The following is a 72,089-nucleotide window of genomic DNA, read 5'->3' on the forward strand; positions in this document are numbered from 1 at the left end:
CATACATATGCTGGTTCCTCTCTCTTCACTTATCACATGTGCTGGTTCCTCTCTCTTCACTTATCACATGTGTCGGTTCACACTATGTCCTAAATTGACATCAATGACAACATACAATATCATTATGTCTTCTTGCCAGTTCACATAATGCCATGCCAGTTCACATAATGTCAACATTAACATATCTAAATCCTTCAAATCCACCATATTCTTTTAGATTAGCACATAAATTTTCAACACTATGTACATTTACCTTCTTGCTCTTGACAATCTAAAATTTGCTTACATCCTCAGATTCAGTGTCGCTAGACTCTTTTGCCAAAATGAGTCTCCGAGTAGTTTTCTTGTAAGTTTTTGTTACCTTAGGAACAATAACACTCTTTGCTTTCTTACTCAGTGAAGCTGCAGATGCTCTAGTGATAGGTCGCTTTGCTGGTGGAGTCGGTGAGGCCTTTGATGTGTCCTGTTTCTTTCTTTTCAACACTTTTCCCTTAGGCAATTCGGTGCTCAATGTTATAGCTGCCTCTTGGGCTTCAGATTCCTCTTCAGTAATGGCAATAGTGCCTTTGATAGGTGTGGAGGAAGAGTCTTCTCTGAATTTCTCCAATAATGCATTTATCATCTTTGTTGCCTTTCTTGTAGCTTTGGGTACTACAATGCTCATTTTTACTTTTTCCTTCACTTCTTCATAGGTTCCATACCTCAACTTGGTAGCATGTCTTGGCAATGTAAGAAATGCATCAATTTGTTCTTGTGTGATGTCAAAATCAATCTTGTAACCCATCAGTCCTTTGCAATCTGATTCCATTCTAGTTAAACTGATCAATTCCTTCTATGATATCATCTTTTGAGCTCGGGCATGATCATAAATAGGGTAACCGGTAATCAGATGAATGATTTCCTTGGTAATCTTAAATGGTTGCTCTTCTATCCACATGAAGTCATCGTGAACTCTGCTCAGAACAAACTTGACCCACTGGGGTTTGAACACATGGGGATAGGTTAGGGCTTCAGTTAATCCCTTGATCTTAATGTGCTCATACTTGCTATTCAATTTACCATCGGTGCACAATTCATCATATGTTTCTTTGATTTCAATGTGACCTAGTTCTTCAACATGACATTTGGTGAAGAATCTCACATGCTCGACTAACAACACTCTATCCAGGATGAGTGAAAATGTAGTTTTGTCATCTAGTTCAGATGCAACTTTGGGAGTTAACGAGTATTTTAGTGAGGGCTTTTCAACTTTCTTAACAAAAATGGGATCTTGGATCTTACGTGCCATTTATAGATTTTAGATAAAAACTAACAAAAGATCCTTAGGGTTTGAGGATTTTCAAATGGCAGACGCTTCATGCTTAGCAGATAATAGCAACTTGATAAGATCGGTAAACCAGCTTAACAATGCGTTGAGATTGATGTAAATACCTTGAATTTGCTTTGTAGCAGGTTTGATCGCCTTTGAATCGCTTGCTTTGCTTTCTCAAAAACTTGGTGAGTAAAAAAGACCGTGAAAATGCTTTAAGTACATAATATGCCTTATCGGGCTTCGTGCAGGTAAGGTCAAAAACATTAAATGCACTCAGTTCCACTAAACCTTCTTTCCTTTTTGTGCTTTAACCGAGTAACCAAACTTCCTTCATTTACCGACTTGATAGGTTTCCTATATTCACTGACTTGACAGGTTTCTTGTAAAGTGCTCCAAAGGACTTTGATATAATTTCAAACTTACTAATACATCTTAGTTATGCAGATTTTGAATTAAGTACATAAAAATAGGAACTGTTAAGATTTAACCTTGAGAGAATGCAGTCCCTTCATACCTTTATTGATTAATTTGGAATAGGTGCACCTAACTCGGTAGGTAAGGTGTTTTCTACACAATTTCCTTCTTTTTCCAAATCATCTTTAAATTTTTCTTTTATTTCCTCAGTGTCTTTTCTAGGTTGATCTCTGCAATCTCTAGCCAAGTGTCCTACTTTGTGACAATGAAAACATGCCATACCAGGATTTCTCCATGATCTTCGGTTGTTCATCCCAAACCTTATAAAGCAGTTGGCACTTATATGTCCATATCTTCCACAACATTCACACCATATCCTTGTATTGAAATCCCATGGTACTGCAGAATACTGTCGGTAAGGATTTGTGTGGGTTTAGTAACCTCTAGCATTTGCTCGGTGTGTAGACCACATATAGTTCTTTTGCTTAAACCAACACTTCTTGGTACTATGTCCATATCTATTGCAGTTGTAACAATAACCATTGGACTTAGTGACATTCAGTTGCTTACCTTTTCTGATTTGGCACATGTTGGCAGTGTGACCTTGATTTCCACAGTAGTTGCAAATAGGCTTCTTTCTTTTGATGGTCTTCTTGATTCCAGCTTGCTTTGATGATTCTCCTCTCTCGCTAGTATGAATTCCCTTCTCGGTAGAGTCTTTTCCTTTGTAACTGATTCTTGCATCTTTGTTGGGTCGTCTTGTATTTAGTTGCTCATCCAACATCTTTGATGCTTCATAACTCTTCTTTAGTGTTTCTTTGGATTTCTTCTTTGTTTCAGAATAAGATTACCTTGCTTATAGCATACCATGGTAACCCATATAGTAACTCGATAAACCCTTCTGTTTACTCTATTCTTTGACTGTTCTTTGAAATCCTTCTCGGTGACCTCTGTGTCTCTATAATAGTCATAACACTTAGTGCTTTCACATGTCTTGCTTCATATATTTCTATATCTTCCTTTCTATCATGCTACATGTATATGTCTGATCTTAATCCATGTTGTATATATAGATCTCTTATGTCAGTGATCCATTCATTGCTTCAATCTTACAAATATGTGTTATTGAATGAATAACCATGCAAAATATTTCATTAGTTATATGACCTCAAAATCATACACAATCTTTAAGTGCAATTTCCAATGTGATAACGGTTCTATGTGCCTCAATCTTGTAACACTTTTCCATATGTATGTCCAGGTTCAATGAATCTGGTAACACATTTCACTCGTTGTATATCAACTTGGTGTGTCATCTTTGCTGCTTGGTAGACATGGAATGATACTCAGTAGATAGCTCGGTGTATACTATGCTCTGAGACTACTTTCTTCTATAATCGACTAGACTGTGAATACCGACTGAATATTTCGGTAGAGATAACCGACTAGAGTAAATAGAATAACTTTGAACATAAAACTAATGGCAACTTGATAAGTAGTAACAACAGCAATATCCAACATTAGACTTAGAAAGAGGATGGAAAAGTGACACCGAATTTATGAATTTGCATAATAGAATATCCACTATTTCTAGAATAAGAACCTTTTAAGGAGCTATAAAACCAATTTTTAATAGAATATGAGCTTAGTAAAACTATGTAATAGGTTGCAACCTAGTCCTACATGTTAGAAACCTCTAAAAAATTAGAGATTCTTGGGAACATATTAAAAGGAATGTGTTTATATAGAAACCTATTACAAAGATCAATGAAAAGCAAGAAAATAAGTAAAATAGGTGAATGTCAAGTCAAAACACTCTAAAAATTAGAAAAATGTGAAATTAGAGATATATTTGATATTCTAAAATACACATGAAAAAAAAAACATACAACCAAAAAGTTACAAATTCATTTTCATTTAAAATAGAGCTTAAGACAAGATCGTTAAATACCCCAATGTTGAAGTGGTCAGCTTGGTCCATGTAACAACCTAGTCCATATTTTCATTTGATTTCAAATTTAACATATACTTCCTTCAAAAATATAGTAAGCATTCTTCATGGGTTGTCCTAAATTCCACTAGTCTAAAATATATGGAGACCCTAGAAAAAGAAATGGTGAAAGGGGAGTTTATCCTAGTTATCCCCCTTGTGGCATTTAAGAATAGATCCACATACTATAAATATTAGTCAACAAACTAAAGTTTAATTAACACTTATTAAAAAAAATCTGAATAAAAGTAGGAAGATTATAGTGCAAAGGTAAATGAAAACAAGGAAAAAGACATTCATGACAAAAGATTGGTTAGAAGAGAGGGAAATCTATACAAATGGAAATATACATATAAATAAATAGAATAGGTGGAAATGCATATATATATATATGAGTGAAGAAAAAAATAAATTTGGGAAAATTTTGTGGGTTGACAAAGGGTCTTAAAGGAAGCATGTGCTTAGCTTTTATAGGGTTTTTAAATGAGAGAGATGGAGAGGGGAGGGAAAAAATAACAAAATTGAAAAAATAACAATAGATATTAAAAAGGTAGTTGAAATTTATGTAAGAAGGAAATAACAAGTGGGCGAGGGATTCTAAAAGGAAAATGTAGATGAAATCCAATGTAGGGATCATTATGGCTCAACGAGAGGAAAGATAAGATCAAGGAAACAAAAGACAAATGAATGTAAGAAAAAAAAGAGAAAAAAATTTAAAATAAAAAAGAAAAGCTTGATGCAAACCAAAAATAACATGTATTATACAAATGGGTGATGAAGTATAAAAGGAAAACGAAGGCAAAACCTAAGATAGGTTTCATTATGGCTCAAAGGGAGGCAAAGCGTGAATGAGAGAGAGAATAAAAAATGAAATGAGAATATAAATAAAGGGAAATGAATGATAATTGATTTGGATATGTATTACAAGGGGTGTATTTTTAAAGGAAAATGGAGGAAATTTGTGAGAAAAAAACAAATAGAAACTACTTTAAGATAATGCAAAACCAAGGAAAATAGTCACCAAAATTGAAGAGATCTCTTGTAGAAATTATTTTATGATCTAAAACATTGTTATAGAACGTAAGAAAAAGAATGAAAAACTATATAAATATACTATCAACTATCATACCATATTCCCTTTTACGTTCAAATAAACTCGCTAAAACTATATGAAAAAGTATATACATGATCATGTATATGTATGTAAATTAATATAAAATTGATATGATGTATATGATGAAAAAATATTGCTAGAGGGAATTTGGGCAAGGAAAAAATATTTCCATAAGAAATCTATATTTTTTTTGTTCTATCATAATTGGTGAAAAACATCAATTTTTTTTTTGTCCTTGAGCTTGACCAGGTTCAATTTTATGTTACCTAGACTCTAAGATTTTTTCAAAATGTTCCGATTCATCAACCTATTTGCCCTAGATAAACATCCATCATTCAAATTGATCAATAATATTCCTATAATAAATAAAGTAATATCAAATTCTAATATATTAATAAATAAAATATCATCTAATTTTCTTTATAACTTTTTATTGTAGGAACTCACAATTTTTTTCTGATATGTACACACCCATTTCATTTATTCTCATTCAATGCTTGCAAGTCATGATAACATAAATCAAAAGATTATACGGCACCGTTTGTTTCTTTAATTGTAAGAGATTTAAGGGCTCCTTTATGGACAATAATTGATTAAATAAAACCACTATACTCTTTTTTTTTTTAGTTTTGAATTTGTAAACTATTGTACATATGTAATGACTTAGACTAGTTGATATGATCTATGGCACATGGTTCAATAAGGAATATGAAGTTCATTTAATTACAGATCAATCTCAACCATTTGATTTTTGTTCAATGATCAATGATGCAAATCTAACTTTCAAAATCTGATTGTTCATGATAAAATGGATAAACATAAAGTTGCAAGTTGATATGTTCAATAACAATCTTTCCCATACAATAACGACATTCTTTATTCTTAATTTATTACTCAATCTGATAGTCCACATTGATCACTAGAAGATCAAATATCTAGTTTTAAATGCAAGTAAATGAATTTGAATATATATACTTTAGTTGTTTTGCCTAAGTGAATAAGATGCAAACATATGGCTCATATATAATTATTTGTAGTTTATTAATTTATGATCATATTGATTTAAGTCAAATCAATTGCCAAGAGTAAAATATGAGAATGAAAGTTGTAGTCTATTGTATTATCCTTTGACCCTTGTGTGATACGGTCGAAGCTATTCTGGCTCCAAAACAGACCTTTCGTACAACGTGATAGCGATGTGTTAGTCAATCACAGCCGTTTATTGCAAAATCAATGGTATAAAACGCGCGACTAACACACATGTTAGTCAATCCGTACTGTCGTTTTGGAGCTAGAATAGACGCGTCCGTGTGACACATGGTACTAAATGTATTCATATTTTTATGATATGCATCCCTTGAAAGACTTCAAGGGGTCTTACTATAGCCAAGCTATTGGGGCACTTGGAACATCTTCCTAGATTTAAATGGTACAATTTTATGTCATGTATGTAGTCATTTTGTCTGGATTTAAATGGTACAATTTTATGTCATGTATGTAGTCACTTTGTCACCTCATACTTAAGAAAAAGCATTAAAAAAAATGTTTGAAATATCTTATTGGATTTAAATGCTACAACCCCATGTCATGTATATAGTCAATTTGTCACCTCAGACTTATGAAAAAGCTTAAAAAAATGTTTGAAAGTACCCCACTTAAGTGATGTTCTATCTACTAATAAATTGATGACTTATGACAAACATTTTAAGATCAATGATCCAAGGGAAAATGGTGATAAATAAAAAATGTAGATGATAAATTGTACATTTAACTTAAATACTAACAATCGAATTGTCTAAATTGGGGCCACCATTCTATTCACTCAATCACTTTTGAAGATGCATTAAGTATTGGAAATAAAAGTTAATGTGTAGTGTTAAAATGAGACAACTTAAAATTGTGAGTAGGTTTTCTTATTATTTCACTTAAGATAGGTGGTTCAAAACTTGAATTACAAGTAAATTAGATAGGTAGTTTAGAATGTGAATTATAAATAATGTATTAATTTGTGTCATTGTTTCTCATTAATTGATTATAAGATCTTATATAACTAAAGATATAACAAAATATTGACTTAACTATTTCACATAAATTGTGATACAAATCTTATTTAAATTTAATAATATTAAGATAATTATGACTAGATGAAGAGTTAAATTAAAAGGAGTGTTTGATGTCCAAAAACAATATATATACACAAACAAATAATAGTGACTACTTATCATAAGTTGAAATTTTAAAGATAACACACCAATTTTGAAACAAAAATCGTATTCAAATTTAGTTCAATGAAAGGAAAATATTATAACAAGATTAAGAATATGTGAATGGACATGGGTGGTCAAAAAGAGTCCAAAGTGACCATTTTTTCCTTGAAAACAACACAAAGTTAATATGGATGAGTAATTGAAGATACCCACTCTCAAAATTTCATGATCCGAAAATAATAAGATTAGTGACACTTAAAATCTTGCTTCTAAACCACTAATATTTTTCTAAAATCATGGAGGATGCAATAGGGGGAGTGCACAATGTGGTTCTATTTTAAATTATAGAAAAATAAAACATAGTGTTAGGTGTGCTCCCTCCAAAATTAATTTTAAAAACTATTTGACAAATTTCTTTGTTGGAAGTTAGATAACGTCACTTATTTAAGCTATTTTTTTTCAATGTATGTTATTATTCTACTAGTTTTTATAGTGAACAAATCTTGAAAAACAAAAAATTGAGTGTGATCTCTCCTTAATTTCAGAAGATTAATCAATAATTGACCTTAATATACTCAGATTTAAATTTTTTTACATTGATTAAAAGCTAACACAAAGTTTGATCTACAATAGTTTTTTTAGAATTTTATTAGAAAATACACAAACCTAATGGAGAGCATTCTCAACATTTGCATTCTTTTTATATGATTTTTTTAAAACACATCCTTGGCGCCCAAATTAAACATTTAGTCCTTATAATTAGTAAATTCAAATTTTTATCAAGCCTAAAAAATATTTGGTTGTTAAATGAGAAAATGAGCATGTCATAATATGCTCATATTTTGAAAGATGCATACAAGCCATAATGAACTTGGGACAATTGTGAGAACATCCTAAGGACAACTTAACATCCCCAAGGGAAGACTACTGATAGAGTTCAAGATAATAGAAAATACATTAATAATGGAAACAAAAAGTGTATAACTAAATCTAAAGTTTAAGAAACAGTAAACAATGTAACACATCATTTTTAAGATGAAAGATCTTATATTCATATAGAATATAAAAGTCCCATGAAGTTCATAACATAGAATGGTTGTGCAAACTATATAATGGCATAAGATGAACAACATTAAAGCTCTTAAGGATGAAGAATTATGTGGATGTGAATATGTATGGAATTTATGCTTTCTTTAAGAGGCTCACAATCCATCTAGTAGAGAGGATATTAGTTGTAGAATTATAAATGAAGGTGATGAGTAAGGACTGCAATGGTTAGGGTTAAATTTTTCCTAAGAACTAGCTATGACAATTGTATTATAGATAACCAAATCACCTATGTAAAAATAATGCAGAAGAAGACATTTCTTATAGCTATAATAAGGATATTTTTGACAAGCTTGAATTTGTTTAAGAGTATTAATATGAAAACCACTAATAATTTCAATCTATTATATGTATTGCTCACAATACATATTATCAACAATGAGACCTTGAATAGGAACTCATAAAGATGGAATTTCTAGCTCTAAAGACATGATGGTATTGGTTCCATACAAAATATTATATAGGGTGGCACATGTATCCATACATATGCTTGTGGGATAGGCCCATAATGGATATGAAATTTAAGTGTGCTAATCTCTACCACATTTATTAACAATTCTAAAAAGAAATTATTTTATTTTTTTATTTAAAATCAAACAACAAACAACAAACAAGATCAAACAACAAACAAGAACACCTTCCACAAATGAGAGTATCAAGAAAAATATGCCATATTCCTCAAAAGAAAAGATTATAGAATTACAATGCATAAAGATGTGCTTTTATAGAGAACACAAAAGTTTCCCTAAGCAATGTTTAGGAGAACTAAAAAAGAGCATGAAGAGCTAAAAAAAGCTCAACTAAAGCTAAACTAAAGTATCTCTAAGTGAATTTGAGATTAAAAAAATAATGCCTATATCTATAGAAAATAAAATCTCTAGCTAAAATTCTCTAACAATGTCGGATATTTTGAATCTATGTTTCTCATCTTGTCACAATCCCCAAAAATCAACGATTAACATTCAAACTTGGAGAAGGACTAGAATTTGGTGCACAACTCGAACACAAACTATAGTAATGGAGAAATGACTTGTTTAGGTCATATTTTAATAAATTTTATGGTAATAATTATTTTATCTATACCATCCCATCAACCACATTCAATTACATCCAGAATTTCTTTCCAATTTGAGCACTGCAAAAAGCTTAAAAAAAAACTAGGGTTTTATAGTGGTGAAATAGTAAGTGCTTATTCTTGACTAGATGTTGTTTAATTTTCATGTTTTCTATATGAGACTCTTGAGTTTAGAATCATAAGAATAACTTAATTTGGTCAACAATTGAAGTGAGTGATTGTTGTAAAAACTAAACCATAGTAATCTTAGAAACCTTAGTTTTAGTCTTAGTAAAAATGAGTAAGAAAGGAGCTCCATCTCCTACCTCAAGGAAGTTAGATAAGGATATTTTAAGACAATTAAAGGGGTTGAAGAGGAAATCACTTCATCTTAATGGTCCTAGGGGTCCTAAAGATAAACTAATCAATGAACTTACTCGTGTGTGAGATGAATGCCTTCCAGAATTAGGGTGGGGCTTATTTGAACATTGGTACAAGAAAACATAATCTTAGTTTCCTCTAAGAAATGGATGGTACTTAAATATTGGAAAATAAATAATACCAAATATTTTCATAGATATATACTTCATAAGAGTGGTTTCTTAGAGGTATGACGTGTAGAAAAGAAGCGTATTGTCTTCAACTAGATTGAAGATGATCAATATGGCTAAATATGCAAATTTTTAGACCTTTTATTTGAACATGGGAGCCTCAAAAGACATCAATTTTAATCGCTTTAGAAAATAATATGAAAGACATACTAATTTGTTTAAGTCAATAAGTATTCCAAAGTTCAAAGTGAAGGGCCCTAGAAGATCAATAATTCCAATTTCTTAGTTTGAAAGAATCCTTTTGGAGTTGATACCTTTTTATTATTACTTTGCACAACATGATGACATAATATACACTGTGCTATATATTGGACCATGATTCAAAGGAAAAGATGCTAGCCCTTTTTATATATATAGATACTAGTTCATTCAAAACCCCATGGTCATCACTGAGTTTGATTTTTCTACATTTCTAGCTGAGAGGATGCATGACTATAGAGGAGGGGATTTGTTACCACTAGGATGATAAATACTAGAGAAAAAATCAATCTACCGCTACCTCACTTATACTAGTGCGAAGGGTGAGCCAGGGGATAACAACATAATAAAATTATGCCTAGAGAGAAATAATTAAACGATTAAAGTGCAAAGATGATGAAATATGACAATTTGAACTAACAATACAATACAAAATTAGAAATAGGTCATACCAGAGAAATAGGAAGATCTTGGAATTGGGACACTAGCGCAGCGCACTGTCATCCGTATGGCCAGAGAATACAAAATCCTTTGGTTGCATAGAACCTATTCGTCACCTGCACGTAGAGACAAGGGGGAAAATGTTGGGGCTGTATAAGGGTGTGCCTTAGTCAAACCCCAATTTTGGTGTTTCCACCTCCACGGACAACTAGATAGATAAATTGGATAAAAGATAAATTGAAAAAATCCAAATAGAAACTATACTTCATGTTGGATATTAAATTTTTTATAGCCCGATTTTTTTGCAAATGAAGAAAAATCATGTCAGATAATATCAACGAAGAACAAAATAAGGAGACAATTGCTAGATTGTGGTCTAGCTTGAAAATAAAAGGTGATGGGAAATGTTATTGTCCCTACAAAAATTGTAAGGGCTTAAAGACTAGAAGACTTTTAATCGCAACAACTGAGAAACATTGTAGACAACATGGGAACATTTAAGGGGGGCATGATTATCGTCCATTAGTAAGTTGTTCATTATATGTGTTTATATTGATTGCATTTGTAAATATTTATATTGTTTTAACAATTTATATACATAAAAAATAACTTGTTAATGAGATCATGATCATGGTTTATTTTTGTTGATCATTTTTATATAGGTGGGGTGCCCTAGGGCACATGATATGGACTACCACGACCCAAAGAATGTGGTTTTCCAAGTGGAGGAACATGAAGGTGTGAATATCGAAGTTGAAGATAATGATCCTATGGAAGAAGATGATCATGCGCCAGAAAACATAGTAGTTGACGATAAATCTGGTACAAATACATTGATCTATGACACATTTAGTACTAGCGCAGTTGATCATGATGATCAAGATGAATTTGATGTTGTTCATGATTTACCTATACTTGAGAAGGCATGCGAGCCCCTTTACGAAGGCTCCCAAACAACTCTTCTCTCTGTTGTAGTGTTGTTGGTGAACTTGAAGGTTATGAATAGTTTATCCAACATAACAATCTCATGTATGTTAAGGTATGTCATATATGTCATCTTTTTTCATCTATTTTTGTTGTGATTTCATCACTAGTAAATAAAAGGTGAAATATGTACCATTAATATTCTTTATATTAACAAATTATTTTTTTGTTCTATATTAATAGGTGATTTTTTGTTACCACCATCAAATATTCTACCTCGCTCATATCGAGAACTATCTATCATTATGAAAGATATTGGAATGTGTTGGCAGTGGGCCAGTGTCCCTCGCGAGGATTTGCGACATGGTTTAACAACCTCCTGTGGATTATATAAGTCTAGTGGTTGTATTAGGCATTGACAGGTCAATCTTTTGGTGCAATGACAACCCTAGCGTGTAACAAGTGGTATTAGAGCTTGGTCACAGGTTCGAATCACACAGGCCACAACGAGTGATGCTGGGAGGGGGATTGTTGGCAGTGGGCTAGTGTCCCTCGCGGGGATTTGTGGCATGGTTTAACAGCCTCCTGTGGATTCTATAAGTCTAGTGGTTGTATCAGGCATTGACAGGTCGATCTTTTGGTGCAACGACAACCCTAGCTTGTAACAGAATGGAGTATCAAGCAATAGATGCATGTCCCAATGATCATATTATATATCATATACAACATGAATTTGCAACAGAATGCCCTAAATGTCATATTAGTAGATATCGAACATATCAACTAACAAAAAAGGTGTCTCGCAAGGTTCTTCGTTATATTCCCATTATTCCATGTTTGCAACAATTATTTGTGCAAAATCTTGGCACAATTTATGAATTACCATGCACGCAATAGAAGTCAAGATGACATTCTTTGAATGCCTACGGATGGTTCTGCATTTACAGACATAGAGGAAAAATGGCCACACTTTAAAGAAGAACCTCGTAATCTCAGGCTTTCATTGGTAGGGGATGGTGTCAATCCATTTGGAGAGATGAGATCTATTTACTCGGTGTGGCATATTTTTGTTATTGACAATAACATTCCTCCATGGATGTCAATAAAGAGGGAGCACATAATGTTGGCAATGATTGTTCCAGGTATTTTTTTCATTTTATATTCATGTACACTAAATTATATATATTGTAGTAAAATGGTTATAATAATTATCTAATGTTTTTGTTCATTCAACCAGGTAAGTACCAAGTTAAAGATATGAATATATATATCGAGCCTCTTATCAATGAGTTGCTAGAATTATGGAATGGTGTCACTATGTATGACGTCTCTAGACCAATAGGACAAAGACAATTTCAATTCCATGCAATGCTTGTATAGATAATTCATGATGCCCCGAGGCTAACACATTTTTGTGGTATGTTATAATGTTCAACTTGCATAGTTTAATAATGTTTAATTTTTTAAAGTATAAATCATGGATTTAAAAAATAAATCCATTCAATATAATTATAAAAATTAACATATTTAATCCAATTATACATGATCTTGCAGGTCTTCAAATAGAGGGAAAATTTGCATGTCCAGTTTGTGGTTCAAAGATGAGCTCTCGTCATTCAACAATTTTAGGAAAGTAGGTGTTTTATGATTATAGGTGATTCCTCCACAAAAATTATAAGTATCAAACTATTGAAAAACATTTTTTCAATGGGAAAGCAGAGACTACATCAAAATCACGAAGAATGACACCTCACCTATAGAATTTGGAATATATTATAATTAATCGTCAAGGTAATGTCATTCAATCTAATTGTTTATCCATCATATATTATATGTTTAAAATTTATATTTTTATATTGTTTTTTGTTTACTCATGATGTAATTGATGATGATTGTCTTTGTTAACTTTTTAAACTTATATGCTTCATGAAGGTTGTCAAGGCATTAATTACCACCTTCCAAAGGAACTAAAAAGTTATCCCAAACAATTTAGTAGGCTGCCCTACTATGAGTAGCTACAAATTATGCATTTGTTTGATACTATACATATTAAAAAGAATATAACAGAGACGTTATAGAAAATATTGGATGGAAGACACAAAAAAGAAAAATTGTCAAAATTTGTAGTGACATTCAGGAATCCAATCATGCAATGAAAAATGTCATTCAATTAAATAGTGATGGAGACTGAATTCATATAAGTTCCCTTCTTCGGTGATTAATGGAGCAACAAAGCAATGCTATAAAAGAGGTCATACAAAAAATTCATTTTCCCACAGGATTTGCTACAAACATAAACAATCTCATAACAAAGAGAAGTGAATTTAGGCCAGGGATGAAAACAAACGATTGACATACCTTCATTAAGATAATTCATGTTCTTGTATATTTTCTATATATTTGTATACTACATGTACTTTTCATTGTATTATGTTTAGTACTAGTTTTGGAGAAACAATGAAATGATCATTTTATAATTGTTATAGTACGTTCTACTTCTATCTCTCCCAGACCACTTTGACAATAATGTCGAGCAAGTTATATATGATCTTGGAAAATACATGAGGTAAGTAGTGTTCTTTGTTCAATTTGTTGTATAGTATTATATTTTCCATTTGTTTTACTTGTTATGTAATATATTGTATATTATTTTGTTAATTCTCGTTAATATATTTGCATCTCAAATCACTTGTAGATGTTTGTCATCTAGAGAAATCCATAAAGAAGATATAAAATATTGGAAGACAAAAATTTCTCGTCTAATGTGTGAAATGCAAAAGTGTCTACCTTCGACATTTTTCAATGCACAAGAACACTACCTCATACACCAAGTTGAGGAGATTGAATTGTGTGGACCTGTACATGCAAGGTCAATGTGGATGGTTGAGAGGAACTTGAAATTTTTGAAGGTTTTGGTTCAACAAAGAGCACATCTTGAGGGTTCTATGGTGGAGGGATATATGGCATACCAGACTATGATGTACATTACTGAATATCTTCCTAATTTTTGTGGCAAAGATCCATGTAGATCGCATTTGGGATCCCAACCCCATTGACAAATTTGAAGGGGAGTACCTGATGGGGAAAGTTAGATTGAGGAAAGTGAGAGGTAATTATTGGATGTTCATGGACATTAATCTGAATACATTTTACATTTAGTTTTTATACATATTGTAGTTAATTAATTCTTAATCTCCAATATACATCACTTGTAAATTTCTAGTTATTTTTTCTACAGTTACTCAAGAGTGGGATGCACTACATTTGTATGTCGAAAATAATCTTGATTGGATGATGGTATGGATTGAACGATGTCAATAATCTGGTCGCGCATTAACATGGGAAGGTGTGGCTTCATTGGTTAAAGAAGCTCATCGTAATGGAGATTCCAATGTTACACCAAGGGAAATTTATTTGGCATATGGTTTAAGAGATAAACAGGTACGCATAAATATATTAATCATCCATATTATTTTATTTTTTTCAATTGTAATGATGTATATATATATATATGTTGTTTTTTCATACATTCATCCAAGAATAAATATGTTTATCAACTAGCGATGCAATAATTTTTACATGTTTGACATATTGTAGGTGAAACACCACAAGGCTATGTGGTGCAATGGTCATAAATTTTGCATAAAAAAGTTGGATGACATGAAGAAAACTTGTGATTATGGGACAATTGTAGTATTTTAGGTGACTAATGTTTCATCTAGAAGTGACATACATCCTCAAGTCTCACAAAATCGATAGAACGTGTAGCTCAGTCGGTTAGAGCGTGTGGCTATTAACCACAAGGTTGGAGGTTCGACCCCTCCCTCTAGCATTTAACTTTATAAAAAAGAGTCCAAGGGGTTGAGCTTAGTTGGTTAAAGCATTGAGTTCTCAATGTGGAGACCCAAGTTCAACTTCCATGAGGGACACCTTTGTGTAGAATTCTAAGTTGTGACTCTTGGTCTTCCATTGGTTGTTTAAAGTGGATTTCTAAGTTGTGGTTCAGAGGGGATGATCCTTTGGTGAAATGGCGGGGCTTCTTGCCTGTAGTGCCTAAAACCTAGGTTCAAACCCCCACGAGTTCGTCTCTACCATGTTAAAAATGGAGTACCCTTACCTTGGGGAGAACCTTGGAGAAATAGCGAGGCTTCTTTCCTATAGTGCTTACATCTTTAGTTCAAACCATTATTTACCTCAAATTTAATATGTATTATTATTGGATTTTTTGAATTTATTAGAAAAGAAAGGGGAGCGAAATGGTGGCATTGGATGGTAGCAAGATCCACATTGGCGATAGGAGCAAGATTACCGATGTGCGCTATTCTGACGCTTAGTCTTCGAAGGTTGGATCTTGGAGCAATGAAGCAGACATAGCCTTCCCCATCAAGATAGGTAGATTGCATGATGTTCAGAAACCAATTATTGCTGGGAGAGCAGATATGGTCTAGGGCAACAAAAATTCCAGACCGCGGTTAAACTATGGAAACCCTTATTCAAGTGGTAACCAGTGCCCTATTGACCCACATAAGTGGAAGGAGAATGGTTTCATTTGGAATAACAAAGGCTGGTTTCACAAGGATAAGCATCCCACATTTGAGGCCCCCTGAAACTGGTATCCACCGCCCGAACCTAGCATTTTCGGTGTGGCACCCAAGAGAGGCAATCCTCACACTGACTCTTTTTTGGTTCCCCTGATTGATCATGGTAATCTCCAAAAGCGTAATGGGCACTTCAAGCAAGATAACTCAAGTGCAAACCAAGCCAGGTTTTGGAGATCCAATTTCCGTCCTAAAAATAGGAACCCTTGGTCAAACCAAGAAAGACGCCCTGACTTTCGAAGAGCCACCTCCCTCCCTCAGTGACCCTGTTTTCATAAACCGGTAAGAAAAACCTCAAGACCCACCATCTTTTTGGATGAGAATAAAATTAATTCTGCTAGGTCAAATTTGCTTGAGTCTTTCCTTTTCATCAAGTGGGGTGGTGGAAAGCAGGTTAAGGACAACTTTGAATCCTAGTGTAGAGCGGGGTGGGGAAAGGATATTAACATTAATATTCTCTCGAATGATTTCTATATCATTGAATTTATGAGAAATGAGGAGAAATGGCAAGCGAAAAATAAAGATCCATACATCTTAGATGGCATTGAAGTCCACACCATTGATTGGCAACCCAATTTCAACCCCCGAATGCATGTATTGTCAGACAACAAGGTATGGATAAGACTATATAATTGTCCCTTAGATTATTGGCACATTGATGTCATTAAGGATATATACAAAGCCCTTGGCACCTTTGTATTGGCAGATGACATCTTGGAGGATAAATTATGGGGAAGCTTCCTCAGAATTTGTATTAGCACAAATCAAATCACCAAGATCCCTGACAAAGTCAGAATTATTGGGGCAGGGAAGACCTGGATCCAAAAGATTGATAGAGAAGATCAACTGCATATTTGTCCTAAATTCTTTTCCTTAGATCATATCGGTATTAGTTGTGATGTTTCGGCTATGATACAATGAAGTTATTCCTGTATGCAATCTCCTATTGAGGTAAAACTGCAATCGGAACCTCCTATTGCCTTTGACATCGAGGAAGCTTTTTGCAATGATACTCTTGACAAGGAGAATGTTCCACTAATAGAAGCAACCCCTTTGATCATAGTTCCTCCCTCCTCTAGTCAAAGAGAGAGCCAACAAGATCTTCTCACACTTTTGGAGAAGACCAAAACCCTACAGGCAGAAATTGAATCCAAGTTAGAAAATTCACTTCCACCCTCCCCTTTTGTGTCCAGGAATCAACTAGTAATTGAAGATGGCAATCTTCACTCTCAAGATATGGAGACTGGTACTGGAGGGAAGATCTGCTCCTCGATAGGCATTGAACTGGAGGAAGACTTTGAACCTGACTCAGATCTTATATTGGAGGGTACTTCAAAAGGTTTTAATAAGTCAGATTCAACTATTGACAAACCAAATTTTAAGACAGAAGGTGTGCAGGGGTGCAAGTCCAAAAAATTTATGCTAGCAGTGGCTAGTGCTACCAGTGGTCAAACCAAACCTAATTTAGGGAAGGGAATTGCCCTTCCCCAGGAGCAATGAAACTCCAATCTTGGAATGTTAGGGGTATCAATGCTCCTGACAAATGGCACTTGATTAAGCACTAGATTGATGACACCAAAGGAGATATTTGGCTACTACAGGAAACTAAATGGAGCAAGGCTGAGACTGCTGCTAAAATGAGAGTTTAGAAACAGTGGAATGGGCTTTTAAGGTAATTGGATGGAGCCTCTGGTAGCTTGGGAATCATTTGGAACCCCATGAATGTTAATATCTCACTTTTTAAGGAAGATAAGTATTGGCAACATTTCTCAGTTACCATTCTTGGACGGAATGAGAATTTCAATATTTTTAATGTGTACAGACCATCTGCTACTGGTGATAAATGGGCTCTCTGGGATCTCTTATCCAGCAAACTAAACAGTATTATCGATGGTAGTTGTGTGGTAGCTGGGGACTTCAATGCGATCCTTTTTGGCACTGAGAAAAGTGGGGGTATTCAGAGGATTGGTATGTCCCAGAAGGAATTTTTGGATTTTGTTGAGAAGAATCACCTTTTAGACATTGTTTCGAAAAATGCAATTTTCACATGGATGAACCGGAGAGTGGGTTTTACTAATATTGTGTCATGCCCAAAATTTAGGGCAAAAACGGAATGATTTTTTTTAAAAAAATACTAATTAATTAACAAGTTCGCTCACACGACAAGCGTTAATGCATTTGCCAAATATATATTCGAGCTAAATCTGAAACGAACCAAGCATCGATTATTGTTTAATTTTATTTGTGGAATCTAACTGGTCTAATTTTTATCTCCACGAGATACCTAGTCATTAAATTTTTATTAAATCAATCACGTTTAAGGAATAGGAGAGGAAAATTAATTCAGTCTCCAATATGACTATATAGTCTAAACATCTTTTTAAAAATTTTTAATGCTCGAATTAAATTAACTAGGGCAATATTAAGCATTTAACACATTAAATACATTTAAAATTATAAGATTAGGCTTTTTCCTAAATTTATATATTTCTCTTTCTTTTACTTCCTATTAGTAATCATACGAAAGTAATTAAATATTTAATTCTCTATTAAATATTTACTCCAAAAATACAACCAGTATATATATATATATACATATATATGTATATATATATGTATATATAAGTATATATATATACATATATATACATATATATATATATATATACATATATATATATATATATACATATATATACATACATATATATATATATGTATATATATATATATATATATTAATCCTTTAAAACAATAATAACTTTCCAATATAATAGTCAATATTTTTCCAACCCTAATTAGGGATTTTAATTTTATATAAAATGACTCTAAAACCAAATCAACTAAATTGGTTATTATAATTTATCACCCCAGCCCTACCCGGGCTAGGGTTTAACCCTTATTTTTTTGATCTCTTTTTTTTTTACAGGGCTGAACAACGGCGGCGGCCATTTTTGATGCAGGTTCGAAGAAGGGCGACGGGAAGGGGCGCCACTGTGTGAACGCACAGTGGCGGCGCGGCACCACTGTGTGTCCACACAGTGGGAGCCGAAGCGGCCACACTGTGTGTTCGCACAGTGCATGCCGCGCGACCCACACTGTGTGCACACACAGTGGGTCCACGAGCAACCAAAAGCCCTCTTTTTTTTTAAATTTTTTTTTTTTTTAAAAATATATTTTATATAAATATATATATATATTTATATATAAATTTATAAATATAAAAATTATAAGTGTGAAAAAATATATATATATATATTTTTCCAATAAGATTTACATGCAAATTTTTAAACAAAATAACAAAGGAATAACATTGTGTAAAATCAAATTACATGCGCACATATAAATGTATATATATATATATATATATATATATATACATATATATTACACACACACACACACACACACACACACACACACACACATATATATATATATAATTTGTAAATAAGCTTAGGCTCTATTTTTTTATTTATTTTAATTGCTGATAAAAAAAAGAATGAAGTAAATCTATTGCTCAGCTATTTATCAACACTATTTTGAAATACAATTTAGAAATACAATTTAGGAAGTACTATTTAGCATTACAACATACTTTCCTATACCTTCATTGATTTCACAATTAATAAAACAACTAATTTATTTACTTGTTAATAGCAAATACAAATCATGATTTTTTTCGCATTTAGAATGGAGATAAATTCTCAGCTAAAAAGAAGAACTTAGATTTAAATAAAACTGATTTTTTTTTATATTACAAAAGAAGCTTTTGCATGCAAATCAAAGCAATCCCTTTACTTTTCAAATAGAAATAGAAACATATCTGTCTTTTTACAACTCTTTCAATATTTTGCAAATATTACAAGATGTTTCTTTATTTAACTACAATATTAAATCACATGTCCTATCTCAAAATTACAACTTGCCTCTCATTCAACGAATGAGGTAAATTTCTACTAACAAATTTAAACAAATAACTGCATATAGATTTAAGTATCTTCAACAATAATCTTCTGCATCTTTCCACTTTTACTATTCTCTTCTCCTAACTTTCCTGCATAATAAATCACAAAATGACCATGAAGTGCTCACCTCCCAGCCTAGGCTAACTGGTAGCCACCCCCGAGCTCGGAGAACCAATTCCTAGACGGGTAACAAACAGGCAAACACATAGAAGGCAAAATACATACAGATTTTCAGACACACTCCCAACTTGGCTTCACAGCACCACACTTTGGTGATGATCTTTTCAAAGGGTGGTAGTGGACCAATACCCTGGGGAGAATTGCAAGTATGGAAAAACAAGTAGCCACCTCATGGCACAATAAACATATCAAGAATCTCAACCCCTTATTCCTTATGCCCCCCAAAGGCATTCTACCCTTATATCCCTCCTTATGACCCCCATTGCACAAACAGGCCATGCAACAAGGGTCACACAAAGATCCCTTGTGATCGCTCTCAAACGAGAGTCTCTCACTCGAGGGTTGTCACTACTACCACCCAGAAGATCCTCTTCTCTCCCAAGAGTAAGAGGTCTTGAGAAAACTCCCAAAACACAACAAGCATAATGAAAGATTTTCAAATGAAATTCTAAAACAAGACATACGCAAAAACATAGATTTCTTTCACCAAATCAGACACTCAGACACATGCAAGAAAATAACCATTTTAAAGAATGATCAAACCAACCTTAATCTGCCCAATGGTAGTTTTGAATTTGAGGAAGAGCTGCCCAATCCACGAATCTTCTTTCTTCTACCCTTAGTCAATTTTTCTATTCCAAACTATTATTTTCATATCAAAATTTCTCGTCTCCAAAAATGGAGAGTGGGTGATTACCCTCCAATTCCCAAAAATCTTGCTTAAGAATCTCATTCTCTGAATTCTCACAAGTTTCTAAAAAACCAAAAAGGAAAGAAAAGCAGAATGCAAAAAGACTCTCCTTCCAAAGGAAAAATCTCAATTAGATTTAAACTTCTAATTTTCAATTTTCGCACAACTCAAAAAAACCAATTTTTAAAGCGTTAAAAAGATCATTAAAAAGTAGAAACTTGCCTAAAATTACCCCTAACCCCTAGGTATACCTTATGGGCTTTAGGAAACCCTATTAAACTACCCCTAGGTGTTCATTTAACCCATTTTAAACCCCTCTGAAGTTTATTTTCGGGTCAAACATATGTTGACCACTCCAAAGATTATATTCCCAAAGTATTTATGACAACACATTATATTATTTAAGAAAACTATAATTAAACACTTTCCCACCAAGAGACAAAAATAAAACATTTAAATTTAAATCCACACGTGTCAAGTGACACAAATAAAACACTTTTACAAAATAAAACATGAAATTGTCTCTTGTGGTTTTTACACATTAAATTTAAATAACACTTAACACTCATGCAGCATATACTGTTACGAATAAAATACAACACAAACGGGGTGTTGTCTCTCCAAATAGACAAACCCTGGCTTACGAACACACATAAGTCTAGGTTTGGTTCTCCGTAATTTTCCATGGTCACATGGTAAATTCCCTGCGCATCTCAATTTACACATTAGTACTTTCAAATATCTACATATAATATAATTCAAAGGAATACAATACACATCATCACTTGCATACAATTTTCATCTGCACAGATTAAATACATCTTTTATCAAGCAAAATTCTCATAAACAATTTCATCCCAATTCACATAAGCTTAACCATACATCATAGTACTATATTCATAGCAAAGTCCTGCAAATTCAATAATGACAACTATCATTGCAATATCATGTTATCTAACAATCATGTAGTGTTCTATCACAAAAGCATATAAGTAATTTCATCTAATCATAGCAATGTTAACCAAATCCTGAAATCATGTAAGTTCTAAGTCTCAAAATGCATCAAAATAAAGTATCCATAATAGTCTAAATATAAAATCTACTGAATGTCTGACTGAGTCGAGGTGAGGCCTCACATCCTCCCCCTCTATGCATGAACTTCCTCCTAGAGTTCATCAAAGAGGTGGGGGTACTCTGATCTCATACTTGTTGCATCCTCCCATGAAGCTGTAACCTCATCATAACAATCCCACTGGACCCTAACCTGGTCCAGCTCTCAACCTCGAAGGGCCAATGTCCGGCGTGCCAAAATGCGAATGGGGTCCAAAGCTAGCTGCCCGTCCGACTCCACCTGCAAGGCATCCCAATCTAAAATGTGAGACTCATCATAGATATATTTTCTCAAAACTGAAACATGAAACACATCGTGGATGCGTGACAGGCTAGGTGGCAATGCTAAACAGTAGGCAACTGGGCCTATCCTCTCAAGAATCTCAAAATGTCCTACAAAGCGAGGTGCGAGCTTAGAACCCTTTCCGTAACAGATTGGACTCTTATGCGGTTGCACTCTCAAGAAAACTCTGTCTCCAACCAAGTAGCTACGATCTATCCTCTTTGCATCAGCATATTTCTTCTGTCTATCCTGAGCCTCTCTGAGACGCTGCCTAATCAAATCCACTTGCTGTTCCATATCCCGAACTATCTCAGGACCAATAGCAACTCTATCCTCTATGCGATCCCAACTCAAGGGCGTCCTGCAAGGCCTGCCGTATAATGCCTGATAGGGTGGCATCCCCAAAGAAGTATGATGCCCATTGTTATAGGCAAATTCCACTAAGGGAAGATACTCCTCCCACCGGGTCTGATGATCCATGACGTACATGCGAAGCATATCCTCTAACACCTGATTGACCCTCTCTGTTTGACCATCTATCTCTGGTAGATAGGCTGTACTGAAATTGAGCTTAGTGCCCATAGCTGCCTGCAATGACTTCCAAAAGGAAGAAGTGAAAAGAGAATCCCTGTCAGTAATAATCTTGTGGGGTACGCCATGTAGTCTAACAATGTCTCGCAAGAACACCTGTGCTACTACTGGAGCTATGAATGTGGTACGAACTGGTGAAAAGTGAGCTACTTTGGTCAACTTGTCAACTATCACCAAGATAGCATCATGGCGACGAGAAGACATAGGAAGACCAATGATGAAATCCATGGATATAGTATCCCACTTCCACTCTGGTATAGCATGAGACTGAAGCAACCCACTTGGATGGCAGTGCTCCACCTTTACCCTCTGACACTCGAGGCATCAAGCTACTATCTCAGCAATGAGCTGCCGCATTCCCGGCCAATGATACAACTGCCTCAAGTCAGCATGCAACTTCTTAACCCCGGGATGCACTGCATAAGGAGCTCTATGAGCCTCTGTGACAATGAACTCTAGCAATCCTTTGGAGGAAGGTACATAAATGCGCCCTCTATGGCATAACAGTCCATCAGACTCCAAAGAATAATCCACATATTTCCCTTCTAGAGTAACCTGAGATTGTATTACCTAACAAACCTTTGCATACCATCCATCCTCTGGCAAGTGCTGTAGTATATGATCTCTCAAATCCGTGCCCATGGATAAGGTGTAAACCTCGTGATGTCTCCTACTCAAGGCATCTGCAACAACATTTTCCTTACCTTTGATGTAGTGAACATCAAAATCATATTCGCATAAGAACTCCATCCATCTCCTCTGACGTGCATTAAGGTTCAGCTAAGTGAAGATGTACTGAAGACTCTGATGATCTGAATGCAACTCGAAGTGATGTCCTAAAAGGAAGTGTCTCCACCTCACAAGTGCATGCACTACTACTACGAGCTCAAGGTCGTGAGTGGGATAATTAAGTTCATGAGTCTTAAGTTTCCTAGACTCGAAAGCTATGGCCCTACCACCCTGCATAAGAACTGCCCCTAAACCCTCTAGTGAAGCATCTGTACAAACCATGAAGTCAGCTGTAGGATCTGGTACAACAAGGATAGGAGCTCTAGTAAGTGCCTTCTTGAGTTCCTAAAAGGCCTTCTCGCACTTCTCTGTCCACTCAAATTTCTTCCCTTTACGCTGAAGAGAAGTAATAGGGTGAGCGACTCTGGAGAAACCCTCAACAAAATGTCGGTAATACCCTGCTAAGCCCATGAAACTCTTGACCTCAGTCACGCTGGTAGGCGCTGGCCAATCCATAATAGCCCTAATCTTTGATGGGTCAACTGAGATCCCATCACCGGAAATAACGTGCCCAAGGTACTTAACCTCAGACTGAAAGAAAGCACACTTCGATAGGCTGCCAAACAACTGATTATCCTGCAAACACTGCAATACCTGTTTCAGGTGCTCCTCATGCTCCTTCTCATTCCGAGAATATATCAGTATATCATCGAGGAACACAACAACAAAACGATCTAGAAAGGTATGGAACACCCCATTCATGAGGCTCATAAAAACTGTTGGTGCATTCGTAAGTCCGAACAGGACTACGGTAAACTCATAGTGACCATATCTAGTGCAAAATGCGGTCTTGTGGATATCACTTTCCACTATTCTCAACTGATGGTATCCTAACTTCAGATCTATTTTGGAAAAGACTTTGGCACCCTGAAGCTGGTCGAAAAAATCATCAATTCTGGGCAAAGGATATCGGTTCTTAATGGTTACTTTATTTAGCTGTAGATAATCCATACATAATTGGAGAGATCCATCCTTCTTCTTAACGAAGATGACTGGTGCACCCCAAGGGGATACGCTAGGACAAATATGACCCTTCTCAAGGAGTTCCTCAAGCTGTATTTTAAGTTCATTTAACTCATTTGTGGTCATCCTATAAGGTGCTCTGGAAACTGGCTCGGCTCCTGGTACTAGGTCTATATGAAAATCAATCTCTGTACGGGGAGGCATTCCCAGTAACTCTGAAGGAAATACATCTAAATATCCCTTAAGGATAGGATGGTCATCGAGCGATGTTTCTTTTTCCTCCTCTTCTCCTCTGTCACTGATAGTGATAGCAAAAAGCTGACATCCCTTCCGCATGCTCTGCTTAAGCTGCATTGCGAAGATCATACGAAGAGACACAGGCCTTTGAATTCCAGTAATAACTATGGGCGAACCATGATCATCCTCACACTCGATCTTTTTCAGGCGGCAATCCATCTTGGCTCTGTGGGCATAAAGCCAATCCATGCCAAGTATGATTCTGTAAGATCCAAGTGGAGTCACTCTAAGGTCTACTAAAGTGGTGGTCTTGCCAATCTGTAGCTGACGTGCCCTAACCTCTGATTCCACTGACACTCTAGCTCCTGAAGCTAATTCCACTTCCCAACTGACACCCTATCTAGTTGCCACTAGCCCGCAACGCTCCACAACCAATGGAGATATAAAGGAGTCAGTAGCTCCTGAATCAAACAAAATAGATACATTGTTACCTTTGATTATACCTGAAGATTCGATAACCGTGGCCTGATGCTCAGCCTAGCAGTTGTCGGCCGCTGTGAATACTCTATGGGACCTGCCCATATCACCAACTATCGGCTCTGAAGCGGCCATCCGTTGACTCCCTGCCACCTGTCCCTGAGGGCAATCCCTCGCCATATGCCCCATGGCTCCACATGTAAAGCAAGCACCCCGTACTTGAAACTGGGCACCCTGAGGCCTAGAGAATGCCTGACCTCCTGTCCTACTGGATCTGCTGTACCCACCCCTAGAGGACTGCTGAGTCCCCGCCAGCTGTGTGTACTGCCCCTGTGCTCTCTGATCACGTTTCTGTCCCTGAGTCTACCACTGTTTCGGCTTGGAGCCCTACTGATACTGTGGAGGCTTCTGCCTCTGGTTCTGTGGTGTCTGTTGTGGAGGAGGGGGTTTGGAGAACCCCTGGGAATTTTGGTTGTTTCCTTTCCAATGTGGTTTCTGGAATCCATAAGTCTGAGGTGCAGGATTTCAGTTCTGAAACCAATCCCTATTGTCCTGTGGTCTGACCTGAATTTCCTCGGCAATTAGTGCCTTCTCTACAGCAACCCGAAGGATCTCTGGTGCGGACATCCTAACAGGCCTGGCTATACCGGCATTTAATCCCCTGATGAAGCGGTTTACAAGAAGTTTCTCATCCTTTAGATAATCTACATAAGGAAACAACTCAAAGAATTTACTCTCATATTGGGTTACTGACAAGCCTTTTTGTTGTAGATCATGAAATTCGTCTATATGACGCTACCTGAAGTGTTCTGATAGGTACCTCTCACGAAACCTCTCTGTGAATATCTCCCAAGTGAGAGTATCAGAAACTAATCCGCATTTGTACTCTTCCTGTCTCCACCAAGTGGAGGCTGTCCCTCTTAGAAGATGAACTGCAACATGTGCTTTCAAGTTGTTCTCATAAGAACGCAACGCAAAGCACCTCTCAAGACTCAGAAGCCATGCCTCGGCCTCTACTCCATCTGTAGACCCTTCGAAGGATGGTGGTTGGAGGCGCATGACCTTCCTGATGAGATCCCCTGGATCTCGGCGAGCTCTCTCAAAATAAACTGGTTCCACCGCTGGAGGTGGTCCTGGCATATGCATAGACTCTGGCTCATTACCACCCTGACTCTCTACAGGAATCAGAGCTGGGCTCCTACTTCGTTCTCTATCAACAGATCTATGACTCCCAGAGTCATGACTCCTAACCTGAGGGTTCTCTGCTGGGATCCTTTCCTGAACTATGCCAATAAGATTCGGAATGGCTGCTAAGAGGTCTTGGTTAGGTTCATTTGGCTGTTCGGGAGGTGCTCCTGGGTTCTCCTCTGGAACCGATGCCTCCCTCTCTACCTCTTTGCGTGCTATGTGCACACGTCTAGGACCCCGTCCGCGCTTGCGAGCTTGTCGCGTCGTCGGAGGCATCCTAAGAGGAAAATAAGGCAAAACAATTTTCTTTTAGAATAATATTAATTCAATTAAATTCAAAAGTTGATAAAATCAATTTAACAAAATAATTTTAAATATTCTAAGGCGAAACGTAAGTGGAGTAAGGTTCCTAGTGTGGAAACCTTGCTCTGATACCAAAATGTCATGCCCAAAATTTAGGGCAAAAACGGAATGATTTTTAAAAAAAAAATACTAATTAATTAACAAGTTCGCTCACACGACAAGCGTTAATGAATTTGCCAAATCTATATTCGAGCTAAATCTGAAATGAACCAAGCATCGATTATTGTTTAATTTTATTTGCAGAATCTAACTGGTCTAATTTTTATCTCCACAAGATACCTAGTCATTAAATTTTTATTAAATCAATCACGTTTAAGGAATAGGAGAGGAAAATTAATTAAGTCTCCAATATAACTATATAGTCTAAACATCTTTTTTTAAAATTTTAATGCTCGAATTAAATTAACTAGGGCAATATTAAGCATTTAACACATTAAATACATTTAAAATTATAAGATTAGGCTTTTTCCTAAATTTATATATTTCTCTTTCTTTTACTTCCTATTAGTAATCATACGACAGCAATTAAATATTTAATTCTCTATTAAATATTTACTCCAAAAATACAACCAGTATATATATATATTAATCCTTTAAAACAATAATAACTTTCCAATATAATAGTCAATATTTTTCCAACCCTAATTAGGGATTTTAATTTTATATAAAATGACTCTAAAACCAAATCAACTAAACTGGTTATTATAATTTATCACCCCAGCCCTACCCGGGCTAGGGTTTAACCCTTATTTTTTTGATCTCTTTTTTTTTTACAGGGCCGAACAACGGCGACAACCATTTTTGATGCAGGTTCGAAGAAGGGCGACAGGAAGGGGCACCATTGTGTGAATGCACAGTGGCGGCGCGGCACCACTATGTGTTCACACAGTGGGAGCCGCTGGCGGCTCTCACCACTGTGTGTCCACACAGTGGGAGCTGAAGCGGCCACACTGTGTGCACACACAGTGGGTCTGCGAGCAACCAAAAGCCCTCTTTTTTAAAAATTTTTTTTTTAAAAAAAAAATATATTTTATATAAATATATATATATATATATATATTTATATAAATTTATAAATATAAAAATTATAAGTGTGAAAAAATATATATATATATTTTTTTCCAATAAGATTTACATGCAAATTTTTAAACAAAATAACAAAGGAATAACATTATGTAAAATCAAATTACATGCGCACATATAAATGTATATATATCTATATATATATATTTATATATATACATATATATATATATGTATATATATATATATATATATATATATATATATATATATATATAATTTATAAATAAGCTTAGGCTCTATTTTTTTATTTATTTTAATTGCTGATAAAAAAAAGAATGAAGTAAATCTATTGCTAAGCTATTTATCAACACTATTTTGAAATACAATTTAGGAAGTACTATTTAGCATTACAATATACATTCCTATACCTTCATTGATTTCACAATTAATAAAACAACTAATTTATTTACTTGTTAATAGCAAATACAAATCATGATTTTTTTCGCATTTAGAATGGAGATAAATTCTCAGCTAAAAAGAAGAACTCAGATTTAAATAAAACTGATTTTTTTTTATATTACAAAAGAAGCTTTTGCATGCAAATCAAAGCAATCCCTTTACTTTTCAAATAGAAATAGAAACATATCTAGCTTTTTACAACTCTTTCAATATTCTGCAATTATTACAAGATGTTTCTTTATTTAACTACAATATTAAATCACATGTCCTATCTCAAAATTACAACTTGCCTCTCATTCAACGAATGAGGTAAATTTCTACTAACAAATTTAAACAAATAACTGCATATAGATTTAAGTATCTTCAACAATAATCTTCTGCATCTTTCCACTTTTCCTATTCTCTTCTCCTGACTTTCCTGCATAATAAATCACAAAATGACCACAGAGTGCTCACCTCCCAGCCTAGGCTAATTGGTAGCCACCCCCGAGCTCGGAAAACCAATTCCTAGACGGGTAACAAACAGGCAAACACATAGAAGGCAAAATACATACAGATTTTCAGACACACTCCCAACTTGGCTTCACAGCACCACACTTTGGTGATGATCTTTTCAAAGGATGGTAGTGGAACAATACCCTGAGGAGAACTGCAAGTATGGAAAAACAAGTAGCCACCTCATGGCACAATAAACATATCAAGAATCTCAACCCCTTATTCCTTATGCCCCCCAAAGGCATTCTAGCCTTATATCCCTCCTTATGACCCCCGTTGCACAAACAGGCCATGCAGCAAGGGTCATACAAAGATCCCTTGTGATCACTCTCAAACGAGAGTCTCTCACTCGAGGGTTGTCACTGCTACCACCCACAAGATTCTCTTCTCTCCCAAGAGTAAGAGGTCTTGAGAAAACTCCCAAAACACAACAAGCATAATGAAGGATTTTCAAATGAAATTCTAAAACAAGACATACGCAAAAACACATATTTCTTTCACCAAATCAGACACTCAGACACATGCAAGAAAATAACCATTTTAAAGAATGATCAAACCAACCTTAATCTGCCCAATGGTAGTTTTGAATTTGAGGAAGAGCTGCCCAATCCACGAATCTTCTTTCTTCTACCCTTAGTCAATTTTTCTATTCCAAACTATTATTTTCTTATCAAAATTTCTCGTCTCAAAAAATGGAGAGTGGGTGATTACCCTCCAATTCCCAAAAATCTTGCTTAAGAAGCTCATTCTCTGAGTTCTCACAAGTTTCTAAAAAACCAAAAAGGAAAGAAAAGCAGAATGCAAAAAGACTCTCCTTCCAGAGGAAAAATCTCAATTAGATTTAAACTTCTAATTTTCAATTTTCGCACAACTAAAAAAAACCAATTTTTAAAGCGTTAAAAAGATCATTAAAAAGTAGAAACTTGCCTAAAATTACCCCTAACCCCTAGGTATACCTTATGGGCTTTAGGAAACCCTATTAAACTACCCCTAGGTGTTCATTTAACCCATTTTAAACCCCTCTGAAGTTTATTTTCGGGTCAAACATATGTTGACCACTCCAAAGATTATATTCTCAAAGTATTTATGACAACACATTATATTATTTAAGAAAACTATAATTAAACACTTTCCCACCAAGAGACAAAAATAAAACATTTAAATTTAAATCCACACGTGTCAAGTGACACAAATAAAACACTTTTACAAAATAAAACATGAAATTGTCTCTTGTGGTTTTTACACATTAAATTTAAATAACACTTAACACTCATGCAACATATACTGTTACGAATAAAATACAACACAAATGGGGTGTTGTCTCTCCAAATAGACAAACCCTGGCTTACGAACATACATAAGTCTAGGTTTGGTTCTCCGTAATTTTCCATGGTCACATGGTAAATTCCCTGCGCATCTCAATTTACACATTAGTACTTTCAAATATTCACATATAATATAATTCAAAGGAATACAATACACATCATCACTTGCATACAATTTTCATCTGCACAGATTAAATACATCTTTTATCAAGCAAAATTCTCATAAACAATTTCATCCCAGTTCACATAAACTTAACCATACATCATAGTACTATATTCATAGTAAAGTCCTGCAAATTCAATAATGACAACTATCATTGCAATATCATCTTATCTAACAATCATGTAGTGTTCTATCACAAAATCATATAAGTAAAATCATCTAATCATAGCAATGTTAACCAAATCCTGAAATCATGTAAGTTCTAAGTCTCAAAATGCATCAAAATAAAGTATCCATAATAGTCTAAATATAAAATCTACTGAATGTCTGACTGAGTCGAGGTGAGGCCTCACATATTGCTGAATGGCTTGACCAGTTTCTTGTTACTGGTGAGTGGTTAGCACAAAATATAGCCTTAGAATCATCGATTCTCCCACTTATCAGATTAGATCACTACTTGATCTATCTGGAGGTCGCCTTGGGTCAAGCAGAGGGAGGTACCCCATTCCGGTTTGAGAAAATATGGTTCAGAGTGCCTGAATTATATGACCTTATAGTTGCCTGGTGGAATAAACCGATTTTTGGGAATCATTTGAGATTACTCATTCTCAATAAAAAGCTCAAGTATATTAAGGTCAAGATCAAAGAATGGAATAAGAGCCATTTCAAGAATATTCATATGGAGAAATTAAGAATTAAGGCTGAACTGGCAGACTTAACCAGTTCTGTTATCACTTCGGGAATGATTGAGGATCTATTCATCAAAGAAAATTCTCTCAAATCTGACCTAAATGAAACCCTTTGGTGTGAGGAAATCCGCTAGCATAAAAAATCAAGGGAGTTATGGCTAAAGGAAGGTGATAAAAACAACAAATTCTTCCATCGGTCGGCCATTGCCAATCAAAATAGAAACAAAATATCGGAGATTATGAGATCGGATGGAGTCACTGTCAGGAATTATGAGGACATTGCGTAGGAAGCTATAAGATTCTTTGACTCTTTGTTGAATGGTGACCATCATATTGACCATGAAGAAAGAGCCAAAATTTTGAACTCAATCCCATATGTTATATCCGTTAATCAAAATACAACTCTCTGTACTCCTATTTCAATTGATGAAGTAAGGAATACTACCTTCCAGCTGAAACCGGATAAGACTCCTAGCCCAGATGGCTTCCCTACTTCTTTCTTCCATCATTTCTGGGATATCATTACTCGAGATCTATATCTTGCAGTAGAAGAATCAAGAAAGAAGATGAATGTGTTAGGCGCTATCAATCACACCTTTTTTACCCTAATTCCGAAGAAGCAAAATCCTCAACAGATGAGTGACTTTAGGCCCATTTCTCTATGCAACATTGTATATAAGATTGTAACAAAGATCATATCTAATAGATTGAAGCCCCTCCTTAAACACATCATATCAGATGAACAAAGCAGTTTTTCCCCTGGAAGATCCATTATGGAAGGCATTATCATTGCTCATGAAATGCTTCACACAACCAGGAAGACCAATGAGTCTTGTATGCTTTTAAAACAGGACATCCTGAAAGCTTATGACATGGTGGACAAGAATTTCTTATTTGATGTTCTTAATAAATTTGGCTTCTGCAAGGAATGGCTCACTTGGGTCACGAGTTGTCTCTCTTCCCCCAAATTCTTTGTTTTGATTAATGGCTCATCCCATGGGTTTTTCTCTTCGACAAGAGGAATCGGACAAGGTGATCCATTATCACCATTTTTGTTTATCATAATGGCTGAAGCTTTAGGTTGATCTATAAGATCTCTTCAGCAAGATGATCGTTGGGTTGGAGTTAATGTGGCAAAAGGGGTTGAAAAAATGACTCATCTTTAGTTTGCTGATGACACCATTCTATTTGGTTTGGCCTGTAGGAGGGAAGCTAGAACTATTAAAACATGCCTTGATGATTACTATATGGCTTCCGAGAAGAAAATCAACTAGCACAAATCTGAAGTGTTTTTTGTCAACACTCGGCTTAACTTGCAAGTTGTATTATCAAGGATTCTTAATCTTAGAGACACAAACTTCCTAGGGAAGTTTCTTGGTACCCCCCTTTTCATTGGCAGTAACAAAACTCACTATTGGAAGCATCTTATTGATAAGTGCAAATCCAAACTTGCAACTTGGAAAGGCAAGTGGTTATCCTCTGCTGGAAAGCTCACTATGATAAATTCGGTTCTTCTAGCGCTACCGGTTTTTTCCATGGCTTGCCTAAGATTATCGGTGGCAATTGAAGATGAATTGATTTCTCTAATGAGAAATTTCCTTTGGAATGGTTTGGATGACAAAGGTAAATTCCCTTTGATAGCTTGGAAAAATATCTACCAACCAAAAAAGGTAGGAGGTGCTGGCATTCGCCAAATCTCGATTATGAATTTAGCAATGGGCGCTAAACTAGTTTGGGAAATTTGTAGCGGTGGGAAGCAAAAATGGGCAAGGCTCTTGAAACATAAATATCTGGACTCCCTCGAGCCTAAAAGGATTCTAACTATCAACAATCCTCCCAGAGGCTCGGCTAGCTAGAATTTTATTATGGAAACAAGGAAATCATAAGTGATCAGGTTACCTGGGATGTCAGGAATGGCAGGGATGCCTCCTTTTGGTTTGATTCCTGGTCTAGTGAAGATGCCCTATGCCACAACCCCTCTCTGCAACCTATTATGGCAGAAACTTGTCACCTTTAGGGGCACAATATCTATGATTATGGTTATCCTATCCAAGAAAATGGTATTGCTAAATGGAAATGGAACGCTTTGGATCAGTTGGGCTTGGATCAGCTTCAAAAGGACTTGTTAACTGACATTCTCAATAAAAGGATTATTTTCCCTCCCCCTAATAAGGACATTATTAGGTGGTGTGGTTCCTCCTATGATAAATACAAAGTATGTTTTGGTTACAAACTGGAAGAAACAACTATTGATAAAAAAGACTAGCCTTTTAATCTTTTTTGGCATCAACACCTCCTTCCCAAAGTAGGCTCCTTTGCTTGGTTGGCTTGTCAGAGAAAAATATTAACTAAAGAATACTCCAGTCAATGGGTATCAATGGACCCAATAGATGTACCTTATGTCTAGAATAGGAAGAGATTGCGGATCATCTTCTTCTCCACTACAAATTCTCCAGTCACTGTTGGTGGCATTTCATGGGAAAACTGAGAATCTTTGGCCCCTTCCCAATAGGGCTGGATTAGTGGTTTTTGTAATGGCCTAAATTGGCAGGTAAGGCTATTTTTATTGATTTTCTTTTTATCCTCCCATCACTTCTGATTTGGGAAATTTGGAAAGAAAGAAACCATAGAATCTTCCAAGGTAAAGAAATGAGCCTATTGTCTCTTTGTGGGAAAATTGAGAACCACCTGACTGAGCTCCTAAATGAGGCTTCCCAATCCAAAAAATTAAAGAAAAATTTGTTCACAGACTGGGATTGTAAGATTAAGCTAGTTCTTCCAAACCTACTCATCCCACCGATCTTCGGACTGGGCACCCCAGTGGATCAAACCAATCCAAGAGTGGGGATGAAATGGGACGCGCCAGAGGATGGGTGGAGCAAGTTAAACTTTGATGGTGCTTCTACAGGAAATCTGGGTCAAAGTGGTCTTGGTTGTATTTTGAGGGACTTTGATGGTCTCTGTATAAAACAAATCTCTAAAAAGAATGGTACGACTACTAATAATGAAGCGAAATTTAGAGCGGCTTTAAGAGGTCTTCAGTTAGGGAAGGAGTTAGGGGTGCAGAGAATTCATTTGGAGGGAGACTCATTAAATGTTATTAATGTGATCCGTTGTAATAGTATCCCTAGGTGGTGCCTTAACGAGTGGCTTCAACCGATCCTGGCACTGCTAGTTACCTTTGATGAATTTCAGGTTAGCCACATCTACAGGGAAGGTAATGGTGAAGTTGATGGACTTTCTAAATTGGCTATAGTCATGGGTGACCCCACCTAATTATCCACCGATGATGATTTTCTATTGGGCCAGTTGGTGACGTGGTATTGGTTCCACCAGTTGACATGCTATCCTCACTCTCCATTGAGGGGGACACTCTCCGGTTGGATCTTTTGATGGTTGCTCACTCTTCGGTTCTTTCCACAAATTTTGGTTGTGGAGAAAAATGGTGCTTTGCCCCCAGTTGCCGCTTTACCCCCTCTCCACTTTATGGTCATGGTTTCGAATGGAGAGATCAATCGTTTGCCCTGTTAACTTGTTAAGGTTTCTTCTTACCAACGAGATGTGATGCATTGCAGACATCATTGATTAGGGGCCAGTTTTTGGCCTTGTGGCAATTAAATATAAGTGTACTTTATTAATATCTAGTTACGACTAGATCCTCTCAAGATTTGTTTTTGATCACTTAATGCTTAAAGTTGGTCGACACCAAGTTGAGGAGCTTTGGTGCAGATGGTTTTTGGATACTAGCAGCTCACGCGTGTGGGTATTTATTGGGTATGATTTGCTTGTAGGGTGTCATATTATCTGGTTTGATGTCACACTATTTAACAATGGTATACCCTTTCTTTCCATCAAATAATTGCTTTGATCCTTTCTTGGTGACTCGCTATGGAGACCCCAATCCTCCTTGAAGCTACTTGTCACCAGATGGCTTTGCTGGGTGAAATCATGAACATATGTCTGCAAGAGGTCCTCTTCTCTCAACATCCTCTTATTCTCCATAGTCTTAAGAGGATTCTAGGAAAGGAATTCCTTATGGCTTACCATAGGTACAGAGCCAATGTTGATATCCCAGCTTTTTTTCTTGCAATGATTATTTAAATGGGGACTAGTAAGCAGAAAGCAAACCTATTAACGCAGATGATATTTAAGCATCGTCTGTTGGGGGAAATAGATGCTGTATTGGACAATATTGATGCCAATCTTAGAATTCCGCTTCCCCAAAACTACTATATGTCACTAAGAAATGGAGCGGAGGTGAAGAAGCTTGTGATTGTTAATTCTCTGGATTTTGAGTCTCTCCAAGCAACCTGGCCTGTCATCTCTAGGAATGTTGATTTCCTGCTTAAAATGACTGGCATACAAAGCAGTTTCATGTCGGAATGGATGGAAAAATTTCTCTATGATGAAGATCTAGCAGGTACCGATGAATTTGGGATTTTGGAGAATGAAGATCTGGTGGATGGAAATGACTGGGCTTTTGGGTTGGGCAAAGAGTGGTTCCCAAATGACTATCGACTTCCATAGGAGAAGGGATATTCAACTGCTCATTCAAACTGTGGCACAAAATACCCCATTATCCTAGATGCGGCTAATGCGCTTGTGGATGATGCTTCTAAAGACTCTCTTTGACTCTGGTTGTCATTAGGCCCTTCGGTCTCTCTGTTTTTTGAGTTTTTTTGTTTTTATCTTAAAACCTCTGTATCCGTAAGAGGCTGGTTTATGTTTGTACTCATCCAGCCTTTAGGGCTAGTCTTTCTTATCTTGGGACTAGAGCTAAGGTAGGGGGTTTTCTTCCTGATTCTTTCCCCCTACCACTCTTTTTGAATCAGGCCTTGTATTCTCTTTTTTGTTTAATACAAGGGTGTTACCCCTCTACAACTATTTACTTATTAAAAAAAAACACACAAGGGAGAAAAACAAGCCTCAAGCTGAAGAAGACACATGCCAAAATCTAATTCCATTACAAGAAAGACCTAAATCCTAAGACCTTGACCTTTGTGTGCAACTTGCATTGAATGATGGCGACTGCAAAGGCATCATCCTAGAATCTCGAGCTGAGGGTCTACAAAAGATGTTCTCACATCTATACTTTATATCTGCTTCTGTCAGGATCAAAAAATGTAATCTAGCATGCGGTGGCAGGTGACTTGGATACTTCTCCTTTTCGACTGAGTGTTCTAATAATTTTCGCAAAATGAACATCCTGCACAAAACTTTTAGGAATAGAAAAAATGTAAATACTGTGACTAGTCCTCCTCTTCAGGCTGCTCTTCTTCCAAGGAGCAGTACATTTTATGTAGTGCCTCAATCTCATCAGCTAGCCAAGAAAAACCCTTTAGGCTATGCAGTCTATTCATAGCTTTCTTTGTTTCGTGGGCAGGCACAACTGCTACTCCTAGGGAAAAGCTATGATACATTTTCTCTCCTTCCATAATTTTATTAAAAATATTAAGAAATGTATCTCCTTGGTTTGGATCACCTTCCAGGGATGTCAAGACGATGTTTATGGCCTCCTAAAAACCCTGTTTCCATTCTTCTAAGCTCTTAATTTGCCCGTCATCTATCAAAATTGTAGGGACATGCCACTTTTTGAGTCCTTGGAAAGAACCAATCATTCCCATCAATGCTTTCCTTTCCTCCTCTATCCTGGGTAACTCTTTATTCAATAAATTATAATTTTTCCAAGTTACCCCTACAATCTGAGGTGGTTGAGCCACATTTTTCACTTCTAACATAACCTCCTTCAAGGTTTGACCCTTTGGCAACCATGTAGCTCTGATTAGTTGAAGGAATGCAATGAATTCATCAAGATGACTCAGGAGCTTAGATGTCAAAGAATATGAAGTGTGGACTTCATCCAATTTATCAATGATTTTATTTGAAATTCTCAAAATTGAATCTTTCCTAATTTGAAAATAATTGCTTACAGCTTCATCTTTGACCCTTTGTGTTTCTTTGTTTATCTTCTCAAGCTCCTTGGGTCTAATTCCTCTAGAAGAGTCATCTGACATCTTCTTTATTTTCTCTTTCAATGCACTGTTGTCAACAAATAATTCATTGTACTTGGTATTCAAAATAACATGCATATCCTTTAGCTTTATATGCTTTTTGTCTAAATCCTCTAGTGCCATCTGAGCAAATTGGACTGCATGCTTGGAAATTGCTACAACCTCTGAAGTAGTAGTGTCATGTAACTTCCTTGCAGCAACATCCTGTATTACAAAATCATGGGATTTTTAGTGCTAGGGGCCTTCGACCATAAAGCAAAAGCTTTTGAACTTGTATTTACACCAAAGACATGATCTCCAAACTCTCTAGCAAAATTGGGGTCCTTCTACCGCATGATCTAATCTAACAATAAAATTCTCTCAAAATTCTACCATGGGATAAGGAGCACTCCACTTTTCACTACCATTTCTTTGGCCTCTTGAGAAGTGCAATCAAAATTGTTCCTGTCAAAATTGTTGATTTCTTCATCAGACATGTTCTTCAATTTCTCCCTTAGCCAAACTGACATAAAATCAGTGGTATTAACAAAATTGTCATCCGCCATAAAGTTCTTTGAAGAATTAATCCTCTCATCATCTGCTTCTTCTATAGGGATTGTGCTTGGGATGAGAGCCTTGTCTAGATCATTGAAAACTTTGGCATTTGCATCATCTTGGATTGTTTCCCTTGGAGGAGAAGGTCGCGGCACCAAAGTATCAAAATCCTCCTAGATATCTACAAATTTAGATATTTTAGCCTTTCCTCTTTCAACCTTCTAACCTTCTATGTTGTTACCCCCTCATCCTTCTGTACACCCCCTTTGGAGGACTCTACAGGTGCTTCCTCAGTATGAGCCTTGGGAGTTGGATCAATTGGTTTTCCTTTGTATTCCACTCCCTTTTCCTTGGCCTCTCTTCTCTTCAACTCTTCCTTTATTATATCATCTGCCTTTCTTAACATGAAAGACATTCTAGCAAAAAAATCCCTGAAGTGTCGGAGGGAACCTACAAAAATGGGATCCTCTTGTTTCCTTTCCCTTTCAAATTTAGTCACGAGGTCCCACTTCTTCCTCCTTTTCTCTGCCTCATGTGGATGATCATTCCTAATAAGATCTTCTTTTTATACAAAAGAATGAAAATACCCCTTTTCCTTCAATTTATTTACTCTAATGTCATTTATACAGCCTTCAAGGTCAAAATGTCTGGCTTGGGAAACACTCGGCCTATAATTCTTCACCAAAAAATCATGTACCTTTTGCAAGGTCTCACAACCTACATTGAATTCATTGAAAACTATTTTCCTGGGGAGAAATTTTCCCTTTCTATCAAATTTGATTTACTCCCTCTCCATCCACATCATTTGCTAGATGAATTCAAGGAATGCTAACTTTGGATAGACAACAATAGGAAATACATGAGGTCCCTACTCATATCCATAAATTCTTATTATTGTAAAATTGCCATAAAAGAATAAATCCCCAAAATTGTGGGTGAATGCACCCTCAGTGTAGACATGTCCATCAGCCCTGCAACTCTTTATTCTCAATAATTTGATTATCTCTTCAGGCAACCTCTACAGTACTACCCCAAGTCTTGTGAAAATTTTCATCACAAATGGTCAAAGAATACACAAAAAACACCAAACTTAGACCCCTTGTCCCAAACCTAGGTCCATCTTTGCACCACCCAATGGAGACCTGTGCAGGGATCATTTGTCTTTAATCTCAATTCTGGGCCCCAATATACTCTATTTTGATAAAGAATTAAGTGGCACACCAATGAATAGTGCAAGAATACCAATTTTTCATCCTTATTTTCAGCTCTCACCAATCCCTCATGAATAGAACTTGCAAAATTATAAAATTAATTTATTGTGGGGTGTTGAATGTTGATGGCCATCATGATAAAATCAATGGGCAATTTGGTGAGCCCACAATCAACTCCAAGGACTTGCCCTAGTGCATAATAAGTTTTAACAAAATAGGGCTCAAAATAGTCAAGCTTGAAGTGCTCCCTTTCAGATGGAAGGACATAATTCCGTGAATCTTTGTAAAGTTTCCTCATGAAATGAGGAACACGATCCTTCCTGTACCTATCCTTTTTGTTCTCATAGTCCCTCTTCAAATTATCCCTGTTTATAATTGTGAGGGCGGACTTATCTAAATCAAAACATTGAATGATAGCCCCGGGAGAGATGTCTAGTAGGACATATCCTTCAGTAATCCTAACCGTCTAACTTGGAACATCATATGCCTTTTCTAGCTCCCTTATGAGCATAGGCTCTACAAAAAAATTAGGCACCACCAATTTGCCAAGGTTCAGTGTCCAGGGGTTGCACACTGGGATGGCCTTGTCTCTATTGTCGTAGAATGAATAAAAAATTTCCTAGCCCCTTTCCTTGGTGAAGGCATCCCTACACCCTTCCTCTTTGTCATTGAAGATAGTCCTTAGATGATCTAGCATTGTGGATCCCTCAAATAATTCCATCAAGTCTTGGGATAGGCTCCTAGTCTGTCTAGTTACCCTCCGTGTGATTTCTTCCAATCTATGTTCAACCTCTTGTTGCAACTCTTCAGGGGTTGTCACAGGAGAAAGAGGAGTAGTAGGTTGCACTAGTGGCTGCTCCACCTAAGCTGATGACTCCCCTTTTGATGTCTTCCTAGAGTACTTTGCAGGGTTGGGGGTCTTTTCTTTTGTTTGAGATCCTCTTTGGCTGGCTCCTGAGGGTTTTCTCCTTGTGGTATTGGTTTTTGAGGAATTTGGGCTTCCTCAATAGATGGATTAACTGGAGTAGAAGCATCATGTGCAGGGGATGGGGTTTCAGCAGAGGGAGCTTTGGCTAAAGCCCTCTTGGTGCTCTTCCTCTTCTTTGGAGTGGGCTTCCTTGTTTTAGAAGCAAGAGAGGGCTCATCTGAAGATTCACTATAAAAAATGATAGTGATGGTCTTTCAGACGGTTTTTCTTTTTCTCTTTGTGGCCTTCTCTTTCAAAGGGGAGCTATCTTCGGCCTCCTCTAATACTTGCAGGGTGGTTCTAGGGCTTGGTTGCACATAAGGGGCACCTACAATTTCTTGCATGGGGGGAACCATATCTAGAGGTGTAGCCTCAATGATGGAAATTGAGGAACTTTCCTCAGTTACATAGGCTTTCTTGGCAGCAGGTGTAGCAGATTGCTCAGCAGGAGATGCCATCTTAACAATTTGGATTGATGAAAAACTTGGAAAGAAAATGCAAGAGTAAAATATACAAACTTCTAGGGCACACACGTAGGAAACTCAAGATATTATTGTAACAGTCTGATAATGCACAGAAGCGGGAAAAATACACTTACTAGTTTTCTCTTCAACTAAAAATGTTGGGAAGCATGCTGGAATGCTGAAGTTCACCTTTTTTCTCTCCCTCTCTCTATGCTACTCTGAAATCTCTCTGGATGCAAGGTAAGAAAGAATGCCACTAAATTTTCAATTTATTGTGATGCCATTAATTCATTCATGTTGGACAAAGGTAATTGTTGGCCCCAATTTTGAATTTCATTCATCAATCTAGCAGTTGACAATCAGGATTGCTCATTAGCCTTCCCTGAATAATGACGTGGCATTATCTTAAAGTTCTTCATGTTGAATTAGAATTTCATACTCCTTGGAGCCTCCATAGTCATCTTAACTTTCTCTGTGGGATAAGCTTTTGTTGTAATTTTCCTTTGTTTTACTTATCACATGGTGTCACTAGCCATTCCTTCTATCTTCACGGGATAAGCTTCTATTTTCTTTCTTTGCAGATCTTATCCCGCATTGATCTTAACCCTTCCTTTCGCCTTTTGTCTGCAAGCCCCTTTCTTTGTGTTTTTATCATCCGCAAGATAAGCTTTTTAACTAGCGTTTTCTTATCCGGGAGCATATTTCTTATCCTCGTGGGGACACATGGGATAAGGCTTTCTCTTATTTCCCCTTCACAATTATTATCTCGTGACACACATTTGAGTTTCACCATTGTTCTGGATCTTTTCTGCCCAATGGGATAAGCCCTTTTACCTTTTGCTTAAGTAATTTGTTATCCCGGGACTCTTTTGTTATCCCTGTAAGACACATGGGATAAGAAAAGAATTGCATCCTTCATTGTTGAATTATCTTGAGTTGCCTTGTAATGCTATTCTAATAACATGGAAATCCTATGGGATAAGACTCCCTTTATATTTAAGTCATCCCATATCCCGTGACCATTTCACAGTGTTCCTAGTTCATTGCGGGATAAGCTTTTACTGCTTGTTTTCTTCAATCGCTCCTTATCCCGTGTTGCTCCTTGCTCGCTTTGTAGTTGTAATAGGATAAGGACTCCTTTGTAATTCTTTTTTTTCTTATCCTGGGGGTTGAAATTCACATTGAAACCACTTGCGGGATAAGGAACAGGGAGCGCTTCCTTTTGAAATCTTATCCTGCGCGATCGAGTTACTTGGGGTCAGCACTTAAGTGATCATTTAGAACACATGGAAAACTTCATGGGTTAAGTGGTCGTGTGCAGGGCCTTCCTAATAAATAAAGGACTTAAGTCCCAGGGTTTTTTAGTAATACTTAAGTCCCCTTTGTCACTTTAGAAATTCATATTCTCTAAAGCTCCTTCGGCCATCTCAGCTATCTCCGTGGGATAAAGCTATATTGTAGATTAACCTTGTTTTATTTATCCTGCCATGTCATTTACCCCTTCTTCTATCCTTGTAGGATACGATTTTATGTGTTTTTACCTTGGAAGCCTTATCCCGTGTTGCTCCTATCCTTCCGCCTGCAAGCCTTTTTCCATTATGTTCCTATCGTCTATAGGATAATCCTTTGAACTAGGTTTGTCTCATCCCACAATACTCCTTTTATCCCTATGGGAACACACGGGATATGATTTCCCTTATTTCCAGCTTATAACTCTTATCCCATGGCCATCTCTGAATAAGAGGAATACATCGTGGGATAAGACTTCCTCTTCTTTCCTTAAACACTCTTATCTTGTGGTGCACCTTTGATTCTTACCCGTTGATCTTTCATTCATCTTTGTTGTGGATCTCTTCTCCTCATGGGATAAGCCCTTTTACCCTTTTCTTAGTTATGTTCTTATCCCGCGACTCTTTTTCTTCTCCCCACAGGAACGCGCGGGATAAGAAAAACATAACATCCTTATTTGTTGACTTGTCCCATGTTGCCCTATAATGCTATTATCGTAACTTGGACACCTTGTGGGATAAGATTTCCCCTTTGTGCCTAAGACAACCCTTATCCCACAGGCCTCTCATAGTGCTCCTGGATCATTGTGGGATAGGCCTCTACTGCTTGTTTCTTTTAGCCACTCCTTATCCCACATTGCTTCTTTGCCCACCTTGAAGTTGTCATGGGATAAGGATTCCTTTGTAATTTTATCATTCTTTTTATCCCATGATGCTAGATCATTGATGCAAATGTGTCGTGGGATAAGATGCACTCTTTGGAAACTATCATTTCCTTATCCCGTGAGGTGGAAAATCACATTGAAACACCCAACGGGATAAGGGACAAGGGTCACTTTATTTGTAAATATTATCCTGCATGACCGAGTCACTTGGGGTCGGCACTTAGGTGATCAATTTAAATTTTTACATATAATTATAATATCCCATAGGTAAATTTGAATTTAAAATTACTCTGTAAAGCAAAAGACTTCGAAAAACTTCATTCCTGCAAGTCAAAGAAAAAGACTTCAAAAAACTTCATTCCTGCCAAGAAGGAGAGGATCAAATTCATAGATGATGGTGAATGAAGAGTTCATTCGTGCATAGGAGAGGAGATTTGCATGTGGAGGAAATTAGTTTACAAGTGAGAAATCACTTAGCTTCATCTTATGTTCATTTCAAACTTAATCAAAATTATTTGTTTTCATTTTCAATGATCTTCTAGGGTATTTTAGGGACTTGTTCTTGGTATTTCAAGGGTTTGTATTCTTTATGAAGGCTTTGAAGGATGTTCTTTGAATGTTGGGATTATCTGTATGCATGCTTCCTTGGAATCAAGGATTTCAACCATTGGGCATAGAATAGCCTCATAGATGAAACCATCACACCAGTATTTGTCCCCACCCAAAATAGCCCTGGCCAAATGCCACAACACATCCTAAGTGAGCTCATCATAGTCAAAAAGTCTCCTACATTATTGCTGAAATATCTCCTCCGCACATAGGCAAATCAACCTAAAGTGATGGACCATTTTCCCTCAGTTCTCCTCCTATATTGACTGCTCAATATGCCTTCCTATTTAACCTCAGCCTTGTGATTTCCTATCCTTATCAAACATCAGGCTTTGTCTAAAAGAGAAATAAATCTGATATTCCGTGAAAACCAAATCCATATTTGGATTTGAAGTGTCCTAATCTCTTGCCACCTTATCCCAATTTCCCTTCATTCACAGTAATCGTAGCCTTATTTTCATCTATCATGATCACCTTTGTCACTCTAGATCCAAATTTTTGGTTTGGAATCTAGATCAGTACCCTCCCTTAGTCATACCTATCCAATGCCTTCTTTTTCTGCCTCCACGAGGCTTCATAGTCGTCCACTAGAATCTGTTCCAAATCCTCACTCGGGATTGCCTCAAAAACCTGGTCATCCTTTGTCCTTAAATTTATTCCCATGTTTTCCATGTAATCTGCAGTCATGTTCGCCTCCCTGAAAAACATGTTTGACCTCATAGTCGGGAACTTTATTTAGAGCATCCATAATGTCGCTCAGAATCCTCTATATTTTCCAATTTTGTGTGACACCATTCTTAATAGTGTTGATAAGTATCTATGCATCACCTTCTATCAGTATAGAGTTCAAACACTTCTCTACACATTATCTGAGTCCTCTAGCAATATAGTAGCTATAGATGATGCTAGGCAAAGGTATATAGGGGCCTATAAGATTGCTACAAAGAAAGGGTCAGGTGTTGAAACAAACAAAGAAAATATAGACCTGATTAGTTGCTATGATGGTGATGGAATGCAATGATGGTGATAGAATGCCATGATGGTGATGGAATGCAATGATGGCAATGGAATGCCATGACAATAAAATTATTATGGATTTCATGGCATTCCATCACCATGAGAACACATTTCTTTGAGACATTTTATCAAACAGTTTGTTGCCTTGTCTATGCAAGGTATTGAACCATTTGATTGACATTCATATAAGATGCAAGCTAACATAAGATAAATAAATTACATATGCAGGAACCTGAACCCCTTTGACTAGGATCTTGCACTGTCTACATAAAGGCAAGATGATGATTCTTCTCATGGATCAACAGGTATAAGTCAATACACCCTATAAAAACCATTTATTATTTGCTTGCTTTCTCTTTACACCCATCTTGGAGTGGTTTAATAATAAGCTAGGTTTTAGCAACTATATTTTATCAAAAATTTAGTTTTTTTCTCACCTAAACCACCTTGACATCCACATGGTATAACTCATTCCAGATAATCTCATATATGATCTCAACATCAAGAATAATTCTCAAGAATGGTGAATTCTTTAGTGCTTCTCGACCTTATCTGGAGCATGAGATAGTCGGACACCTCAAACATACATAAAAACTTGGAAATATGTCTTGATTTTAATGATTTATGACAAACCATAAGTGAAACAGACAAGAAATTCATAACCCAATGACATCTACTAGCATATACCATTGCCTTAATCTATTAGGCTCTAAGTTTTTGAAATATCACTGAAACTTAATAGAAATTTATCTAATAGCTGATTAAATCTTAAACAATACTGCCTTACAATAGCATTTTATTTGCAATTTCTTACCCGAACTACTTATCAAATCCTAGTACAAGCTTTATCCCTCTATAATTTCATTCAAGCATTTTAATTAACACCTTGGATTAAAGCATGAAATGAAAAGTTACATACATCATAAAAATGCAACAAGCAAATGAAACCCTTGATTCCATTAACTCAAAAGAAGATAAAATCATACACAAGATAGTAAGGATTTTGAAATTATATATGTATTAACTTTAAAAGTTATCTTCTATCAAATAACTGAATACATTTCATTTACAGAAGAACCCATTTGAAATTTGAAACTAATGACTATCTTCTATTTTTCTCTACAAAATGACATTACAATTCTCTACTATTTACTCATGACTTCTCAAAACTGGAACCTAATTTTGCAGGTTGGACCTACATAAGAGACCCTATTCAGATATTTTGGAACCCTTTCTGATGGTCTTGATTTCCCTTTCTGGACCTACATGTCATATAGAATGAACAAGCCAACAAAGCCGTGCGCAATTTTGTTACAAAATATTCCTTAAAACTACCCATATGCTAGCACCCATGATAAAACATAATCACAATTTGTAACTGAACATTGATAGAAACAAAAGTGCTTGAGCCATGCCATTATCATCCTGATGTCTTCAATCAGACTATGAGATGCTTCATTCTGTCCTACACAACATTTACCTTCCCAGAAGGGAAACTGGATCCTGGCAAGAAATAAAATCGCCCCCAAACTAGAGGAATATCTCCAACATTTATGTCTTGGATTAGAGAAAGTGGAAGGAGAAGCTTATAGGGAAACATAATATGCTAGGGAGGTGTTGTAGCTTCCATGTCGTTGCAGAGATGACTGGCTGCCACTCCCCACTCAAACAAATCTTTCTTTCATTCCCTTATGGGCTCCTTCCTCATGTTGGCATTTTTTATGATTATGTTGTAACTGTCATTGATGGACACACACTTGCATTGAGATCATTTTTGTATGTATTAGTTAAAGCTCAACTGGTACATGTTGCAACCAGTATGATGCATTATAGTCCTTAGACTATTGGTGTTTTGCAGAAAGTGAATACCGATTTGAAGCGGTATGTTGACCCCAAGTGGTTCGAGGATCTCAAGCGGTACGAAGGAACAAAGCGGCATAACACATATTTGCCAGTCTTCATTTTGTCAAACCGACAACCGGCATTTTTCTTGAACCAGTATTTTGTATAAACCGGTAATACTCTATGATGAGTTACCAATCGACATTTTGTGATGAGTTACCATCCACCGATTGTTTGACGGTGCCGACACTTTAGCGGTGCTTTTTGTGGCGTGTTACCAGATACGTCTAGATACATTAAACCTAGAAAACTGTATTGTAATCCTATTGGTCCGACATGAAATTAGATTCCTTTATAAGGACATCATGTCTAGGGTTTTAGGTTGTTGTTGCTAGGGTTTAAGGTGGTTGAGGAATTAGAGAGAGTGTGAATGTGTAGAAGACTGAAGTAATGCTGGAATGCATTAGGAACGAGCTATCAAGGATCTAACCAAGCAATCTATGCTATTTTCTAGATCACTCACCTGTTGATTACTCACATCTTCGACAAGTCTGTAGCCCTTAACCGGGTAGGCCCAAAAGCCTTCTATAAATCCTCTAACAAGGTGGTTCACATCTGTGGATCTAAAATCCTCTAGCAAGGTAGCCTTTAATTGGACTTAACTCCTAACAGAGATTGAGATTCCTAATAGGATCTGTTCTGGTAAAGAACATTCTAAGACCTTAACCAGTCTGGTTCCTATCCTACAGATAGTTACTTGTGAGTTCCATCTCACCGTGGTTTTTCCCATTTGGGTTTCCACATCAAAATCTCTTGTGTTATGGTGTTTGTGCTTCTATGGGTGAATGCATTATTTGCTATTTTGTTTGCATGTGTGCTAACCGGTTTGTCTGTTAAACTGTTTTACCGGTTTACTGTTAGTCTAGCAAAGTGTTTAAGTGCAAAGATTTTTGGCATACTAATTCACCCCCCCTCTTCGTATTCATCAATTGGTATCAGAGCCAACCTTTCTATAAGTTTAACCACTTTGAAAGAGATATAGGGGAATACACATTGAGGGAACTTACTCATCGACTCACTCAGTCTGAGCAAGCCTATGATGATCTTATGGTCAAATATAAGGCCTCTCAAGCAAAAAGGAGAGAACATGCTGAAAAGTTGATGGAGCTATCTAAAAATAGCTCTTCTGATGAGGCAGACATGGAAGCCCTGATTCAAGAAGTTGAAAAGCTGAATGAATCCAATTCCAACCTGAGAAAAGAATTGGAAGGATTGACTATCCGAATGTGCCAAGAGCTTGAGAACCGGAGGAAAGCTGAAGATCTGGTCAAAGACAAAGATCATGAAAACTCGAAGCTGAAGCAAGAGATCAATGCCCTAATTGCTCAACTCCATGTGAGCAAAGTGGAAAAGGAAGACATGCAAGGAGAACTGAATAATGCCATCTCTGAGAATGAAAACCTAATGGAAACAAATGCTGCTATTTCCAAATAACTCTCTGAGTTAAAGGAAATACTTGCTAAGCTCAACAAGAGTATTGTTAAGCTAGAACAAAAGCTTGAATTTGCCAAACCTGTCAAGAATACTAATGGACTTGGTTATTCTGATCATGAGGAAGGTGAGACCTCTGGTACAACTACTGGAACATGAAAGAATTAACCGACATCAAAGGATACAGGTAAGAAAAAGTTTAAACCTATTTGCTTTAACTGTCTTAAAGAAGCACATACTGCCAATGTGTGTAGAAGCAAGGCTTACAATAATTTTCCTTATTTCCTAAATGATAAGCCTAGATCCTATAAATTCAATGGTAACTATTATGCATGCAACAAGTTTGGGCATAGAGCATCTGAATGCAGGTTAGTTATGAACAACACCGGTAGATATTCTCAAAGGACCCAAGGTGTTGGTCCTGAACCTTTTGTGAACCAAAATCACAATCAGTTTAATGCCTTCAATCATCTGCCAAGAAGCGGTGTCCATCAAGAGGCAACCAGATGGAGAGCAAACTGTATGGTCTATCATAATCATGGTCACATAGTTGCAACATGCAGGAGGAAGAATGGTAACATGAATAATGGACCTTGGAGAGCACCTGGATTGGTCTGCTATCACTGCAACAAACCAAGTCACATTGCTAGATTTTGTAGATCAAGAAAGAACATATCTAATGACATACCGATCACTCCAGAAGGAAAAATTGATGTTGACACCATTCAAGCAGATATGAACAAAACCTAGAAGAAGAAACTAGCGGTGTTACAAGAAGAACCGGTTTATGCACCTAGTGTAGAAATCACCGAACCTACAAACTAAGCTTCAGAATAGCTTAGGGGGAGCAAACGGCAAAATGTTTTCGAACCCCCAGTTTACACCGGTAAAAAACCTTAACCGGTATGCGAATACTTGTCATTTGGTGGAAGACCGGAAACGGTAAAAGGCAAATTAGGGTTTATGCCCTAATGGTGAAGAATTAATTGCAGTAGGTGAGGAATATGTTTAAAAGGAATTTTCAAATCATTTCTCACTATCATTTTTGAAGCAAAGAAGGTTTTCAAGTGAAGAGCGACGATAAAGTGATTTGTGATGCAATTCAAAGAAAGTTGGAAACCTTGAAGGAGATTCAAATTCAAATTGCAAATGGTCAAGTGAAGAACGCAAAGCAGTGATTCTGCAACTGATGGAGTGTGAGGTGGAGAAGAATCTGAAAGCCCTAAATTCATGATTTTTGAAAGGTATTTTTTGAGTTTTCACTTTCTATCATGGCTTCTGCATCCCATAGTAGCTCTAGTGCATCTGTCGATTCAACAAGCTTTATTCAACACAAGTCTAAATACAATGCCCTATCACAAGTTCCAGCTGGTGTGATAGTAGAAGAGGGAATCTTAGATTACATAGACTGTAAAATAGAAGACCTAGGGTCTCTAGCAATTCACTCATAGCTAGGTTTGTTTTATGGAAAAGATAAAAAGATCAAACCGGAGTATAGTATTTTGGAGAAGAAGAAGCTCCACAATGTTGTTTATTTCTTGGAGGATTTCATAGATGATCACATTAGGATCATTCTGAGCAGAGTTCATGGTGACAAGATGTACCTGGAAAGAATGCATGATATTACACCGCAAGCAATTCATGTCGTCATCAGTTTCTGCAATACAGGGGAAGTGCCAGCCCTAAGGACGGTAAGCAAAACGGAAATGTCAAAGCTCACTGGTTCAGTGAGCAACTCACGAGGAATGACTGTTAATTCCATCAAGGATGACCTTGTGAAATATGCATGTATGGTGATTGGATACCGAATGTTCTCAGCCAGCAGAATTAACTCTGTATCTATTATAGCGGTAAAAGTCGCTTACCGGATGATCAAGGAAGATGCATCATTCGACCTCTGCACTGGTATGCAAAGAAAACTCCTATTGAATCTTAAATCGATCAAACATGATAATGCATTGAGGTTCAAGTTTGGACATCTACTGGTTGGGTTGTTCTTTTACTTCCAAGACTACTTTCCAAGAGTAGGTGATGTCTAGTGGTCTGCTGACCAACCGGTAACCAAGCAAATCAAGGAAAGTCTGCAAGTAGTCGGAACCGGTTACCCTGATGTTTTGAACAAGTAATTTGATGAGTTCAGAAGCAAGATGAGCCTAAGGATGAGGATATCCGATGACATAGTCAAGAAGTATGAAGGTGATATCTACTTTATCATTAAAGTGGATCAATGCATAATGGAGGTTGTTGAGCCCAGACAGGAGGAAGTGGACCCTATGGGCTATGAAGTAATGAATAATAAGCTAGAAGGATATGCCTCTACCCTTATTACCTCATCGCTTGATCCAAAGGCAAGGAGAACCAGAACCTACCTAGAAAGGATAAAACTGGTTGAGGAACCCTCAACAGAGAAAGGAAAAGAACCTTCAGTGAAGAAGGAAAAAGTAGTGCCTTCAACATCGACACCAACTACTATAGCCAGTCCTAAAGTGACCAAGCGGTCATCGGCTAAAAAGAAACTGGAAGCGGCACTTGCTAAAGTCTTCGAGAGAAAGAGGAAGACAAGGAATGCCTCACCAGACTCAGAAGAAACTGTGTCTGAGGAAAAACCTAAGAAGACAAGACAAGCAAAGAAAAAGACAAAGAATGAACTGACATCATCGACACCAGTAAATATTGACATCTCCTCCTACAAACCTTTGACATATTGTCAAAGAACTATAAAAAACATTAGGATAAAAGTGTTGAATGACTTGATTGATTGTTTTGATGACTTTAATGATGATGAAAAGGAAGCGGTAGAAAAATAAATTATTCAGTATTTATGTGTTAATTACCGGCCGCCTTCAGAAATTAGATCTAAGACACCAGATTCTTTGTATAAGTCCCTAGATAATAAATGGTGCATTTCCATAGAGAAAGAATAGGAAATCAGGGAGAAATTTTTTGCTCAATACTTTCCTGACTTGTCAAATTTAGAGTTATTTGATGTCATCAACCAAAATAAAGGACACTTCTTCACCAAAAGAAGAAGAATCAGGTTGTTGGAAGGACGAATTGATGATGTTGAAAAAGACACTCATTTGCATATGACAACAGTGATTCATACGCATAAAGTGCTTCAAGCTAACAACAAGGCTGAAAAAGAACCGGCAATAACCAAACTAGATGAAGTGTTTGATGATGAAGGAAACTCGGTTATTGAACCTATCGACACTATTGATGTCGATGCTCTAGATGAAGAGGATTTGCTCAGGGTACACCATTGGAAGAAACAGGATAGGAGAAGCAGGAAGAACATGAAGTAAAGCAAAAGGAAACAAAGGACAAAAAGGAGGAAGCAAAGAAGCAAGCGGAAAAGAAGAAAGTAGAAGAGGAGAAGAAGAAGAAGGATGAAGAGAAGAAGAAGAAGAAGGATGAAGAGGAGAAGAAGAAAAATTAAGAAGATGAGGAGAACAAAAATGGAAAGATAAGAGAAAAGAAGAAGAGAAGAAAAGAAAAGAAGAGGAAGAAAAGAAAAAGAAACAAGAAGATGCAAGGAAAAAGAAAGAGGAAGAGGATGAGAAGAAGAGAAAGGAAGAGGAGAAGTGAAAGGAAGCAGAAAAGAAGAAGGAAGAGGAAGATAAGGTAGAGGAGAAGAGGAAGGAAGCAGAGAAGAAGAAAGCAGAGGAGGATAAGGAAGAGGAAAAGAGAAAATAAGTAGAGAAGAAGAAGGCAGAGGAGGACAAGGAAGCTGAAGCGGAAAAGAGCACGTAGATGGAGACACCTAAGGCAACTGGTAGTCAAGCCAAACCAGATGACCTTACCAGTCCCATTGACCTCTAGTCTACAAGTGAAATAGAGCTGATGCAGAGCATCAAGGTTTCTCAAGAACGCCTTGAAGTCATACGGAGGAAAAAGGAGCAAGATGTGATCCAAGCTGCGGTGGACACTCTTATTGGTTTGTTACCCAGTACAAACCTCCCCAGTACCGACTCATCATTGGCCCAATTGAAGCTCCTATGCACAGTAGTGGATGATCAAGTGCAGAGCTTAGAAAAGGTAGTAGAGGCAAATGCTAAGAAAGAGCATCAAAAGGCTCTCAATGTTGCCCTGGTGAAGAAGCTTAATGAGCTCCGGTCTGAACTGCAAAAAGCATAGAAGGATATAAGGAATGTTCTGGATGAGGGGAATCTTCTACTCGGCAAGATTTGCCAACCCCATCTATCCTGTGACGATGTGCTTGCACAAAAGCAAAAGCTTCAATCTGATTTGCAATTATATATGAGTACCTTCGAGATGCCATATGACTCTTTTGTAGCTTATAGGCAAACCGTTCACCGGTTTCATATCCATTCTACTGAAATAGAGCATGAGATCAGCACTCGGTCACGAGCTTTGCAGGAGCTACAACTGGTTCTACTCCCACATCTGCAAATACTTCAAAAGTGCTATCTTAATCTGGATGCCTTAACAGCAGCACAGGAGATGAGCACACTAGATGCCATGGAAGAATAGGTCTCCCAGATGCAGACAGAGAAAGAAGTGGCAACCTCCCTACTTGAGTCCTAGTATTTATCTATGAAAAAATTCTTGCAGGACTTTAAATCTATTTTTGACAAGTTTTATTCTTTATAGTCATAAATAGTTATTATTTTAATGATACAGGTGTTAGTCTGTAATATTATTTTTGTCATTGTTGGCAAAGGGGGAGAAGTATAAATTTTAAATGTTATGATGTATACTTTCATGTTATTTCTGTTAAGAAGTAGTATACATTGTATTTTCTGCAAAAGGGATAGTGTATATGCTTAGGGGGAGTAATTTTGATTCTGGCATATTTTTGTAAAACACTTAGATGTCAAAATTTCCTAAGTGTTGCCACCAATGCCAAAGGGGGAGATTGTTAGCATTTTTTATGATTATATTGTGATTGTCATTGATGGACATACACTTGCATTGAGAACATTTTTGTATGTATTAGTTAAAGTTGAACCAATACATGTTCCAACCGGTAATACTCTGTGATGAGTTACCAACTAGCATTTTGTGATGAGTTACCATCCATCGATTGTTTGACGGTGCCAACACTTTAGCGGTACTTTTTGTGTCGTGTTACCAAATACGTCTAGATACATTGAACATAGGAAAATGTATTGTAATCTTATTGGACCAACATGAAATTAGATTCCTTTATAAGGACATCATGTCTAGGGTTTTAGGTTGTTGTTGCTAGGGTTTAAGGTGGTTGAGGAATTAGAGAGAGTATGAATGTGTAGAAGACTGAAGTAATGCTGGAATGCATTAGGAACGAGCTATCAAGGATCTAACCAAGAAATCTGTGCTATTTTCTATATCACTCACTTGTTGATTACTCACATCTTCGACAAGTCTGTAGCCCTTAACCGGGTAGGCCCAAAAGCCTTTTTTAAATCCTCTAACAAGGTGGTTCACATCTGTGGATCTGAAATCCTCTAGCAAGGTAGTCTTTAATCAAACTTATCTCCTAACAAAGATTGAGATTCCTAACAGGATCTATTCTGGTAAAGAACATTGTAAGACCTTAACCGGTCTAACCTTAACCGGTCTGGTTCCTATTCTATAGATAGTTACTTGTGAGTTCCATCTCACCGTGGTTTTTTCCATTTGGGTTTCCACATCAAAATATCTTGTGTTATGGTGTTTGTGCTTCTGTGGGTGAATGCATTATTTTCTATTTGGTTTGTATGTGTGCTAACCGATTTGTCTGTTAAACTATTTTACCGATTTATTGTATGTCTAGCAAAGTGTTTAAGTGCAAAGATTTTTGGCATACTAATTCACCCCCCCCTCTTAGTATTTATCAATTGGTATCAAAGCCAACCTTTCTATAAGATTAACCACTTGGAAAGAGATATGGGGGAATACACATTGAGGGAACTTACTCATCAGCTCACTCAATCTGAGTAAGCCTATGATGATCTTATGGTCAAATATAAGGCCTCTCAAGCAAAAAGGTGAGAACATGCTGAAAAGTTGATGTAGCTGTCTGAAACTAGTTCTTCTGATGAAGTGGACATGGAAGCCCTGATTCAAGAAGTTGAAAAGTTGAATGAATCCAATTCCAACCTAAGAAAAGAATTGGAAGGACTGACTATCTAAATGTGCCAAGAGCTTGAGAACCGGAGGAAAGCTAAAGATCTGGTCAAAGACAAAGATCATGAAAACTCAAAGCTGAAGCAAGAGATCAGTGCCCTAACTATTCAACTCCATGCGAGCAAAGTGGAATGCAAGGAGAACTGAACAATGCCATCTCTAAGAATGAAAACTTGATGGAAACAAATGCTGCTCCAAATAACTCTCAGAGTCAAAGGAAATACTTGCTAAGTTCAACAAGAGTACTGTCAAGCTAGAACAAAAGCTTGAATCTGCCAAACCTGTCAAGAATACTGATGGACTTGGTTATTCCGATCATGAAGAAGGTGATACCTCTGGTACAACTACTGGAACATCAAAGAATCAACTGACATCAAAGGATAAAGGTAAGAAAAAGTTTAAACCTGTTTGCTTTAACTGTCTTAAAGGAGGACGTATTGCCAATGTGTGTAGAAGCAAGGATTACAATAATTTTCCTTATTTCCTAAATGATAAGCCTAGATCCTATAAATTCAATGGTAACTATTATGCATGCAACAAGTTTGGGCATAGAGCATCTGAATGCAGGTTAGTTATGAACAACACCGGTAGATATCCTCAGAGACCCAGGGCGTTGGTCCTCAACCTTTTGTGAACTAGAATCACAACCGGTTTAATGCCTTCAATCATCAGCCAAGAAGCGGTGGCTATCAAATGGCAACTAGATGGAGAACAAACTGTATGGTCTGTCATAATCATGGTCACACTGCTGCAACATGTAGGAGGAAGAATGGTAACATGAATAATGGACCTTGGAGAGCACCTAGATTGGTTTGCTATCATTGCAACAAATTGGGTCACATTGCCAAATTTTGTAGATCAAGAAAGAACATATCTAATGACATACCGGTCACTCTAGAAGGAAAGATTGATGTTGACACTGCTCAAGTGGATATGAACAAAACCTGGAAGAAGAAACCAGTGGTGTTACAAGAAGAACCGATTTCTGCACCTAGTGTGGAAATCACGGAACCAACAAACTAAGCTTTAGAATAGCTTAGGGGGAGAAAATGGTGAAATGTTTTCAAACCCTCGGTTTACACTGGTAAAAGACCTTAACCGATATGTGAATACCTGTCATTTGGTAGAAGACTAGAAATGGTAAAAGGCAAATTAGGGTTTATGCCCTAATGGTGGAGCGTTAATTACGGTAGGTGAGGAATATGTTTAAAAGGAATTTTCAAATCATTTCTCACTATCATTTTTGAAGCGAAGAAGGTTTTTAAGTGAAGAGCGACGATAAATTGATTTGTGCTGTGATTCAAAGAAAGTTGGAAACCTTGAAGGAGATTCAAATTCAAATTGTAAATGATCAAGTGAAGAATGCAAAGCGGTGATTCTGCAACCGACAGAGCGTGAGATGGAGAATAATTTGAAAGCCCTAAATTCATGATTTCCGAAAGGTATTTTTCAAGTTTTCAGTTTCTATCATGGCTTTTGCATCCCATACTAGCTCTAGTGCATCTGTCGATTCAACAAGCTTTATTCAATATAAGTCTAAATACAATGCCCTATCACAAGTTCTAGCTGGAGTGATAGTAAAAGAGGGAATCTTAGATTACATAGACTGTAAATAGAAGACCTAGGGTCTCTAGCAATTCACTCGCTGCTAGGTTTGTTTTGTGGAAAAGATAAAAAGATCAAACCAAAGTATAGTATTTTGGAGAAGAAGAAGCTCCACAATGTTGTTTATTTCTTAGAGGATTTCACAAATGATCACATTAGGATCATTTTGAGAAAATTTCATGGTGACAAGATGTACCTGGAAAGAACACATGATATTACACCGCAAGTAATTCATGTCGTCACCGGTTTCTGCAATATAGCGGAAGTGCCAACCCTAAGGACAGTAAGCAAGATGGAAATGTCAAAGCTCACCGGTTCAGTGAGCAACTCATGAGGAATGACTGTTAATTCCATCAAGGATGACCTTGTGAAATATGCATGTATGGTGATTGGATATCGGATGTTCTCAGCCAGCAGAATTAACTTTGTATCTACTACAATGGTAAATGCCACTTATCAGATGATCAAGGAAGATGCATCATTCGACCTCTGCACTGGTATGCAAAGGAAATTCCTATTGAATCTTAAATCGATCAAACAAGATAATGCATTGAGGTTCAAGTTTGGACATCTACTAGTTGGGTTGTTCTTTTACTTCCATGGCTACTTTCCAGGAGTAAGTGATGTCCAATGGTCTACTGACCAATCGGTAACCAAGCAAATCAAGGAAAGTCTGCAAGCAGTCGGAACTGGTTACCCTGATGTTTTGAACAAGTACTTTGATGAGTTCAGAAGCAAGATGAGCCTGAGGACGAGGATATCCGATGACATAGTCAAGAAGTATGAAGATGATATCTGCTTTATCATTAAAGTGGATCAATGCATAATGGAGGCTGTTGAGCCCAGACAAGAGGAAGTGGACCCTATGGGCTATGAGGTAATGAATGATATGCTAGAAGGATATGCCTCTACCCTTATTGCCTCACTGCTTGATCCAAAGGTAAGGAGAATCGAAACCTACCTAGAAAGGATAAAACTGGCTGAGCAACCCTCAGCACAGAAAGGAAAAGAACCCTCAATGAAGAAGGCAAAAGCAATGCCTCAAGCATCAACATTGGCTACTACAGCCAGTCCTAAAGTGACCATGCAGTCACTGGCTAAGAAGAAATCAGAAGCAGCACTTGCTAAAGTCTTTGAGAGAAAGAGGAAGACAAGGAATGCCTCACCAAACTTAGAAGAAACTATGTCTGAGGAAAAACCTAAGAAGACACGACAAGCAAAGAAAAAGACAAAGAATGAACCGACATCATCGGCACTGGTAAATATTGACATCTCCTCCTACAAACCTTTGACATATTGTCAAAGAACTATCAAAAACATTAGGAGAAAAGTGTTGAATGATTTGATTGATTGTTTTGATGACTTTAATGATGATGAAAAGGAAGCGGTAGAAAAAGAAATTATTCAATATTTATGTGTTAATGACTGATCGCCTTCAGAAATTAGATTTGAGACACCAGATTCTTATTATAAGTCCCTAGATAATAAATGGTGCATTGCCATAGAGAAAGAACAGGAAATTAGGGAGAAATTTTTTGCTCAATACTTTCCCGACCTGTCAAATTCAGAGTTATTTGATGTCATCAACCAAAATAAAGGACTTTTCTTCACTAGAAGAAGAAGACTCAGGTTGGTGGAAGGAAGAATTGATGATGTTGAAAAAGACAGTCATCTGCATATGACAACAATGTTTCATAGGCATAAAGTGCTTCAAGCTAATAAGAAGGTTGAACAAGAACCGACAATAACCGAACTGGATGAAGTGTTTGATGATGAAGGAAACCTAGTTATTGAACCTATCAACACTATTGATGTTGATGCTCTGGATGGAGAGGATGTTGCTTAGGATACACCATTGAAAGCAATAGGACATGAGAAGCAGGCAGAACAAGAAGTAAAGCAAAAGGAAACAGAGGACAAAAAGGAGGAAGCAAAGAAGCAAGCGAAAAAGAAGAAAGTAGAAGAGGAGAAGAAGAAGAAGGATGAAGAGAAGAAGAAGAAGGATGAAGAGGAGACGAAGAAGAAGGATGAAGAGGAGAAGAAGAAAAAGAAAGAAGATGAGGAGAAACAGAAATAGGAAGAGAAGAGAAAAGAAGAAGAGAAGAAAAGAAAAGAGGAGGAAGAAGAGAAAAAGAAACAAGAAGATGCAAGGAAAAAGAAAGAGGAAGAGGATGAGAAGAAGAGAAAGGAAGAGGAGAAGCGAAAGGAAGCAGAAAAGAAGAAGGAAGAGGAAGATAAGGTAGAGGAGAAGAGGAAGGAAGTAGAGAAGAAGAAAGTAGAGGAGGATAAGGAAGAAGACAAGAGAAAAGAGGTAGAGAAGAAGAAGGCAGAAGAGAACAAGGAAGCTGAAGTGGCAAAGAACACACAGATGGAGACACTTAAGGCAACCGGTAGTCAAGCCAAACTGGCTGACCTTACTAGTCCCATTGACCTCTAGTCTACAAGTGAAATGGAGCTGATGCAGAGGATCAAGATTGCTCAAGAATGCCTTGAAGTCATATGGAGGAAAAAGGAGCAAGATGTGATCCAAGCTGTGGTGGACACTCTTATCGGTTTGTTACTCGGTACAAACCTCCCCAGTACCGACTCATCATTGGCCCAATTTAAGCTCCTATGCACAGTACTGGATGATCAAGTGCAGAGCTTAGAAGAGGTAGCAGAGGAAAATGGTAAGAAAGAGCATCAAAAGGCTCTCAACATTGCCCTGGTGAAGAAGCTTAATGAGCTTCGGTCTGAACTACAAAAAGCACAGAAGGATACAAGGAATGTTCTAGATGAGGGGAATCTTCTACTCAACAAGATTTGCTAACCCCATCTATTCTATGACGATGTGCTTGCACAGAAGAAAAAGCTTCAATCTGATTTGCAGTTATATATGAGTACCTTCAAGATGCCATACGACTCTTTTGCAGCTTATAAGCAAACCATTCACCGGTTTCATACCCAGTCTAGTAAAATAGAGCATGAGATCAGCACCCAGTCACGAGATTTGTAGGAGCTACAATTGGTTCTACTCCCACATCTGCAAATACTTTAGAAGTGCTATCTTAATCTGGATGCCTTAACGACAACACAGGAGATGAGCACACTAGATGCCATGGAAGAACAAGTCTCCCAGATGCAGACAGAGAAAGAAGTGGCAACCTCCCTACTTGAGTCCTAGTCTTTATCTATGAAACAATTCTTGTAGGACTTTAAATCTGTTTTTGACAAGTTTTATTCTTTATTGTCATAAACACTTATTATTTTAATGATATAGGTGTTAGTTTGTAATATTATTTTGTCATTGTTGGCAAAGGGGGAGAAGTATAAATTTTGAATGTTGTGATGTATGCTTTCATGTTATTTCTGTTAATAAGTAGTATACATTGTATTTTCTGCAAAAGGGATAGTGTATATGCTTAGGGGGAGTAATTTTGATTTTGGCATATTTTTGTAAAACACTTAGATGTCAAAATTTCCTAAGTGCTGCCATCAATGCCAAAGGGGGAGATTGTTGGCATTTTTGATGATTATGTTGTGATTGGCATTGATAGACACACACTTGCATTGAGATAATTTTTGTATGTATTAATTAAAGCTCAACCGGTACATGCTCAACTGGCAACCGACATTTTGCTTGAACCTGTATTTTGTATAAACCGGTAATACTCTATGATGAGTTACCAACCGACATTTTGTGATGAGTTACCATCCATCGATTGTTTGACGGTGCTAAAACTTTAGTGGTGCTTTTTGTGTCATGTTACCATATACATCTAGATACATTGAACTTAGGAAACTGTATTGTAATCTTATTGGACCGACATGAAATCAGATTCCTTTATAAGGACATCATGTCTAGTGTTTTAGGTTGTTGTTGCTATCATTGCTGTTGTTGCTAGGGTTTAAGGTGGTTGAGGAATTAGAGAGAGTATGAATGTGTAGAAGACTGAAGTAATGCTATAATTCATTAGGAACGAGCTATCAAGGATCTAACCAAGCAATCTGTGCTATTTGCTAGATCACTCACTTGTTGATTACTCACATCTTCGACAAGTTTGTAGCCCTTAACCTGGTAGGCCCAAAAGCCTTTTGTAAATCCTCTAACAAGGTGGTTCACATCTGTGGATCTAAAATCCTCTAGCAAGGTAGTCTTTAATTGGACTTATCTCCTAACAAAGATTGAGATTCCTAACAAGATCTGTACTGGTAAAGAGCATTGTAAGACCTTAACTGGTCTGACCTTAACCAGTTTGGTTCCTATTCTGCAGATAGTTACTTGTGAGTTCCATCTCACCGTGGTTTTTCGCATTTGGGTTTCCATGTCAAAATCTCTTGTGTTATTGTGTTTGTGCTTATGTGGGTGAATGCATTATTTGCTATTTGGTTTGCATGTGTGCTAATTAGTTTGTCTGTTATACTGTTTTACCGGTTTATTGTTAGTCTAGCAAAGTGTTTAAGTGCAAATATTTTTGGTATACTAATTCACCCCCCCCTCTTAGTATTCATCACCTCAAACCCCTTGCTAGATAGTGGCAGAGTGCAACCAGAGGATGTATCATGAGTGGCTTTTTCTGATAAGAAATGGCTTTTATGCCCCCTCTAACAATCCTTCAAACTTTCACAACCCCTCTGACAATAAGAAAACTCACACAAGAGAAATAACATCCATCTGGTATCAACAAGCACACAACAACTCCATGCATGATATTGCTCAAACATCATTCTCTTCAGTGATGAAAAACCACTCTTCAGAAAGAAAAGATTCTTCTTTTCTCTTCTACCAATTGAACTACCACCTTATTGTATTTATAATTAAAATCACTTCACTTTGCGGTTTCAGTTCATGCAAAAACAATCTTCCTAAATGCTCACTTCTATCTATTCATCATGCCAACTGTGAACTAGTGAAATCATGCATGTCAATCCCAGGACACCGTCGAATTCCAACTTTTTCACAAGGAAAATCAATCCACTTCTTTTCTGTCAAGATTCACCTTACATGGATGAATTTATTTTGATCTTCTCATCTTGGGACTGCACAACTTTTCTTCAAAATTCTTGTAAAACACCGGATTATCCTCTTTTAGATCTTCTCAAAGTTCAAAGGGTTGTGAAAGTTTGAAGGATTGTCAGAGGGGGCATGAAGGATTTTTTGACTTTATCCCTCCATGAGAATTCCTGACAAGAAGCAACCTCTGATTTTACCAAGAAATTCATGATCTTTCATTTCCAACTCAGAGGTTATCCAAATTCTCTTATGTGTCTGAAACTGTTGTCCTTTCTTGTCAAATCAATTTCAAATCAATACAAACCTTCAAAAAGCTGGCCTTCTGAAATGAGTTGGCAACCAATCGTCATACCTTGTCGTTATTTTCTCCAAGTTGACAAGCTTGCAATCTGTCCATTCTAACTTTCCTGCATAGATAACATACCACACCTTTACAACACCCTTATAAAAATTGTTTGAAACTCTATCATAGATCCTATCCATCTCAGCAAATCACATGATCATCATCAGTCAATCTGACACTGACCTTCCATGTGGAAAATGGGTCAAATCCAAAGTATGACTTGGCATAGCCAACTCACTGCTTACTTCACCTCAGTCAGCGGCCCCACCATCGCGTTTTCCTCTCACAATAACAATCGAGCCTCTCCCAACAATATCTCTCATTTGATGGAGTGGAAGTACCACCAAATAGGTATTTTTCAGATGTGTCTTCCTCGAGTGAGGGAAATTCAGGAAGAGAAGAGGAAAGTGAGACATGTAGTAGGTCTAAAAGAGGGAGATCAACTAGAGGTCAAAAGATTAGAAGAAAATTCCATAAACGCATGGAATTGTTTCTTTCTCAAGGGGGGTCATGTTCTTATGATGAGAGAATAGTCGACATCGAGGTGCCCTTGAGGTACAAACATCTATAGAAACAATGGGTACCCAAGGAACTTCCTCCAATAACACTGATTTTTGTGTTAACAGGGGATATATCGCATAACACCATCATCATTACATGGTTTGGGCCTATTTTCCATGGATGGTATAAAGGTCTATTACAACAAAGTTTCTGAATTGATGGAGTATGTCAGACTCTGTTACAACTACAAAAATTGGATGCAGTTGGTTCAATATACATGAAGTATGCGTAGGTATGCACTGTCAACAAATTATATACAGCTAAAAGATAATGATTAAAGTAAAAGAGTGGCTATGTACATTGATGGAAGGCCAAAAGAAACAAGGAATATTGCACGTTTACAAATAGTACACGACCTGTGTCAACTTATAGGCAACTCAATTGGATATTCGAGGCATGCAAGGGAAACCATGTATTTGTATGTGTGATAAAATTAATAAGTGCAGGGGAAGAGCTGCTAATCGATTACAATTTGAATCACATAGATACAAACAAAATTACTATCTTGGGGGTGGTGCATACTTATATATACCATTTAAACCAGCCTCCAATTAATGACTCCAATATACCATTTTATTATTAAGTTTTTTTGGTAAGTCTATTGGTTTCATTTCAGTAATTTTTTTTACATTTGATTTTTGTCATAGTGCGACATTGATCCGACACATAGCACAGACCGGGATGTAGCTCCAGGTACTTCTACCAAGCAAGTAAACCTCATTGTAATTGTACAAATTAGATACAGGCAAAATGTTATATTATTATGTTCTTTTCTTTAGGGTTTTGGATTAATTTTGATAATGTTACTAATATTCTTCTCATAGATGGATGTTTGGGGAAAGACACTTGTAGTAGCTCAGAACATTGATATAGAGGTGGACTCACTATTATGCGATGATGACATCACATATTCCACAAACCCTGTTAAAATGATAAGAAAGATGCAAAAAAATAATAATAAATAAATTCTTAAATTATTATTCATAGTCCCTCAAACTTATGAGATACAAGAGAGGGTGAAACAATTGACAAGAGAGCACAAAACTTGAAAGTAATTAGTCATGAAATCTTTAATTATAAAATAAGTTCATTCATGATTTATATTTTATACTCTTTTATGTCATGAATTAAAATATGTACATTTTGTTTTTATAGGAATTTTTGTATCCTCATGAAGCTAGTGGCCATGATCAGGGCACTCTAGGTAGTTCAAGTGATGACCATGTTCTGTTCATACACCAGCTCATATTTTTAGATGTTCCTATCCTTCTATTAATGTGTTATTGCTCTTATATTTATTTTATTATATATTTAATGTATTAATCTTTAGGTATTGTCCATGTTCCTATGCATTTGCCACCTCATCTGACCTCATCATCGACACCTATATTGCCGACTGCAATGTCGGCAACATGCAGTCATCGAGTACTGCACCGACCTGTGCAACAAGACATACACCTAGGGATGTAGAGGCCACTAGTGGTGACATTTTAGCAGCATTTCCTGGATCTTTCTATATTACTAGTTCAGAAACGTTGTCTATCACATTTTTGGTGACCGATGATCTTGTTCCCATAAAGATAGAGAAGGTTATGGGTACTGTTTATGGTGAAAATGGATACAACAATATTGAAAGACTAAATGAATTCAACCACAAAACCCTAGCCTAACAACAACAAAGATCCACCAAAACATATGAAGATTACCTAAGACAATGCAAATCAAATGAAATCACAAAGATTATACCATCACATGTCCAATAGGGTTTGCATCTCCATTGATCTTGCTTGATATATTTGCTCTCAGATTTTATGTGTGCACAAGAGCTCAAGAAAGAACGGAAATGTGGTTGCAACTAGGATCGCATGTAAAAGGCGTAGTGTAGTCGAGTAATCAAGTCGTTAGTTAGTTAGTTAGGGTTGATAATGAAGAAAGCATCTTCTTATATAGAAGACACTATATGAAATGGAGGGATAAGATTGAGAGGTGTAAAAGATAAATGGTCGGCTATGATTAGAGGGTAGGTAAAGAAAATAATAAAATAATGAGAGGGTAAGTAGTGTATGAATTAAGAGATGAATGACATGTGTCATAAGTAGAAAAGGTTAATGAATTAATTAAATAAATAAAGATTTATTTAATTAATAGAGGAAGTGAGATCAAATTAAATAAATAAGATATTTATTTAATTTAAGAAAAGGATAATTTAAATAAATAATTGAATTTATTTAAATGAGAAATAAGGCTAGAAGAGGATAAATGAATTAATTAAATATATATAGATTTATTTAATTAATAGAAGAATTAGGCTAAAATAATTAAATAAATAAAGATATTTATTTAATTAGACATGACAATTTTAGGTGTCTACAGGTACTATAAAATAATTATTATATATAGTTCAATTGTAATTTACTTATTGATCACTCATTTTGGACTAATGAACCCATGATTTTTTTGCAGGCAATGATGTTTTTTATAAACATATAAATGATATTACATTGGAGATCTTCAGGCCCACCATACTTACATGGTGGAATGCCCAAAATCAACAATTAAAAGATGAACTCATAACCCGTTTGGTTGTGTTGTTCAGAAATGACACATTAAACAAAACCAAGGTCCTTTAGAAAGATGACACATATCTAAAGTATGTGAGGGACCAATATAGGACACATTTAGAGAAGAACAAAAAGTATGAGCATCCCCCCATGATTCCAGAGAGGGTGTGGAAGGACCTGGTTTTAGATGGAAAGGAGAAAGATGAAAAGAGAAAAGGACATACACCACTGGTCGAAGGAAGGTATGTGATACTATTAACAATATAATTATGTACTAATTACTCTTTATATTTACATAATCTAACATATTTCAAAATTTTCATAGGCCGCCCGACACATTGAAGGAAACTAAAGAAAGACTATAAAAGCACGGGCAACACAAACTTGGCTCTGGTGGTTATATGAAAGTTTCCGCATGAATTGTAAGTATTAATAAATGAAATATCGCATCAAAATAATAAATTGCAAATATTTTTTTAATCAAACAATAGAAGAAAAATTCATGATATTAAGAAAAAATGCAGGGCTCTGAATTCAATAGAGCACCCAGAGAAGATGACATGAAAGTTGCTTTCCAGCAAGGCTATGGAGCCAAGGCTAAACACCTAAGAGAATTGAGTGGGCAAACACAAGATTCTGATGCATCCATCACACAGGTAAATAAGCTAAATGAAAATGATTTAAAATTGAATACTTGAGCAATAATCTATTCGATGTTAATTTCCAACATAAAGTGACTATATTTGTTTTAAATAAGCAAGCAATGATAACAATACACATGGCATTGGAATGTAGCCTACTAAGGGTGGAACACAACCTGTACATGATGAAGGTTGTGGTGTGCATCTTGGTACTGGAGGTATTCATGTGCTATACAATTTCTTTTATGTAATTATTAATACAATTAAACATCTTTAATTGAAATTGGTGTAGTAATTAATGTAACCTTTTTTATTTTTTTATTTTAGAGCATGTAGAGTGTGGTGAACAAGTGGAGCATGATCAGGGTAGACAAAATCAAGAACGTGATGTGCCCCCATTAGGTAAAGAGGACCACTGTTATTCCTTTAAACAATTTTAATTGCAATTGATGTATTGATTAATGTAACCTTTCGTGTATGTTTCAACTCTAGAGGATTTAGAGGGTGTTCAACATGTTGAGGATGAGACTAAACAAAATGATCAGGAAGATTATGTGGCCTCGTCAAGTAAAGAGCACCCCTGTAATGTTCTTTTAATTAATAAAATACTTGTAACAATAATAAAAAATCTTATGACTTTAACCCATTTCTTTGTTATTGCAATGGAACCCCCTTCTCTTAGGTGTCCTCGTCATGAGTACAGGACTAGGCATACATTAAGATCATGAGGTGAGGGCACAACAACTGAAGAGGGGAAAAATAATGAAGAAAATGATTCTCCACTTGGTGTTTACATAGACTCAAAAAAAAAGAAAAAAAAATGATTGTAACCTATTATTTGTTAATGAATGTAATTATGTTATAATGAATGTTAATGAATTTTGATGAATTTTACGTGTTAATGAATGTTATGTATTAATGCATGTTATGTGATAATGAATGAATGTTATATTTTATTAATGGATGAAAGAATGAATGAATGTTATATGCTAATGGGGAATTTAGAGTGATGTTAGGGAGGGGAGGGACCAAATGGGCTTCCACCTTCATGTGGTTGGCCCTGTTAAGTAGAGAATATTAAACTATTCTTAAAACAAGAGAGTCTCAATAAGGTAATGCAATTTTCAATATTTCATTATGCTCCACTGTTAATCTTATTGAATAATATGTATTGAATCTTAATTGCAAGGTCCAACAGAGCCAACACGAACAATGACACAAGAAGTTACTTAGTGGAGGCCATCAAAGGTAAGGTCCTTGATTAAGATTTGTTGTTTATATTCATATTGCTGATTATGTAAAATAGATTTTGTTGTTTATATTCATATTGCTGATTACACAGGCAAATATTCATTTAACTTTTTAAAAGGGCAGTCACCAAATACACCAAATAGTTTTCTAAACAAGGGCTAGAACCCACTATGAAATATAGTTTACACTTGTCCTTGAACTGAGAACTTCAACATTTTAATGGACTACATAGGGCATTGACTTAAAAAATGAGCCGACATCACATGAAATTGGTCGACTATGGTAGAAATAATGGTTAAAGGAACATCTAATTGTTGGAATACATTGAATCCAATAACACTGAGACGGGGGGTGAATCAACATTCTACCAGTAAAACAAGATTTTTATTAGATACACATATAAACCTATAAGTGAAGAAACATATAACATGAAGCAAATAAACTAGCTATAAAGTTCTGATGCCAATAGTTAGTAAGCTGAGAGTGGGGGGGGGTGAATCATACAAACTTAATCTTCAATATATTCAATAGATTCAACCTTGGTAACTTATACTTCAACAATATAACCAAAAACTGATAAACATGCTAACTCATAAACACATAATCATCATGACACATATAACACCAAATTTAACATGGAAACCCAAATAGGGAAAAACCACTGTGGGATTTCAGACCCACTAAGAAATATACCCTTCTAGAGTATGCTCGGTTAAAAGCAAATCCTATTAAAGATTACAAACACATTGCTAGATGTGACCCGGCTAAGGGATTTCCATCAGATCTATAAGGATCTTCACTTTGTTAGAAGTGACCTTGTCAAAGGATTTCAAACACTCATTTAGAATGTTACCTTGCTAGAGGATTTACAAATAAGACTGTTAAGTCCACTCGATTAAGAGATTTTCTATCACTTACAAAATAAACAATAGTAATACAATATATCTGCAACTTCACATCTAAAATGCTAAAGCAGATTCTTATTTGCTCAAAATAATCTTGTCATAGGACTTATCTTGTCCCTCTGCTGGGCTCCCTACTCTATTATTCAAACAGGTCTTCAAGCTTCTATGCTCGGTAATCACTATGTAGCATCCCTGTGCTTACACTTGCCTGCATACATTGTTTATCAACAATTTCTTATTTATAAACAATTTGCTAACCGCTGAATCTCCTTGATCACATTTCCCATGATCAATCTTAGCCATTAGATCATCAATCTTGACTAGGTTCAATATATCCTTCGATCTGAAAATGTTTTACTTTGCCTAGGAACTTGCATACCTTCCTAGGAACTTGTGCTAGGTTATTGCGGTTCACTTTGTGTTGTAGATCTTCCTCTTGATTTTCCATTGCCGTAGATCCTTAACAAACTTCATGCGCGGCATGCCAATCATCTATCCATCTCTAGCTCATCAACATCCTTCATTAAATAATACTTTTATCCATCCAATGCAATATGTCATAACTTGGTTGTTACTCGGTAGACATTTTGCTTTCTTTAACCAATATCAATAACCTTAGGGTTTACCAACTAGGTTCTTTAGGGTTTATCGACTAGGTTCTTTTCTCGGTGACATAGTATAGTATTAACCTTACAATCAACAACATCTGTAGGATATCAAAACAATCAAAACAACATGATCTCATCATTGTCTAACTCGGTAATAGTTGCCCATTGAATAACTTATTTCTCCCCTTATTCATCACATTCTTTCTGTGTCTTTTACCGACCTCTTAATACTCATCAATACACACTACTCAAGATATGGCATTATCATACTGAATTAGAAAGTCAATTTCTTGACATCAATGAAAAAATAATATTATAAAGATAGTAATCATCCATTCTTCAGTTATATCAATAATCTCCAACAACCTTCTCAACATCCTTATTGAAATGCCAACAATCTCCTTTCTATTGCAATGCCAACACCAGCCACATGAATGAACACCATAACACACAAAATTTATACGTGGAAAACCTCAAAGAGGAAAAACCATGGTGGGATTTGTGACCCACAATATCAATTCACTAGCCATATGAAAGATATTACATAGCATGGGGGCCTGCACGTGCAGGAAGGCACATTTTTCAACACAAACGAGTCTCATTGACTACAAGCTTTTGCTAAGATAAAACAGTAATGGTGAATTCACAAAATGCATCCGTAATGCCAAAAAGAGTTCCGATTAAACCTCTATTTTGTACCAGTTCATAAATCCTGAATCCTTCTATCGGTATCTCCTTTCCTCCAAGAATGCTTTACAAACCATCTATTGATCATTGCATGATATTACATTCACATACAAATGACCTACATACATATCCTTCGCACTACACAGTTCTTCTTCCTTTTTCATATACATTGTCCTATTACCTTGTCATGTTACAAAATGACCTAACATACTAACTTATATACCCTTTACAAACAATATGCCTTATGTCGGCTTACAATACAAAATATATTCAATTTCGGTCCTATGTAATAATTACAAAATGATTTTTCAAATAAAACCTTTCGGATCCATACTGATGTCGGCTTCATTGAAGTGCTAGATGTCGGTGTTGGTGTTGGTGATGACCCTGAATATTCCTATGTCGGTATCTATCAGTTTATGCCTCCAATGTTACGAACCGAGAAGGATAACTGAGAGGGGGGGTGAATCAGTTGTGAACTAGTTGTCAATAAATTATAACCCAAAACAAGTTATTCTAACTTAAAACTTAGTGTCGGTAAAACAAACTTTAATGTCGGTAAAATAGATTAACTGTTATAGTAGTACCGGTATAACTTAATGCATGAAACCGAAAGAGAAACAAAATCCACAACACATGACACATATTTTTTAACGTGGAAATGCTGTAAGGGGAAAAACCATGGTGGGAAACCTCACCCACAATCAGATGATACTACTACAGATAGTAAGTGTATACAAATGGGGTCTGCACATGCAGAAAAGGCCAACTGCCTAGAGCTCACTACTCAATCACAAAATAGGAGTCACAGTGACTACAGTTGGATGGTTAAATCCAATAACAATGTACTGCTTCAATATAGCATCTACAATGTTGGATTCAATATTGGTTTAAGCTCTGAACATGAGTACCAAACACCTTCATAACCTTCAACCTTCAGATAATATCTATGTGATTCGCACAAGGATCTACTTATTTTTGCTCTTCAATGATCTTCAATATTCGCACACACTCATACCATACATATGATCTTACAATCATTTATACAAAACCTAATACTTTAACATGAGGTTGACTCACTAAAGATATTACATTTAAATCAATTACAAAATAAGTCTTGATGTGATACAATATGTTGACCTCAATACATTTACACAATATTTAATCAATAAACCATTTCCAAAATGTGTTGTGATGATCTGGAACATGATATCTTGTACCGGTCCATAACCTAGACCTATCTGCCGGTTAAAGCAAATATGATAACCCGATTAGACCAATAAGAAAAACACCAAATCTAAACATCCAATCCATGTCTTCGGCATAACCAAATGATCTCCAGATGATAACAAGTCATCATCACTACCAATGAGACTGTGCATAAGCCACTAACCATGTCAGTGAACACAATGTGTTGGTTCAACAACAAACCAATATAACTAGAGTGCCAAATCAACAATGTAGACCTCTAGAAAGATAAGTGTTGACATCAATGACAAAACCAATGCAACACATGATGAAGTCATCCATAATACCAACAATCTCCCTATTTGGCATTGATGGCAACACTAGATGGAAAAACACCTAAGTGCCAAAAACAGAATGCCAAATACCAATAAACCAACAATCTCCCAAAGATAGATCAATACCAGAAATCAAAACCAAAATACATCTCTCCCCAAAGTACAAATTTTTTCCATAGATATCTCTCCCCCTTTGACATCAAATGCCAAATCAATTAAGAATCAAAACATAACATACAACTAACTACTCCCCCTGAGCAGTAGCTCTCCTTCAGCAAAGCCGGAAAAAGATTTTTATGTTAGTCTCTGCTGGTTTGATGCCAATCTCCATCATTCAAGTCTCTCCCAATGGGGAAATTACCCCAAGATGCTCTCTGAGATATTCAAATGTTTCCTTAGGCAAAGGCTTTGTAAAAATATCTACAGTTTGCTCTTTAGTATTCACATAAGCCAATCTCACTTCATTTGCTTCAACATTTTCTTTCAGAAAATTGTACTTATTAGAAACATGCTTTGTCTTAGAGTGAAATACCGGATTCTTTGATATATCAATTACTGCTGAATTATCACAATAAATAATTACCAGCTCTTTGCATTTTACCTTTATATCCTTCAACATTTGCTTGATCCATAATACCTGAGTACAATTAGTTGTTGTTGTAACATGTTCTGCTTCTTACTGATCCATGAAATCAATCTTCTACCAAGAAAGAATGCATTGCCAGTGGTACTGTTTTTGTTATCTACATCTTCTGCCCAATTTGAATCTGTATATGCACATAACTCAAAATTGTCATTCTTAGGATACCATAAACCAAGATTTGTTGTGCCTTGTAGGTATCGGAAAATCCTTTTTACTATTAATTGATGATTTTTTTTAGGATTGCTTTGAAATCTTGAAACAATGCATACTACATTCATTATATCAGGTCTGGTTTGTGTCAAATACAGTAATCCTCCAATCATAGATTTGTACCTTGTCGGATTAATAGGAGCTGAATCATCTTTCAATGTCAATTTATCAGTTGTAGTCATCGGAGTACTTACCAGTTTGGATTTTTCCATACCAAATTTCTTCAAAAGTCCCTTCAAGTATTTTGTTTGACATATGAATATACCTTTATCTATTTGAGAAATCTGCAAACCTACAAATTTTTTAATCTCTCCAATCATAGACATTTCAAATTCTTCCTACATCTTGTTAGCAAAGTCTTTACATAATCCATCTTCACCTCCAAAAATGATATCATCCACAAATATTTCAATAACCAAAATGTCATTATTGGTAATTTTGTAATACAAATTACTGTCAGCATTACCTTTTGTGTATCCAAGCTTTAAAAGATATTTATCCAATCTAGCATACCAAGGTCTGGGAGCTTGCTTCAATCCATATAAAGCTTTCCTTAACCTGCAAACCATATCCTTATCATCTGTCAAATAAAATCCATCAGGTTGTTCAATGTAAACTTCCTCTTCAAGATCTCCATTTAAAAATGCACATTTTATATCAATCTGATAAACTTTATAGTTCTTATGAGCTGCAAATGCAAGAAATAGTCTAACTGCCTCAATTCTGGCTACCGATGCAAAGGTTTCATTATAATCAATTTCTTCTTTCTGTGAATAACCTTTACAAACTAATCTTACTTTGTTCTTTATTACTTCACCATCTTCATTAAGTTTATTTCTATATACCCATTTAGTTTCAATTACATTTTTTTCTTTAGGCCGGGAAACTAATGTCCAAGTATTGTTCTTTTCAATTTGTTCTAATTCATCTTCCATTGCTTTTATCCAATGTTTATCTTGACATGCTTCAATAAAATATGTTGGTTCAACTTGAGAAATTAAACATACCTCTTCATTTTCCAATCTTCCTCTTGTCATAACACCTCGATTTTTATTTCCAATTATCTGATTTTTTGAATGATTCAATCTTACATACCTGGGTTTATTCAGATTTACATTCACGGGCTATTGTTCTTCAGTCACAGTTGAGTTTTCTGATGATGTCGGTGTGTGTGTGGATCTACATTCTATACCAGTGCAATCTGTGTTGGTTCATTTATAATCATTTCTACTGCTAGTTCTATAGATCTTGATTCTCCTCTAAAATGTTCATCTATCTTCACATTAGTACTTTCAATTATTTTTTGCAATCTTTTATTATAACATCTATATGCCTTGCTTCTAGATAAAAAACCAAGAAATATTCCTTCATCACTTCTAGGATCAAACTTGCTAATAAATTCATCTCTCCTAATATAACATTTGCTTCCAATTATTCTGAAATATTTAAGAGTAGGAGTATGACCAAACTATAATTCATAAGGGGTCTTACCAGTTTCACTTTTGATGTGAAATTTGTTGAAAGTGTAAACCACTATATTCACTACTTCTCTCTAGTACACATGAGGTAGATTTGCTTCCATCATCATGGTTCTTGCTACATCCAGAATAGTTATGATCTTCCTTTCCACAACTCCATTTTGCTGGGGTGTCCGAGGTGCTGATAATTGTCTTTTGATTCCATTCTCCTCACACAATGAATTGAATTCCCTAGATATAAATTCTCCTCCTTGATCATATCTCAAACATTTTATTTTCTTTCCAGTTTCATTCTCTACCATTGCCTTGTGTATCTTGAATTTCCCAAAAGCTTCTGATTTCTCCCTGAGAAAAGTAACCCAACACATTACAGAATAATCAACAATTATTAGCATAAAGTATCTATCATCTTGTAGACTTCTTGTTCTTATTGGACCACATAAATCAGTATGAATTAAATCAAGAACATTATTGGATTTCTAAAAAATGCTCTTAAATGTTGTTCTAACTTGCTTTCCCATTTGACATTCCTTACATACTAGATTATGAGGTTTCACAACCTTAGGTAAATCCCTTACTGCCTTAGTTGAATTGATCTTTACAATGCAATCAAAATTCACATGACAGAGTCTTTTATGCCATAACCAACTTTCATCAATGTGTGCAATCAAACATGTCTTATC

General features: G+C 36.3%; 1 non-coding gene across 1 annotated transcript; it reads left to right on the top strand.

Moving 5' to 3' along the window:
• Positions 1-15,126: 15,126 nt before the first annotated feature.
• TRNAN-AUU (transfer RNA asparagine (anticodon AUU)) lies at positions 15,127-15,204 on the top strand. The gene has a single exon. It is a non-coding gene; the product is annotated as a tRNA-Asn (tRNA).
• The last annotated feature ends 56,885 nt before the right edge of the window (positions 15,205-72,089 follow it).

Source organism: Cryptomeria japonica, chromosome 2 (genome assembly GCF_030272615.1).
Source record: "Cryptomeria japonica chromosome 2, Sugi_1.0, whole genome shotgun sequence".
Lineage (NCBI taxonomy): Eukaryota > Viridiplantae > Streptophyta > Pinopsida > Cupressales > Cupressaceae > Cryptomeria > Cryptomeria japonica.